This window comes from Salmo salar, chromosome ssa13, assembly GCF_905237065.1.
Source record: "Salmo salar chromosome ssa13, Ssal_v3.1, whole genome shotgun sequence".
Taxonomy (NCBI): domain Eukaryota; kingdom Metazoa; phylum Chordata; class Actinopteri; order Salmoniformes; family Salmonidae; genus Salmo; species Salmo salar.
Window position 1 is genome coordinate 27037360 of NC_059454.1, and position 71556 is coordinate 27108915.

The 71556-nt window shown below is 43.2% G+C and overlaps 5 protein-coding genes across 7 annotated transcripts in view; all 5 read right to left on the reverse strand.

Annotated features, from left to right (window-relative positions):
- Positions 1-13636: 13636 nt before the first annotated feature.
- ifrd2 (interferon-related developmental regulator 2) lies at positions 13637-30956 on the reverse strand. The gene is given in 12 exon segments (NM_001173836.1): positions 13637-14428; positions 14827-14919; positions 15133-15261; positions 15428-15556; positions 15791-15899; positions 16120-16298; positions 16434-16487; positions 16610-16767; positions 17110-17234; positions 17436-17523; positions 17680-17796; positions 30528-30956. Coding segments are annotated over 12 exon segments (1302 nt in total). The 5' UTR covers positions 30568-30956; the 3' UTR covers positions 13637-14347.
- Positions 30957-36927: 5971 nt separating this feature from the next.
- On the reverse strand, positions 36928-48012 carry amt (aminomethyltransferase). The gene is made up of 9 exons (XM_014135160.2): positions 47742-48012; positions 42848-43015; positions 42676-42756; positions 42455-42586; positions 42248-42326; positions 39134-39279; positions 38774-38954; positions 38528-38683; positions 36928-38272 (listed from the first exon to the last, which is right to left on the reverse strand). Exons 1-9 carry the CDS (start codon positions 47907-47909, stop codon positions 38094-38096), a joined length of 1290 nt encoding a protein of 429 aa, XP_013990635.1. The 5' UTR covers positions 47910-48012; the 3' UTR covers positions 36928-38093.
- Positions 48013-50664: 2652 nt separating this feature from the next.
- Positions 50665-61553, reverse strand: hyal3 (hyaluronidase 3). Of its 2 annotated transcripts, none has more exons than XM_014135163.2 (4): positions 61410-61553; positions 56557-57534; positions 53150-53271; positions 50665-51412 (listed from the first exon to the last, which is right to left on the reverse strand). In XM_014135163.2, exons 2-4 carry the CDS (start codon positions 57502-57504, stop codon positions 51394-51396), a joined length of 1089 nt encoding a protein of 362 aa, XP_013990638.2. In that variant the 5' UTR covers positions 57505-57534; positions 61410-61553; the 3' UTR covers positions 50665-51393. The 2 variants fall into 2 exon arrangements, with proteins under 2 accessions (XP_013990638.2, XP_013990636.2); XM_014135161.2 differs by having other exon boundaries at positions 53182-53271; positions 61410-61552.
- Positions 57929-63631, reverse strand: naa80 (N-alpha-acetyltransferase 80, NatH catalytic subunit). Its single transcript, XM_045693089.1, has 2 exons — positions 63134-63631; positions 57929-59154 (listed from the first exon to the last, which is right to left on the reverse strand). Exons 1-2 carry the CDS (start codon positions 63154-63156, stop codon positions 58347-58349), a joined length of 831 nt encoding a protein of 276 aa, XP_045549045.1. The 5' UTR covers positions 63157-63631; the 3' UTR covers positions 57929-58346.
- Positions 63632-64113: 482 nt separating this feature from the next.
- The window catches only part of LOC106566777 (cAMP-dependent protein kinase type II-alpha regulatory subunit), a 19809-nt gene continuing 12366 nt past the window's right edge, over positions 64114-71556 (reverse strand). The window contains exons 3-11 of one of the 2 annotated variants that reach the window (XM_014135164.2): positions 69970-70106; positions 69550-69656; positions 68530-68683; positions 67452-67553; positions 67250-67324; positions 67090-67155; positions 66944-66946; positions 65700-65838; positions 64114-65017 (exon numbers count right to left, since the gene is read on the reverse strand). In XM_014135164.2, the coding sequence (XP_013990639.1) occupies positions 64896-65017; positions 65700-65838; positions 66944-66946; positions 67090-67155; positions 67250-67324; positions 67452-67553; positions 68530-68683; positions 69550-69656; positions 69970-70106 (905 nt within the window). In that variant the 3' untranslated portion in view covers positions 64114-64895. The remainder of the gene's footprint in view (positions 65018-65699; positions 65839-66943; positions 66947-67089; positions 67156-67249; positions 67325-67451; positions 67554-68529; positions 68684-69549; positions 69657-69969; positions 70107-71556) is intronic. The other variant, XM_014135165.2, reaches the window with a different exon arrangement.

A 71556-nucleotide genomic window follows, 5' to 3' on the forward strand; every position in this document is an offset into this window, starting at 1 on the left:
AGATGATGTACAGTGTGTGTGTGTGTGTACGTGTTTCAAATAACATTTTCTTTGTCACATGCGCCGAATACAACTAGTGTAGACTTTACCGTGAAATGCTTGCTTACGAGCCCTTCCCAACAATGCAGAGTTTGAAAAAAATCCTGGATGGCAGGGAGCTCAGCCACAGTGATGTATTTGGCTATCCGTACCACCATCTGTAGCACTTTGCGGCCAAGTGTGGTGCATTTGCCATGCCAAGTGGTGATGCAGCCAGTCAAGATGCTTTCGATGGTGCAGGTTTGATCATATACCTAACTTTTTGAGGATCCGAGGGGAAGAGGCGCTGCCATGTGCTCTTTACGACTGTGCAGGTGTGTGGACCATGTTAGGTCCTTAGTGATGTGGATGCCAAGGAACTTGAAGCTCTAGACCCACTCTACAAGAGCCCCGTCAATGTGGATAGTGGCGTGCTCTCCCCTCTTTCTCCTATAGTCCACGATCAGCTCCTTGGTCTTACTGACGTTAAGGGAGAGGTTGTTGTCCTGGCACCACACTGCTACGTCTCTGACCTCCCTTTTAAGCTGACTCATCGCCGTCAGTGATCAGGCCTAACACCGTTGTGTCATCAGCAAACTTGATGATGGTGTTGGAGTGGTGCGTGACCACGCAATTGTGGTGAACAGGGAGTACAGGAGGGGCCTAAGCACACAGCCTTGAAGGGCACCCATGTTGAGGGTCGGCGTGGCAGAGTTGTTGTTGCCTACCCTCGCCACCTAGGGCCAGCCCGTTAATAAGTTCAGGATCCAGTTGCAGACAGAGGGGTTTAGTCCAAGGGGCACCTTGCTTGGTGATAAGCATGGTGGGGACTATTGTGTTAATTGCTCAGCATTCTCACATAGTTATTTCCCCTTTTGTCCATGTGGAAGAGGGCAGTGTGGAGTGCTATTGAGATTGCATCATCTGTGGATCTGTTGGGGCGTATGTGAATTGGAGTGGGTATGGGATGATGGTGTTGATATGCGTCATTGAGAACGCGCCCTGATATTCCGTCTGTTTGATTGGTAACCTGTTTAAACGTTTTGCTCACATTGGCCACAGAGAGCGAGATCACACAGTCAACCGGAAAAACAGGGGCTTTCACGAAAGGCAGTGTTATATTCCTCGAAGCAAGCAAAAAAGGCATTTAGCTTGTTTGGGAGTTCTGCACCGCTGGGCAACTCATGGCTGGGTTTCCCTTTGTAATCCGTTAACGTCTGCAAGCCGTGTCACAAATAACGAGTGTTGGCGCAGGTATAACAGGATTTCACCTTCCTCCTATATTGTCCTTTTGCATGTTTGACATCTCGCCGTAGGTCGTAGTGGGCTTTCTTGTATGCGTCCATGTCCTGCCCTTTGTAAGCAGTAGCTCTAGCCTTTAGCCCAGCGCGGATATTGTCTGTAAACCATGGTTTTTGGTTTGGATAAGTTCTTATAGTCACTGTGGAGATGATATCGTCTATGCACTTATTGATTAAGCCTGTGACTGTTGTGGTAAACTCCTCAATGCTAATCGGATGAATCCTGGTACGTATCCCAATCTGTACTAGCAAAACAGTCTTGTAGCCTCGCGTCTGCTTCATCCGACCACTTCCGTACTGGTACTTCCTGTTTGAGCTTTTGTTTGTAAACAGGAAGCAGGAGAATGGAGGTATGCTCAGATTTGCCTAATGGAGGATGAGAGAGGGCCTTGTACGCGTTTCAGTGGGTGTAATAAAAGTGGTCTAGCGTTTTAGCGCCCCTAGCGGCGCGTGAGACTGGTTGGTAGAAGTGAGGTAAGACTGTTTTAAGTCTCCTCCCACCAGAAAAGCTACCTCTGGGTGAGTGGTTTCTTGTTTGTTTATGGCCGCATACAGTTCGTCGAGTGCCAAAGTGGTGTTGGCTTGGGGCGGGACGTAGACAGCTGTGATACTTACAGATGAGAACTCTCTTGGTAGATAAAATGGTCTGCAGATTACCATGAGGTATTCTATATCAGGTGAACAAAGCTCGAGATTTCTTTCACACTTCAAGCACCACAAGCAGTTGTTATTTATGATAAAACACACTGCACAGCCTTCCGACTTCTCCGAAGCCGCTGTACGATCCTGCCATTGCATGGAGAATCCACGTGGTACTACATACATAGTTTCATCACCCAGCCATGTTTTAGTAAGACATAATACTGCAGTTTTTCAAGTCTCTCTGATAGCAGACTCTCAAATGAAACTCATCCATCTTATTTTCGAGTGACCAGACATTTGCCAATAGAACGGAGGGGAGCAATGTTCAGTTTTCTCTTCCCCTCAATTTCACCAGGACTCCACCTCGTCTCCAGCGTCTACACCTCTGCGTTTTGGTAGCACATGGAACAAAAGAATAGGGTCTGGTATGAACAGTGGAACAGCTGAATCGGAGTTGAATTCTTATTTGAAGTCAAAATGGAGGTTAGTAACTGTCAATCTGATGTCCAGAAGTGCTTGGATGTCATATGTGATAATAGTATGAACTTTCTGTACAAAAAGATACACTAAAAAAGTCATTATATAGCAAAGTTGGTTTGGAACTCGTAAGATTTCACCCTTCTCCGTCACCCCATATTTTCTCTCTCTCTCTCACACACACACACAGAGCAGCTCCGAGTCTAAACTTGTCAGGGATACCTCAGGACCTGTCAATTTTTCTAACCTGATTCCCTGACCTGGAGAACTGGCGGTGGTGAGAGAGAACACACACAACAAACCAGACCAGACCTGCTTCACCCAGGGTTCTATTTAAGGTTCTGGCTCTGTACGGATGGGTGATCGCATTACCCAGGTTTGTTATTCTGGTTTCCTTTCAGCTTCCCAGACGGCACCACATGCCCAAGACCTGCCTCGCTCTCAGCACTACTTTTACAAACACCCCGCTGCTGAAAGGAAATGTGTATTGACAAAATATGCCAGCTTATTTTCTTTCTTTCTCTGGTAAGTACTTCCCTGAAAAGAGAGAAACAGAGAGATGGGTTGGAGGGTAGTGGGTCACCTCGGCACATTCATCACGTGAAGTGATGATGCTCTTAGAGCCGTGAGAGGGGGGGGGGGTCCCCACCTCATACTGCTAATTGACTCATCCACTATGGTCCAGTGAAAACACTTCTCAAGTGGCGACACATTACCAGTCAAAGAGCCTAGTCAAGTGCGTGTGGGTTTACTTGTGTGAGTGTTTTTGCATGTGTGTGTCTGGTGACTAACAGGCACGTAAACGTTCCCTGTGTAAGTAACGCAAATGTCCGCCACAGCTTTTCAAACTAATAAACACATCCACATAAACAAATTTGACTGGTCAAGGTTGAACCTCTGTTCTTATTTCCCCTCTTTTTCTACTTCCAAAATGTTGCTGCTCATGGAGCACTCAGCCCTACCGCTGTACTGGTGGAAGAAGTTTTAATGTACATACAATTTGACAGGAAGAGAGAGTCAGGCAATATGTGTATTCCAGGTCAAAGTGTTGAACACTTTCTTACAGAACACTACTGATGTTACTGACATTAATCTGACAATCGTATGTTGGTGGAGAACCAATGAAGTTAATGTATTGAGCATACATGTGTGTGGTATGAGTGTTAGCGTGTGTGTGAGTTCATCACTGTAAGTTCACCTCCTCAGGAGGCCTGTCCTTTAAAATCTTTATGTCTCAGCCTTGTTGATGTGGACCTGGAGAGGGTAAGAAGAGGACTGACGAATACAGCTGGAGAGAAGGAGAGGGACTGCTCTCAAACTACAGCTGCAAGCAGCTCTCCCACACGTTCTTAAAACCCCATCCATCTTGTATGTATCCATTCCCCTTGGCTACTAGTAGAGCCTTGGTCGACTCCCTCCATGAGCCATCCCTCCCAGCCATACAACCCAACACAGAGGGCTGAAGTGACCTAGCTGCTTGACCCCAGCTAGCACACACTCTAAAATGGCCCCAGTGAGAGAGACAGAAATTGACAGAGACAGAGATAGACAGCAGTTTGTGGCCCATTACTGACCTATTGAACACAAAGCTGTGAATTTCTCTTTTTCTCCTGGACCAAAGGCTGTGTGGGTTCACAGGCATCCTATTATGTATGACCTCTGACCTCACAGTGGGTTGGGCCTCAGATGTGTGGACGAGCTACAGGGAGCTGGTCAAAGGTCCAGTCTTCACAGAGTAGTAAACCTGAATCAGAGGAGGTAGCTGCTGCCCAGTTCCCACCACACTGGTCTTCATGGTCAGAAGGCCCTTTGGAGTAGCCCACTCTCCCAGACACAACCTCCACAGACAGGGACACACACAGAAGGAAGGACATGACACTCAGCAGACAATACCAATGGCAGATACAACCCTCACAAAGCCCAGCACAAAGAATACACAACCCTCAAAACACCCACAGTCCACATCACAGAACAAAAACACAGGGACATATTTCTCCAGATCAGCCCACCTCTCTTGATCTGCGACACTGGGTCCACTCCTGTCCCCCTGCAGCGCTCGTGTTTCCTTCCGTCTGCCTCCTCTCTAATGGGTTCTGATCTTATGTTTTAGCCATCAGGGTACTACTTCTGCCTCCCCTCTCTCTCTCAGCATGGGCACGACGTCAACAGCAGAGGTTCAGACATGATGATGACTTAGCCATGCTGCTGCCATGGTCAAAGACAGCATCGGCCAACAGCACCACCACTCACTAGTGGTCTCTGGTGGTGGATACCAGAACTGTACCACAGGATGGTAAATTGAACTCAGGTTGCCTAGCTCAGATTGTTAACCAGAACCACATTTACAGACAACCATGAAAAATGGTTAAGCGATGGTGGCTCGGGTTCAACTCATCATAAATTATAATAATCTATAAGTATTGCTGTTTTAGAGCTAAAGTAACAGTAAATGTCATATTGAAATACAATTGTCATGAGAAAATTCTAACCAGGAGCACATTTTTAAAACTGCATTTTCCCCTCAGATTCTATCATACATTGTTTTGGGGTCTTTCAATGTCCCAACAGGAGGGCTGAAGTATTGGATTCTACACCAACATGATGCAATCGCAGAAAAATTACACGCCAGAAGAACACCTGGTAATAATGAGAACAATAACTAATAAATCAGTAGGAAAAAAAGAGTCTACAGAAAAAGTCAGTTTGTCAAACAACAATGAAAGAACTGAAATGCACAACGTGAGTACAGTACACGAGTGTGCATGTCTTAATTCCACAGTCCACTTCTTTGTGTGTGAGTCTAGTCATACCAGTAGAGGCTCAGTGCAGGTGCTGTTGGAACCACAGCACCACATTGAGTGTCAACACGGGCCAGAGAGTGACCGTCCTCTGCAAACCACACACACAAAGGGGGCAGCACAGTTGTATTCATTAGTGCACACCGTAACAACGTTTTGCAAAGGGAAACAAAAATGAGGTAGTCCCCCCTCCCTGTTTGTTAGTTTTGCTTCCATTTAGTGCCAAATGAATACGGTCCAGAGTTAAAACAAGTCCACGAACCATTTAAAAATATGGCTTTTGAATAGAAATCAATTTCAGGATAGTAAATCATATGCTGTCTGTCTGTCTCTGTGTGTGTTAGGGATGAATAAGTATTCAGACCCCTTGACTTTTTCCACATTTTGTTATGTTACAGCCTTATTCTAAAATGGATATAAAATAAACAAATCCTGAGCAATCTACACACAATACCCCATAATGACAAAGAAAAAACTATTGTCACACATTTTTGCAAATGTATTAAAAATAAATAACAGAAATACCTTATTTACATAAGTATTCAGACCCTTTGCAAAATGATTTGAAACTTGATTGGAGTCCCCCTGTGGTAAATTCAATTGATTGGACATGATTTGGAAAGGATTTACATTTTAATACATTTGCAAAAATGTCAAAAAAACTGTTTTCGCTTTGTCATTATGGGGGATTGTGTGTAAATTGATGACAAAAAATATATATTTAATACATTTTAGAATAAGGCTGTAACATAACAAAATATAGAAAAAGTCAAGGGGTCTGAATACTTTCCGAAGGCAAGTACTAGTCAGAAGTTCGGACACACCTACTGATTCAAGGGTTTTTCTTTATTTTTACTATTTTATATATTGTAGAATAATAGTGAAGACATCATAACTATGAAATAACAAATGGAATCATGTAGTAACCAGAATAGTGTTAAACAAATCAAAATATATTTTATATTTGAGATTCTTCAAAGTAGCCACCCTTTGCCTTGATTGACAGCTTTGCACACTCTTGGCACTCTCAACCAGCTTCATGAGGTAGCCACACGGAATGCATTTCAATTAACAGGTGTGCCTTGTTAATTCATTTGTGGCATTTCTTTCCTTCTTAATGCGTTTGAGCCAATCAGTTGTGTTGTGACAAGGTAGGGGTGGTATACAGAAGATAGCCCTATTTGGTAAAAGACCAAGTCCATATTATGGCAAGAACAGCTCAAATAAGCAAAGAGAAATGACAGTCCATCAATACTTTAAGACATGAAGGTCAGTCAATGTGGAAAATGTCAAGAACTTTGAAAGTTTCTTCAAGTGCAAACGCAATAACCAAGCGCTATGATGAAACTGGCTCTCATGAGGACCGCCACAGGAAAGGAAGACCCAGAGTTACCTCTGCTGCAGAGGACAAGTTCATTAGATTTAACTGCACCTTAGATTGCAGTCCAAAAGAGTTCAAGTAACAGACACATAAACATCAACTGTTCAGAGAAGACTGTGTGAATCAAGCCTTCATGGTCGAATTGCTGCAAAGAGAGAGAATTACAACAATGGAGCAGAGAGAACAAAGAGGGAATGGGCCAGTCTTTCCAAGTGTGTGGGTGTTCATGTGTCTGTGCTTTTACTCTCCAGTTCCTCCAGCACTCCCCACTGTAGTCCAGACCATCCTTGGCTACTTCTCCTCAATTGAGGGGCGCTGGACAGGGGTCTGGAGGTCATGCTAAGGACTGGGGGCTGGACAGGGGTCTGGAGGTCATGCTAAGGACTGGGGGCTTGACGGGGTCGGGGTCTGGAGGTCATGCTAAGGACTGGGGGCTGGACAGGGGTCTGGAGGTCATGCTAAGGACTGGGGGCTGGACAGGGGTCAGGGGTCTGGAGGGTCTGGAGGTCATGCTAAGGACTGGGGGCTTGACAGGGGTCTGGAGGTCATGCTAAGGACTGGGGGCTTGACAGGGGTCAGGGGTCTGGAGGTCATGCTAAGGACTGGGGGCTGGACAGGGGTCTGGAGGTCATGCTAAGGACTGGGGGCTGGACAGGGGTCAGGGGTCTGGAGGTCATGCTAAGGACTGGGGGCTTGACGGGGTCGGGGTCTGGAGGTCATGCTAAGGACTGGGGGCTGGACAGGGGTCTGGAGGTCATGCTAAGGACTGGGGGCTGGACAGGGGTCTGGAGTTCATGCTAAGGACTGGGGGCTGGACAGGGGTCTGGAGGTCATGCTAAGGACTGGGGGTCATGCTAAGGACTGGGGGCTGGACAGGGGTCTGGAGGTCATGCTAAGGACTGGGGGCTGGACAGGGGTCTGGAGGTCATGCTAAGGACTGGGGGCTGGACAGGGGTCTGGAGGTCATGCTAAGGACTGGGGGCTGGACAGGGGTCTGGAGGTCATGCTAAGGACTGGGGGCTTGACGGGGTCAGGGGTCTGGAGGTCATGCTAAGGACTGGGGGCTGGACAGGGGTCTGGAGGTCATGCTAAGGACTGGGGGCTGGACAAGGGTCTGGAGGTCATGCTAAGGACTGGGGGCTTGACAGGGGTCTGGAGGTCATGCTAAGGACTGGGGGCTGGACAGGGGTCTGGAGGTCATGCTAAGGACTGGGGGCTTGACAGGGGTCTGGAGGTCATGCTAAGGACTGGGGGCTGGACAGGGGTCTGGAGGTCATGCTAAGGACTGGGGGCTGGACAGGGGTCTGGAGGTCATGCTAAGGACTGGGGGCTGGACAGGGGGCTGGAGGTCATGCTAAGGACTGGGGGCTGGACAGGGGTCTGGAGGTCATGCTAAGGACTGGGGGCTGGACAGGGGTCTGGAGGTCATGCTAAGGACTGGGGGCTTGACAGGGTCAGGGGTCTGGAGGTCATGCTAAGGACTGGGGGGGTCTGGAGGGTCGAGGTGTATTATTTTAGATACTCTGAAGAGGTAGGGTTTCAGGTGCTTTCAGAAGATGAGAAGCGACTCTGCTGACCGAGCCATCAGACTGTTGAACAGCCATCACTAGCACAGAGAGGCGGCTGCCTACCTACAGACTTGATATCATTGGCCACTTGAATAAACGGAACACTAGTCACTTGAATAAACGGAACACTAGTCACTTGAATAAACGGAACACTAGTCACTTGAATAAACGGAACACTAGTCACTTTAATAAATGGAACACTAGTCACTTTAATGATGCCACTTTAAGAATGTTTACTCATCTCTTATGTATATACTGTATCCTTCACTATCTATTGCATCTTAGCCGCTCTGTCACTGCTCATCCATATATTTATATATTCTCATCCCATTCCTTTACTAGATTGTGTGTATTAGGTTTTGTTGTGGAATTGTTAGATATTACCTACAGTTGAAGTCAGAGGTTTAAGTACACCTTAGCCAAATACATTTAGTCAGTTTTTCACAATTCCTGACATTTAATCCTAGTAAAAATTCCCTGTCTTAGGTTAGTTAGGAACACCACTTTATTTTAATGGCGGTTTTGAAGCAGTGGCTTCTTCCTTGCTGAGCGGCCTTTCAGGTTATGTTGATATAGGACTCGTTTTACTGTGGATATAGATACTTTTGTACCCGTTTTCTCCAGCATCTTCACAAGGTCCTTTGCTGTTGTTCTGGGATTGACTTGCACTTTTCTCACCAAAGTACGTTCATCTCTAGGAGACAGAACGCGTCTCCTTCCTGAGCGGTATGACGGCTGCGTGGTCCCATAGTGTTTATACTTGCGTACTATTGTTTGTACAGATGAAGGTGGTACCTTCAGGCGTTTGAAAACTGCTCTCAAGGATGAACCAGATTTGTGGAGGTCTACAGTTTGTTTTCTGAGGTCTTGGCTGATTTCTTTTGATTTTCCCATGATGTCAAGCAAAGAGGCACTGAGTTTGAAGGTAGGCCTTGAAATACATCCGCAGGTACATCTCCAATTGACTCAAATTATGTCAATTAGCCTATCAGAAGCTTCTAAAGCCATGACATCATTTTCTGGAATTTTCCAAGCTGTTTAAAGGCACAGTCAACTTAGTTTATGTAAACTTCTGACCCACTGGAATTGTGATACAGTGAATTAATCTGTCTGTAAACAATTGTTGGAAAAATTACTTGTGTCATGCACAAAAGTAGATGTCCTAACCGACTTGCCAAAACTATAGTTTGTTAGCAAGAAATGTGTGGAGTGGTTGAAAAACGAGTTTTAATGACTCCAACCTAAGTGTATGTCTGACTTCCACAGTATTAGATACGGCTGAACTGTCGGATCTAGAAGCATAAGCATTTCGCTACACGCGCAATAACATCTGCTAACCATGTGTGACCAATACGATTTGATTTGGATTTGAGGTGGCAGAACAGAGTGCTTGGGTTGGGGTGTAATGTTTGAGCATAGCCTGAAGGTAGGCAGGGATAGTTCCTCTTGCTGCTCCGAAGGCAAGCACCATGGTCTTGGAGCGGATGCAAGCTTCGACCAGGCAGGCTGCAGCATTCTGGATCAGTTGCAGGGGTTTGATGGCACAAGCAGGGAGCCCAGCCAACAGCAAGTTGCAGAAGTCCAGACAGGAGATGACAAGTTCCTGGATTAGGACCTGCATCGCTTCCTGTGTGAGGTAAAGTCGTACTCTATGGATGTTGTAGAGCACGAACCTGCAGGAGCGAGTCACTGGTTTGATGTTTGCAGAGAACAACAGGGTGTTGTCCAGGGTCACCCCAAGGTTCTTTGCACTCTGTGGGGTAGTCATTCAAATCACTCAAGGCCTTACCATCCTCATACGCTCTCCCATGTTTGTTGAGCTCTGTGAGATTGATAATTTTTCTCATGCCGTAGTTGCTCCATATCTGAAAACGAACAGACAATATAAAAGTAAACCATATTGTATCAGGGTGGGTGAATGGAGCCAAAATGTGACTGACCCACCCAGACCACTCCAAGCCTCGTACGAACCATCCTGATCTCACAAGCTTACATTCGGTTTCGCTACACGGCTATCAGGATGGTTCGTACGAGGCTAGACTACTCCATCCTTACCTCTAGAAATTATTGTCCCACCCCGATTGCTGGCTCCCCTGACAACCACCTTCATATCTCCAGAGTAGGAACTCAGCAACCTAGTTGAGCAGGGAAAAGGAAGGCAGCTTTTACATTTACAGCAGAAAATCTTTATTCATTCCTCAAAACCAGTGATGGAAAAAGTACCCAAAAGTCATACTGTAGTAAAAGTAAAGATATCTTAATTGAAAATGACTCAACTAAAAGTCAGCCAGTAAAATACTACTTGAGTAAAAAGTGAAAAAGTATTTGGTTTTAAATATACTTAAGTATCAAAAGTAAATGGAATTGCTAAAATGTACTTAAGTATCAAATTCCTTATATTATGCAAACCAGACAGCACAATTCATTTTATTTTATTTATGGATAGCCAGGGCCAGGCACACTACAACACTGATATTAATTTACAAACAAAACATTTGTGTTTAGTGAGTCCGCCAGATCAGAGGCAGTAGGGATGAACATGGATGTTCTCTTGATAAGTGCGTGAATTGGACCATTTTCCTGTCAAAATGTAACGAGTACTTTTGGGTGTCAGGGAAAATGTATGGAGTAAAAAGTTCATTATTTTCTTTAGGAATGTAGGTAAGTAAAAGTTGTCAAAATGATCAATAGTAAAGTACGTATACCCAAAAAAACGACTTAAGTAGTACTTTAAAGTATTTTTACACACATACTATGTAACATCGTCCAAAGGCATGACAGCACCAGGAAAGTGTGAGGTGGGGGCTTGTCTGTCTGTCTGTCTGTCTGCTACTTACTCTCGGTGTAATGTAAGAGTGTAATGTAAGAGACTGCAGGGGCTTGGTGGTAAGATCTTTACAGTCCTCTTCTTGAATTAGTGTCCACTGCTGGGCATTGTGCAGTCCGTTTCCACTGACTGTCTCACTTTGGCTCTTTTTTGAATTTTTTAAGGTACATTTTAAAGCAAAATGCATGCACAAAAAAACGGATTACACATCAGCTTGTGCGCATATGGCTTTTGTATTGGTTAATCAGTGAGTGCGTGAGAGAACTCACCTGTCGACAAATGAAAAACGAATAATGCAGCTCAGTATGCATCCTTCTGGTTCAGTCGCAGTCACGAAGGCATAATAGGAATGGGATACCCACTATATTCCTTGTACAAAGTAATGACAGCATCGGGTTCCATTCGTGCCTAGGTGGGAGGTGCAGAACAGTTAGTTAACAGAGACCTGCAGCTGTCGACTGTTTTTGGAAACACTTTTACACGGCATGTAATTAGCAAACTAACCACATTTATCGATTCGTTTGAACACAGGTGATATGAAGCAACTCGTGCATGCAACGAACATGAATTATCTGCTTAAATGTATAACCTTTAGAGAGCTGACTTTAATATTAATAGAGATGGAACCTAATTGTCAAATTTTGTTTGAAATTATTACTTCTAAATCTGCAAAAAATGCAAGAATAATTTCTCATCTTTTATCAGGGGCTATTGACACGGCAGATGATACCATTTTGTGGAGAATGAGATTTAGCAGAACAGGGGTGATGGAAGAGACCAAACACAAGGGGGCAGCAGCAACACACCTTACAGTCACTGAATTGTTGTCCAGTGTCGATTCACAAAATGAAAATGTTCTCCTTCCCTATCAAATCCAAATTCTCTAAATCGACATTGGAGGTGGCTTATGGTAGAGAAATGAACATTCCATTTTCTGGCAACAGCTCTGGTGGATATTGAAATCCAACTAGATATATTAATACCGTGGGCCGCAGCAATCCATAAATGGTTACTTTTCATCCCTTGCCTTTGATCTGTGCATTACAATGTCAACATTAACACATTTAAAATAAACACTTAGATTACATAGATACATCATTATTTTCACTAACAGCCTTACTGTGTTATTACATTTATCCATAATCAATTTATTTGCCTCATCCTTTGGGTTATATAGCATTGTTCATCAAAATATATGGCAATCTTGGAAAACAACATGATCTTTTATTGTTCGAGTCCACTCCTAGAATACATATGTATTTGTATAGACAATGAACAAAAATATAAACCCAACATAACAATTTCAAAGATTTTACTGAGTATCAGTTCATAAGGAAACCAGTCAATTTAAATAAATTCATTAGGCCCTATTCTATGTATTTCATATGCCTGGTAATACAGAAAAGCATCTGTTGGTCACAAATACCTTTAAAAAACAGTAGGGACATGGATCAGAAAGAAATGAGTCCGTATCTGGTGTGACCACCATTTGCCTCGTTCCAACACGACGTCTCCTTCGCATAGAGTTGATCAGGCTGTTGATTGTGGCCTGTGGAATGTTGTCCCACTCCTCTTCAATGGCTGTGTGAAGTTGCTGGAAATTGGAGGGAACTGAAACACGCTGTCGTACATGTTGAGCCAGAGCATCCCACACATGCTCAATGGGTGACATGTCTGGTGAGTATGCAGGCCGTGGAAGAATTGGGACATTTTCATCTTCTATAAATTGTGCACAGATCCCTTGCAACATGGGGTCGTGCATTATCATGCTGAAACATGAGGTGATGCGAGGCAGATGAATGGCACAACAATGGGCCTCAGGACTTCGTCATGGTATCTCTGTGCATTCAAATTGCCATCGATAAAATGCAATTGTGTTCATTGTCCATAACTTATGCCTGCCCATACCATAACCCCACCACCCCGGGAGACTCTGTTCACAACCTTGACATGAGCAAACCCCTCGCCCACACAAGGCCATACATGCTGTCTGCCATCTGCCCAGTACAGTTGAAACCAGGATTGACCCGTGAAGAGCAAACTTCTCCAGTGTGCCAGTTGCCATCAAAGGTGAGCATATGTCTACTGAAGTTGGTTACGATGCTGAACTGCAGTCAGGTCAAGACCCTGGTGAGGACGACAAGCATGCAGATGAGATTCTGAGACAGTTTCTGAAAGTTTAAGAAATTCTTCGGTTGTGCAAACCCACAGTTTCATCACCTGTCCAGGTGGCTTGTCTCAGCGATCCCGCAGGTGAAGCTGGATGTGGAGGTCCTGGGCTGGAGCGGTCACACGTGGTCTGCAGTTGTGAGGCCGGTTGCACGTACTGCCAAATTCTCTAAATCGACATTGGAGGTGGCTTATGGTAGAGAAATTAACATTCCATTTTCTGGCAACAGCTCTGGTGGATATTGCACGCTCCCTCAAAACTTGACATCTGTGGCATTGTTGTGTGCCAAAACTGCACATTTTAGAGTGGCCTTTTATTGTCCCCAGCACAAGGTGCACCTGTTTAATGATCATGCTGTTTAATCAGTTTTTTGATAATCCATCCACCTTATCTTGGCAAAGGAGAAACGCTCACTAACAGGGATGTAAACAAATTGTGCACAAAATTAGAGAAATAAGCTTTTTCTAGGGTCTTTTATTTCAGCTCATGAAACACAGGACCAACACTACGTTGCATTTCTATTTTTGTTCAGTTTACATGTATAGATTATATGCACAACCAACCAGCATAAAAATATACATGAAAACACCCAAACTTACATTTTCTTTGTCCTCTTCCCATATCTGAAGTCTGTAAACAGAACTTATTTTAAAAATCAATGTACTGTTCTCCTACTTTCAATAAATTAGAAAATAAAATACTGTACACGACCAGAAATGGTTAAGATATTCTTCCGAAAATATTAATAAAAAGATACAATAAACCACCTTTTTGTTTGATTTTCAGGCGTCCCGTAGGTGTCATGATTTTATTATGTAGTGTTAAATTACAAATAAAAACATGCACGCACACGCGTTTGCATTGTCTGCAAAGTCCCTGGTTTGGCAGCAGCCATTGTGTCCTGTGAGATGAGTTTGGGCAAGGGGCCTGTTCAGGAGGGTGTAACGTTACAGAACGTTCCTATAGAAATGTACTGTGTAGAACAGATAGGATTGTCTGTCATTTGGAAAAGGAAATCATGTCAGCTCTATTCATTACATTTCTATCTGCAACGTTACAAACGTTTCGCTTCAATAAATATACTCCAGTATTCTTCTCCTCAGGGTCTCCATCCTATGGGGCCAAGGCGCGTTCCATCAATTCCTCTCCTCCAACCTCTCATTCCTCACATCACATCTGCTCTCTTGTCCCTCACTTTGTTCCTTAGTTTAGTCCTGGCTTTGAAGGCCGCTGAGTTGAACAGATGCTGTGAGAGAAATAAATCAACAGGTTTGATTTACACCATTCAAAATGAAGAATACCAATATGGAGGGCAGGTTTCTATTGGGTCCTGTGAAGACTAGGCAAACCCATAACATGTCATAGTACCTGCTAAAGATAATGGACAGGTACATTTTGTTTAACCGACATATATTTCATTAGGAAGTGGAGATCTCACATGATATGCACTGTGTGGTTGTTGAACAGTATTTTCTGGTTTTAAGGCAGTGGTAATGGTGTTAGGGCAGTGGTAACGGTGTTAGGGCAGTGGTAACGGTGTTAGGGCAGTGGTAATGGTGTTAGGGCAGTGGTAATGGTGTTAGGGCAGTGGTAATGTGCTGGTGGGTTTGCAGACATTTTAAAGTTTATAGGACGTGGGGTCACCTTCTCGAAACGGGAGATCTTGCTGGCTTTGACGGAGGAGTCCAGAATCAGAGGGGGTCCCAGGCCAAAGATATCCCTCAGCAACGGATTAAACTACATAGACAAGACACACCTTTAAATATCATAGAATGACAAGCTGACTATTGGCAATTACTAAATGATACATGAGAAAGCATAGGCAAACAAGCATCAAAAACCTTTGAGAAATTTGATTAGAACATTGTTGGTTGCAGAGATACTTGATATCTCTGCTGTAAAAAGTATATTTATCTCACAAACACTTCTAGACCTAGGATTTGTCCTAACCTGAAGGTGGTGTCTAACTCCAGACTCCAGCACCTCTTTGAAGGCATCGTAGACCCTCCTGCGCATCCAGCTGTCGATGTAGATGCCCTCCACACCAAAGTGGATCTTCTCCTCTGTGAAGTCTTCATTCTGCACAGGAGGGGGAGAGAATATTTCCATATTAAAATCAACATTATATATATATATATTTCTCACACTGACCTATGGTCTCCAGTTAGACAGACTGGTCTGGTGTGAATTTTAAACCCATTAAGCAACGTTAGAAGTGTATGTGGAGGGACAGGTGGTTCCTCACCTCTATGTAGTGCAGCACCTCTCTGAATATGGAGCGCTGTTTCCTCCTGTCGTTCTTGGCACGGTGTTTGTTCCCGTCAGTGGCAAGACCTTTCAGGCACTCACACAGCATGTCGCTGTCTTCAAATTCCTACATAGAAAAACACAAGGATAAGGAGGGATATTTCCTCACTTCCTCTCCATGGGATCTACATTGGCTCCATATTGTGTTTGAGCCTGTGTGAGTAAGACCAGGGACTGTATTCACAAAGTGTCTCAGAATAGGACTGCTGATCTAGGATCAGGTCCTCAATGTCTAATCTTATTCATTGTGATCTAAAAGGCTAAACTTACAGCCCCTGGTTGGTCACTAGGCAGAACATACCCTGTCTATATCTCTTCCCAGTTCAACCAGCAGGGCGATGGTTTCCCCCACAGCAATCCTGTAGTTCACATCGCTGCTCTCCAGGCAGGCCTGTAGCTTGAGCAGATGTCTGAGCACAATAGGAGACAGAGGAAGTGAGATGAGCAAACCGGCAGGTTAAATTAACTTTTTATTGTTTTTCCCCTCATTGGCAAGATCCTGTCTGTATCTGAAATAGCAGCCTATTCCCCATTTAGTCCACTAATTTGGCCAAATGTACTGCACTACTGTAGTAAATGGGGAATGGGTGTCATTTAAGACACTGCCCCTGTTCTGTGTGTTTCACTCACAGGTCTAGCAGTACAGTGAGGCGGGAGGCGGGGCAGAGGGTGACGAGTAGAGCCCAAGCGTGCAGGGCGGCGCTGTGGAGCTTAGGGGCACCGGCCTTGGGGGTGGGCAGGGTGCCCTCACAGTTGGGGTACGACGTGGTGAACACACTTTCCAGGTGACTCATGGATTTTACCAAGTCCTGCCACAGAGAGAGAGAGAGAACGATTAAGACAGACAGTGAAGGAGAAACGTTAAATTAAGCACGTGATTTTCCATACTGGTTCTTTTCCAGCTACAGAGAAATAGAATGAAAAGGATTTCTAGAGATTCTCACCTCTCCATCTTCCGCAGCAGAAACATAGCAGCACATACCCAGAGCAGTGGCACACTGACAGGGAAAACAAAGATGAAACACTTCAACTGCGAGTGGGCTTACAAGAATACATGCACTTTCAGTGGAGAACTGCAGTTGACAACGGGACTGTGATGAAGGCCAATGGTGACACTCACGCTCTGGCGGGCGGCCACACTGGCACAGCCGTCAATCATGATGGCGCTGAGGACGGGTCGAAGGATCTTGAAGCCCTCCTCGCTCTCGTCCCCCCCGCCCAGCTGCACACACAGCTGGGCACACACTGTGGCTGCTGCAGCCTGCTCCTCTCCACCACCTGAGACAGAAACAGAGGGATAGAAAAGGGTGGAGGGTAAGATACATTTTACAGTCCTTAAGGTCAACAAGAGAAGTCAAACTATTGTAGGACTTTGTCAAGAAAAACTCTGAATTCATAGAGCCTAAATGCAGGTATACTTGATGATGATCCACTGGATCAGCCATGTTTATTTTCCAGCCAAATAAAGGTATGGTAGACCAAAAGGTGTGTGCAGGTCTGATTCATCTCCTTGGCCTAGCACCACCTAAAGTAACCTGTGTTTGACTAGAGCAGGTAAATTCAGCCTCGAGCTCCTTCCCTCCACCATCATCACAGACAGTCGCATGGTGTCAGTCTCACCCTTGCGCAGGCTCCTCTCCAGGCAGTCGCTGATGGTGAGGCGTCTCTCTGTCAGGAAGTCACAGAGCAGCCTGGATGAGAAGGCCCCTCTCAGAGACTCCAGGGCTGCCAGGCGTGTCTTTGCACTGCGAGGGACAAGAGGGAGGGGCACGTCAGTATGTCTCCACACAGCTCTGCCTAACGCTGTAGTTATGAGAGGACACGTCTTACACTACACCATTATGTTGAAGCTGATCTTATGTTCCTCATGTCCATTTACCCAATTACTAGCAACGTTGGTGGCTTTAGTTTTCTGTAAAAACATTTAAAGTCCTGCGAGACCCCACCTCTTGTCCATCAGGTTGTCTATGCATTGTTTCAGCTTGTCCTCGGTCTCCTCCTGGGCAGTCTGTTCATCTATTGGCTCACCTGCTCCTGTGGTGGACAAAGGAAATGACAGGTAAGCAACAAAACAAAGAGCTTATATCAACTGCATGACACTTCTTTGGATGATGCACCTGTGTTTAGTAGTGTGAGAGCACATGCATGTTGACTTAGCTTGTGTGTGTGTGTGTGTGTGTGTGTACCCACCTATGCTGTCATCCAGCACCGAGGCGCTCTCGCTGGCACTGCTGTAGTGACTGAGCACATCAGACGCCAGGTCATCATCACTGGCACCAGACCCACCCTTCACCCCATTCCTCCCCCCTATGAGAGAGAGAACGGAGGATAGAAAGAACGAGGAGAGTGGAGGATAGTAGGTGAGAGCAGGAGAAAGGGATAGAGACGCAGAGAGATATGAGTGTGAGGTGAACTTTGTCTCTGTCAGTGGCTCACTCAGCTGTCTGTCTCTGTCAGTAATGACATCCCAGGACGCTTGTGGAGACCAAGGTCTATTCTCTCCCCAGTGCTGACACACACGGCCACGTCACATGCAGCTAAACTGGGAAGGCTGGTCGCGGGCGGCCGCTGCCCGAAGTGTTAATCCCTCAGACACAGCCGAACCAACTGACTGGCACTGCCCCTAGTACAGCTACCGGACTGTGGCCCTATCCTGACAGATGGCAGAGACAGTGAGGATATAGTCACACATGGCCACACTGCCTTACTCCAGTGATCAAGACCTAGCATACTTAGGCTCAAAGGAATTCATCCTTCAAGACAGACCTTTCTTAGTTTATCAGTGAAGTTGGATCCTCAGGTTGAACCCCAAAAATCAGCCTGCCCAGCCCCAGCAGAGAAAGCTTTACTGGGGGAAAGTTCACCGGGATGACAGACCTGATGCAGGGAATCAAGCTGTAAAATCCCCTCCCTGTTGAATGGCTCTAGGGCTGGGGGAAGCCTGACCAGACTCCACATTTTCATTTACAATGACGTCCTGGAATACACCACATGACCAAAAGTACTGTATCAACAATGGCCTCCAGGAAGCATGTCCATTCATTTAGTGTCATCAAAGCAAAGGGTGGCTACTTTGAAGAACCTCAAATATATTTAGATTTTTTTAACACTTTTTTGGTTACTATGATTCCATGTGTGTTATTTTATAGTTTTGATGTCACTATTATTCTACAATGTAGAAAATAGTCAAAATAAAGAAAAACCCTTGAATGAGTAGGCACGTCCAAACCTTTGACTGGTACTGTACTTCATTCCCATATCTCACCTCTCTGTCCATAGTGATCATACTGTACCGAGTGGGCCCTTATCAGTCACGTGACTTACTGGTACTCAACCTTGAACCCCAGGCAGTGTTCACAAATAACCCTATGCACGTGTCAGCCTATGGCAATCACTCAAGCTTTCCACAACTGTCTGCACCTCAGTCATGCCAAGGGGAGGCGCTTGAGAGAGTGACAGGGCTTTTCTTTTCCAGACACAGCCAGTGAGATGAAAGGGCTTCCTGTCCCCACAAATCTCAAAACTTAGGTCTTGGCCAATTGGGTCTTTAACTGAGCTTTTCAAGACATAAGCAACTTCCCTGCTGCCTAAGCTCGTAACCACAGATAAGAAAACAAACACAGGGTGTAAGAGATGGGAAAGCTGACGAATGGTAGCGCTATGGTTTATGCAGCATTCTGAATGACGCCTCTATGAGAGGAGTTAGGTCAGTGAGTTGGCCAACGTGCAGAGGGGACAGTGGAGCTGGGGGTATCCAAGATGTGGATACAGTGTTAGTAGGACAGAGAGGGAGAGAGAAGGCTGGGAATCCTGGGACCAGCTGGAGTGACATGAGGCAGGGTAAAACATATGGCAATGAACTCCTGAGGACATTGTTTGGAATATTCAAACCTAGCTACTACACCTGTAAAGTCATGAGCCATGCAATATCATATGAACTGTAACCATGACGAATGGTAAAGATGAGTTAGGCAAGTGGGTGGAGAAGTCCTGGGATGTGATGGTCAAGCGGGAATAGTTAACAGATGGCCATGGGTGTCAAATGAGTCCAGGTGACGTAGGGCCACATTAGTACGTGGGTCCAGGTTACATGGGGTTGGAGTTCTGCTGTGTTACCTTTGAGAGACGGGGCCCTTGGCCGACAGCTACAACTGTATAACCTCCTGTCTGAGAGAGCCTGTAAAGGGGTTCAGGTGCAGGGAGAAGAGACGGCAGGTTGGCCATGGATGGAGGAAGAGACTATTAGACACTAAACCTCCTCTCCTTCTTCATGTTGCTCTCAGCAGTGCAGCTCTTGCTTTCCCCAGACACTTCTCTGTAAGCCTGTTCAGACCTTCTCTATGTAACCTGTCCTGTTTGATCATTCTCATCAACTGAACAGCAATAAGATTCATTCTACCATCTTTACTATTGGTCACATGGCGATATCTAATATAGATTACTCAGTGGTTGTTATAAACTTGGATTTTACTTGGAGATAGCTAGCTAAAGTATTCCAGTTGAGAATCTGTCATTTTACCATTTCTACCACTATGCTGACATTTGGCCACCTGTACATGTGACAAAAAGGAGTTTGAGCATTCAGTAATCTGACCCACAGTCTGAGTCCACTATCCTCGGGAGACGTGTTGAGTCCTCACGTTATGTGCACTACCCACATCAGACCCGAATTGACCGGGGGCGGAGCTCCTTGCCAGCCTAGGGACTAGGGCTGGGCGATAGATCAAATAAATTCTACTTTATGTTTGAACGCAATGTTCCAAATGCCAGTACTGCAAGAATCAAGGTTTAATTTGTTTGTTTATATGAGCTTTTGTCTTTTTCGCTCCTTCTGTGCGACTTCCCAGTCGCACACACCAAGCCCCTCCCCCTGCCACTCACAACAAAGACGGATGATCTCTTCTTCCTCTCTGACAGAAAGCAGTTTCAACTCGCTATTTGCATTTGAGGTTTGGTCCAACAGAAATCGGTCATATGGACGCCGAAACACATTGAGACATTGTCCTAAAGGCCTTAACCTTTCTATCCATACCATTTGTACCAACTGACCCTACTAAAATAGGGAATATCAATGAACATGGTGGAAAATGAAATGATCCATTTCGGTTGTGCACGGCCTTGGAGTTTCACGTACCGCTTGTAGCATTTTAGCCAGACTTACGGCTAGCTGTCTAGTTTGTGTTTTATAAAATGTGCAATGAGCATAAAAATATGCATTTATATATGGGCAGAAGTTCCTTAGGATCTGTAATTTGAATGTTTCTACCACTATGCTGACATTTGGCCACCTGTACTGTGGTAAAAAGTCTCAGCATTCAGCCATGACAGTCTCATTCTGAGGAAAAAAGCATCTTATCCAGGTAGGCCACTTGATTTCAACATCTAAACAAAAGTGGACAACTAAGTTTACATATGTAACCACGGTTATGTGAGCTATTGGATCACTCCAATATGGTAACCTTCCAAGAGGCCGAGTAAGAATTTCAGATTAGTCCCGTGTACTGGGTAGTTCTGCGACTGACCACCTTAAATAGCTGCCGCCACAATACTTCCACCTCGTGTCCTTTGAGGAGCCGTAGATCACAGAGGATTGAAGTGAACCAATAGTTCACATAACCGTGGTTACATAAGTAACCTTTGATATGTAGCACTATATTAGATCACTCCAATATGGTATCACAATACCAGATTCAAGTCGGTGAACTAGGTAAGGGCCAGACAGAGAGCAAAGTCCCGTAGGACTGAGCTCAGGGCTATGTCCCTCCGTTCCCACTCAGGGTTTGGGCAACACCCACCACAGCAGTTCCGACCTCATTGGCGGGGGCAACAATGACTCGATGTACTTAGAAAAAAGGTGCTAGACGATGCTCAACTGGCCGAGGCGCAAATGTCATTGAGGGGAACTCCTCAAAGCAGTGCCCACAATATACCTACTCCTCTAGTAGAATGGCTGGCTGGCTGGGCAGCCGATATGCTGTAGTAAGTGTCCACAATCCAATGTGAGTCTTTGTATCGATAGGCTCTGGCCTAGAACTCTCACTATAGCAAACTAATAGCTGATCAGACTGTCGTATTGCCTGCGTCTGTGTAATGTAAGTGTCTAAGGCCCTGACCAGGCACAGCACACCTGGGAGGGAAATAACACCCAGCTCATCCGCAGGAGGACAATGTCTGTCTGGCACTGACTAAAATACAGTAGAATAGAATATAGTGTTAGGGTTCATTCCTTTCGTCCTTGTCAATCATTGGTGAAATTAACATGACATATTTAATTAAATCATTCAAAAACCTTTATTAATGCAATTGCAGACGCATGTTTCCGAGTAAGTTCTGCATCAAACAAAAGTCTCAAGTTGTTTTGTTACACCCTCAGTCTAGCCTGGTGATGTCACTACCTACGTCATTACCTTTTTACTCCTGAGACCAAAACCTTGCCTACCAAGCTATATAAACAATGGCTTTTAGTGTTATCTAAAACTTAGCAGTAAACGTCCACTCCCCAAAGTTGATGAATTGTGGAATGTTTGACTAGTCTTATCTCCTCCACTCCCCTGCAGAGCTCCTTCTTCAGTCACACATTACTCAGAGGGGCCTCTTTTTAATGAGGCAGAGAGAATTAGAAACAACTGTGGAACAATATTAAAACCTCAATGTGTGTGTGTGTGCATATAACCCCTCCCCTTCTATTAATACAACACAAGAATAATCAATGATTCTAATACAAACATTTTGGTAAAATCCTTTTCATGACCCCTAGGTGAAGCCAACATTAGTATATACAGTTGAAGTCGGAAGTTTACATACACTTAGGTTGGAGTTATTGAAACTCGTTTTTCAACCACTCCACAAATTTCTTGTTAACAAACTATACTTTTGGCAAGTCGGTTAGGACATCTACTTTGTGCATGACAAGTAATTTTTCCAACAATTGTTTGCATACACAGTGAATTAATCTGTCACAATTCCAGTGGGTCAGAAGTTAACATACAATAAGTTGACTGTGCCTTTAAACAGCTTGGAAAATTCCAGAAAATGATGTCATGGCTTTAAAAGCTTCTGATAGGGTAATGGACTTCCTTTGAGTCAATTGGAGGTGTACCTGTGGATGTATTTCAAGGCCTAACTTCAAACTCTGTGCCTCTTTGCTTGACATCATGGGAAAATCAAAAGAAAACAGCAAAGACCTCAGAAAAAGAATTGCAGACCTCCACAAGTCTGGTTCATCCTTGGGAGCAATTTCCAAACGCCTGAATGTACCACATTCATCTGTACAAATAATAGTACGCAAGTATAAACACCAGGGGACCACGCAGCCGTCATACCGTTCAGGAAGGAGACACATTCTGTAAAGATGAACGTACTTTGTTTGAAAAGTGCAAATTAATCCCAGAACAACAGCAAAGGACATTGTGAAGATGTTGGAGGAAACAGGTATAAAAGTATCTTTATCCACAGTAAAACGAGTCCTATATCAACATAACCTGAAAGGCCGCTCAGTAAGGAAGAAGCCACTGCTTCAAAACCGCCATAAAAAAAGCCAGATTACGGAAGCCACTGCACTTCACAAAATAGATGGCATCATGAGGGGTAGGAAAATCATGTGGATATATTGACGCGACATCAGTCAGGAAGTTAAAGCTTGGTCACAAATGGATCTTTAAATGGACAATGACCCCAAGCATGCTTCCAAAGTTGTGGCAAAATGGCGTAAGGACAACAAAGTCAAGGTACTGGAGTGGCCATCACAAAGCCCTGACTTCAATCCTATAGAAAATTTGTGAGCAGAACTGAAAAAGCATGTGCGAGCAAGGAGGCCTAAAAAACCTGCCTCAGTTACACCAGCTCTGTCAGGAGGAATGGGCCAGAATTCACCCAACTTATTGTGGGAAGCTTGTGGAAGGCTACCCAAAATGTTTGACACAAGTTAAACAATTTAAAGGCAAAGCTACCAAATACTAATTGAGTGTATGTAAACTTCTGACCCACTGGGATTGTGATGAAAGAAATAAAAGCTGAAATAAATAATTCTCTCTATTATTCTGACATTTCACATTATTAAAATAAAGTGGTGATCCTAACTGACCTAAGACAGGGAATTTTTACTAGGATTAAATGTCAGGAATTGTGAAACTGAGTTTAAATGTATTTGGCTAAGGTGTATGTAACCTTCCGACTTCAACTGTATATAGGGCAGCAGCCTCTAAGGTACAGGGTTGAGTATCCGGGTGGTAGCCGACTAGTGATGTTTATTTTAAGTCTGTTGGCCTTGAGATAGAAGCTGTTTTTCAGTCTCTCGGTTCCAGCTTTGATGCACCTGTACTGACCTCTCCTTCTGGATAATAGCGGGGTGAACAGGCAGTGGCTTGGGTGGTTGATGTCCTTGATTATCTTTTTGGCCTTCCTGTGACATCGGGTGCTGTAGGTGTCCTGGAGATCAGGCAGTGTGCCCCCGGTGATGCGTTGTGCAGACCGCACCACCCTCTGGAGAGCCCTGCGGTTGCGGGCGGTGTAGTTGCCATACCAAGCGGTGATACAGCCCAACAGGATGCTCTCAATTGTGCATCTGTAAAAGTTTGATGGTTTTAGGTGCCAAGCCAAACTTCTTCAGCCTCCTGAGGTCGAAGAGGCGTTGTTGCGCCTTCACTACACTGTCTGTGTGGGTGGACCATTTCAGATTGTCAGTGATGTGTCCCGTCAATGTAGATATTGCCGAGCTCCCTTTGCTGTTTTTCCTGAAGTCCACAATCAGCTCCTTTTGTTTTGTTGAGGGAAAGGTTATTTTCCTGGCACCACTCCGCCATGGTCCTCACCTCCTTCCGGTAGGCTCTCTCGTCATTTTTGGTAATCAGGCCTGTTACTGTTGTCGTCTGCAAACTTGATTGAGTTGGAGGCGTGTGTGGCCTCACAGTCATGGGTGAACAGGGAGTATAGGAGGGGGCTGAGCACGCACCCTTGTGGGGCCCGTGTTGAGGTTTTGTTTCCTACCTTTACCACCTGGGGGCGGCCCATCAGGAAGTTGAGGACCAAGTTGCACAGGGCAGGGTTCAGGGCCCGAGCTTAATCATGAGCTTGGAGGGTACTATGGTGTTGAAGGCTGAGCTATAGTCAATGAGCAGCATTCTTGCGTAGGTATTCCTATTGTCCAGATGGAATAGGGTAGTGTGCAGTGCAATGGCGATCAATTAGTGATGGGACGATTGATATCGGCACTCCGATGCAGCTTTCAAAGCACTACTGATTAGAGGTCGACAGATTAATCGGAATGGCTTATTAATTAGGGCCGATTTCAAGTTTTCATAACAATCGGTATTTTTGGACACCGATTGTGGCCGATTATTATATATATTATTATATATTTTTTTTTACACCTTTATTTAACTAGGCAAGTCAGTTAACCTCTATGGGCTACTCAACAGCCAGTGTAATCCCGTGGCGCGTTATTCAAATTCCTCAAAAATGCAAAAACTTTTTCAAACATATGACTATTTTACACAATTTTAAAGACAAGACTCTCGTTAATCTAACCACACTGTCCGATTTCAAAAAGGCTTTACAACGAAAGCAAAACATTAGATTATGTCAGCAGAGTACCCAGCCAGAAATAATCAGACACCCATTTTTCAAGCTAGCATATAATGTCACATAAACCCAAACCACAGCTAAATGTAGCACTAACCTTTGATGATCTTCATCAGATGACAACCCTAGGACATTATGTTATACAATACATGCATGTTTTGTTCAATCAAGTTCATATTTATATCAAAAACCAGCTTTTTACATTAGCATGTGACTAGCATGTGACTAGCATTCCCACCGAACACTGCCGGTGAATTTACTAAATTACTCACGATAAACGTTCACAAAAAGTATAATAATTATTTTAAGAATTATAGATACAGAACTCCTCTATGCACTCGATATGTCCCATTTTAAAATAGCTTTTCGGTGAAAGCACATTTTGCAATATTCTCAGTAGATAGCCCGGCATCACAGGGCTAGCTATTTAGACACCCAGCAAGTTTAGCACTCAGCAAAGTCACATTTACTATAAGAAAAATGTTATTACCTTTGCTGTCTTCGTCAGAATGCACTCCCAGGACTTCTACTTCAATAACAAATGTTGGTTTGGTTCAAAATAATCCATAGTTATATCCAAACAGCGGCGTTTTGTTCGTGCGTTCAAGACACTATCCGAAAGGGTAAATAAGGGTGACGAGCATGGCGCAATTCGTGACAAAAAAAATCTAAATATTCCATTACCGTACTTCAAAGCATGTCAACCGCTGTTTAAAATCAATTTTTATGCCATTTTTCTCATAAAAAGCGATAATGTTCCAACCGGGAATCTGCGTTTAGGTAAACAGACGAAAGAAAATAAAGCATTCGGTCGACTCGGGCACGCGCCTAAGCCCATAGTACTCTGATCGGCCACTTGCCAAACGGGATAAAGTGTTTCAGCCAGAGCCTGCCTCGATATCGTTCAGCTTTTTCCCGGGCTCTGAGAGCCTATGGGAGCCGTAGGAAGTGTCACATTATTGCAAAGATCCTCAGTCTTCAATAAAAAGAGCCAAGATGAAACAACTTTTCAGACAGGCCACTTCCTGCATGGAATCTTCTCAGGTTTTGGCCTGCCATATGAGTTCTGTTATACTCACAGACACCATTCAAACAGTTTTAGAAACTTTAGGGTGTTTTCTATCCAAAGCCAATAATTATATGCATATTATAGTTACTGGGCAGGAGTAGTAACCAGATTAAATCAGGTACGTTTTTTATCCGGCCGTGTCAATACTGCCCCCTAGCCCTAACAGGTTAAGAACACATTCTTATTTTCAATGACGGCCTAGGAACGGTGGGTTAACTGCCTTGTTCAGGGGCAGAACGACAGATTTTTACCTTGTCAGCTCAGGGATTCGTTTTTGCAACCTTCCGGTTACTAGTCCAATGCTCTAACCACCTGCCTTACATTGCACTCCACGAGGAGCCTGGCAGGCTGACTACCTGTTACGCGAGGGCAGCAAGAAGCCAAGGTAAGTTGCTAGCTAGCATTAAACTTATCTTATAAAAAAAACAATCAATCTTAACATAATCACTAGTTAAACTAGTAATATCATCAACCATGTGTAGTTATCTAGCGTGTCCTGCGTTGCATATAATCGATGCGGTGCCTGTTAATTTCTCATCGAATCACAGCCTACTTCGCCAAACGGGTGATGATTTAACAAGCGCATTCGCAAAAAAAAAGCACTCGTTGCACCAATGTGTACCCAACCATAAACATCAATGCCTTTCTTTAAAATCAATACACAAGTATATATTTTTAAACCTGCATATTTAGTTAATATTGCCTGCTAACATGAATTTCTTATAACTAGGGAAATTGTGTCACTTCTCTTGCATCCCGTGCAAGCAGTCAGGGTATATGCAGCAGTTTGGGCCGCCTGGCTCGTTGCGAACCGTGTGAAGTCCATTTATTCCTAACAAAGACCGTAATTAATTTGCCAGAATTGTACATAATTATGACATAACATTGAATGTTGATTCATAGAAGTCTATGATTTGATATAGCAGTCTGACTGAACGATGGTAGACAGCAGCAGGCTCGTAAGCATTCATTCAAACAGTACTTTCGTGCGTTTGCCAGCAGCTCTTCGCTGTGCTTCAAGCATTGAGCTGTTTATGACTTCAAGCCTATCAACTCCCGAGATTAGGCTGGTGTAACCGATGTGAAATGGCTAGCTAGTTAGCGGGGTGCGCGCTAATAGCGTTTCAAACGTCACTCGCTCTGAGACTTGGAGTAGTTGTTCCCCTTGCTCTGCAAGGGCCGCGGCTTTTGTGGAGCAATAGGTAACGCTGCTTCGAGGGTGGCTGTTGTCGATGTGTCCCTGGTTCGAGCCCAGGTAGGGGCGAGGAGAGGGACGGAAGCTATTCTGTTACACTGGCAATACTAAAGTGCCTATAAGAACATCCAATAGTCAAAGGTATATGAAATACAAATGGTATAGAGAGAAATAGTCCTATAATTCCTATAATAACCTAAACCTAAAACTTCTTACCTGGGAATATTGAAGACTCAAGTTCTGTTCTCATGTTCTGAGCAAGGAACTTAAACGTTATCTTTTTTTACATGGCACATATTGCACTTTTATTTTCTTCTCCAACACTTTGTTTTTGCATTATTTAAACCAAATTGAACATGTTTCATTATTTATTTGAGGCTAAATTGATTTGATTGATGTATTATATTAAGTTAAAATAAAATTGTTCATTCAGTATTGTTGTAATTGTCATTATTACAAATAAATAAATACATTTAAAAAAGAAAATAATTAAAACAATTTTTTTAAACATTTCACAAAAAACAATTTGGCCGATTAATCGGTATCGGCTTTTTTTGGTCCTCCAGTAATTGGTATCGGCATTGAAAAATCATAATCAGTCGACCTCTAGTTGAAAGAGTCAACTCTTGCTCGACTCCCAACGCAAGATGAAACAGCACACATACACGCCACCTCATTATTGCAGAGTCCAACTATGATGACTAATATCGCGTTCTAGAGGACTGGCATGAACATAAAGCTTCACACTTTCTCATCAACTTAGCCTATAAAATGCCTATTTTGTTTGAATATAAGAGGTGGTATGTAGGAACTAGAATATTTCAGTGTTATTTCTACTGTGCGCCACCTTGACAGATCCCATGGGATGATGATCACTCTACGCTGATAAGCCTATTCTTTGCCGCGTTATATATCCCTTTTGGGCGGGTCTAGTATTACAAGAGATGTTGGTTATTATCCATGCATGCACGTTACTCCAGAGGACAATTCACACAGGATTAGTTTTTCCAAACTGCCACCTGTAATTCTTTATTTTTTCCATTTAATTGACTCCTGGAGGTTTTTATTCTAGGGGTCAAGATATTTCAACCTCATGTCTAGATAATAACAGGCTACACTGATAACTCGTGCTTGGCAGCCGAATGTATATGTAACCGATGTGAAATGGCTAGTTAGTTAGCGGTGGTGCGCGCTAATAGCGTTTCAATCGGGTGACGTCACTCGCTCTGAGACCTGAAGTAGTTGTTCCCCTTGCTCTGCAAGGGCTGTGGCTTTTGTGGCGCGATGGGTAACGATGCTTCGTGGGTGTCAGTTGTTGACGTGTGCAGAGGGTCCCTGGTTCAAGCCCAGGTTGGGGCGAGGAGAGGGACGGAAGCTAAACTGTTACATATAGGGCTCCCCATAATATTTAAATTGAGGAAGTCATTATTTTAGCGATCCATCGTAGACATCATTCCTAATAAAAATGCCTTCGATCCTACTGATTTGAGCTGCTGAACATTATTTGCACTTGAGATGCTTTGATGGACGAAAAAGTGAACTTCCCATTTACAAAGAGTTTAGCGGGGATGCCTTGCTTTGCAATTGATTGTCCTATGACCCTCACACTCAACTCTGAACCTTGAAGCCAGTTCCACTGTGTTTTTTCATTGTTCCCTTCTAAATCTGGGACTGATTTAGACCTGGGACACCAGGGCTGTGTGCGCAATTCATTATCAGGTAGAACAGAAAACCAGCAGAATTTGGACCTCGTAGGGTAAGAGTTGAATAGCCCTGGCCTAGGATATCAACAGCCAGCCAGGGTTTCATTAAATAAGCTACAGGCACAATAGGCCTACTTTTTATTGGACATTTAGGCCTAACTAAAACACCACATTTGACAATGATCAATTTTGATTCACTGGCACTATGTAAACTAGCTTATCCATACTCATTGATGGCATAATCTACACTGAAAATACAAAACATTAAAAACACCTGCTCTTCCCATGACAGACTGACCCGGTGAATGCTATGATCCCTTATTGATGCCACTTCTATAATAAGTGTAGATGAAGGGCACAACTCAATATTAGGAAGGTGTATACTTTAGGTGTATGTACTAGGCATTGCAAGACATTGCGATATAGATTACCAAGATATAGCCTACACACACGGGTATGACTGTCTGCCCCCCTCCCCTCCTCTCTCTCCCCTCTCAGAAAGATGCACCTGTGTTCAGTCTTCTCTTCGGTCTGTTGCTCATTGACAGCCTCTATTTTAGTGAATTTGCAAGCCATTGCAAGCCATGGTTCTGACTCTACTGCCTGGTGGCCCACCTGCCTACCAGTGACCCTCCCTTTTCTTGCTCTTTCAACTACTCCTCTCCTCCATTGCAAAAATACTGAATCTTAGTGTTAGTAGGAATCGAAGCTCGGGTCAAAGTGCAAAGAGTCATCTCCCCACCACAAATCACAGGCAAATGCAATTAGGTCTCTTTTTCAGACTAACACCAGCCTTGCTAGGAATACTCCCAGTGCACAAGCGTTTTACCTTTCATGTGTGTCTAGCTATAGCGCAGACTAGCCACTATGTTAGAGCTATGTGGCAATGTCACTTTGAATGCGTTTGCTTTTTATGTATTGTGTAATTGATGTGTATACAGATAGTTACGTATACTGCAATTGTTGTTTATTGATGTTTGACAGGTCACTGTAAATAAGAATGTGTTCTCAATCGACTTAACTGTATAAATAAAGAAATAAAATGATCAAGTGGTCAATTATAACAAGCAAACTTAGTTAGCTAACGATAAGTTAGCTAACGTTAGCTAGCTAAGGCAAAATTGCTTGCAAATAAATCTAGCTAGCTAATGTACTGAGCAAGATAAACAAATTGTCTAGCTCAGAATACAAACAAAACATTGCATACTATACAGATATAGTGTGCTATAGCAGTTATATAATGTGTTAGATAGCTAGCTATTATCAAACACCAGTTTGTCAATGCATTGCTACAAATAATGGACATTCTATGAGAAAGTAGCTAACTACTGTAGTTAAGAAACTTTGTTCCATATGGAACCGATCAATTCAGGCAGATGCACAGCATTTATGCCAGCTTAGATTGTGCTGCAAATAATATATATTAGCTAACTTATCCCTTTGCAACACATAATCATATGTTAACAAATAAGACAGCAGTTAGCCAACTTACCCTTGTTTGAACTACGTTTCCCTTTTTTACTCCTTGGCATGTCGCCAATCAGGTTTCTTCACAAATTCACTTCCAAGTCTCAACAGGGCACCCCCGGAGCCGAAACTGAACAATTAATATTCAAGGCCTTGACAGTCTTTGGACACAACCCCGGAGGTCACGATGTATTCAAGATCTTAGTGTGATGACACCAAATATCAAAAACAAGTAGTTAGCTAGACTCGATCCCCCCACTTGTTTTAGTGGCACCACGTTTCACCACCGCAGATGATGTGGAGTTGGCTTTACAAGTCGAGGAATTTCCTTTTCTTCCAAGATTTCAGAATACATTATCTGTGATTGTCCCCGGGTAACCGATATCTAATGCCAGATTGAGATATAACATGTTTTCTTTAAAGTGTTTGGAATGGAGTATCGAGCACGTTGCTGTTCCAAATTCACACATCTTCTTCTTTGGTATAGTGGCGTTCCACAAACAAACGTTTAAGGTGCATGCCGCCACCTATTGCGCTGGAGTGTGCGATCAAGCATGGTTTTCCTAATTCTGTACTACTAAGAAAAAACAAATCCCATTAACTTCTACCAAACCCTTCCCTCTTCAAACTTTTATTTAACTAGGCAAGTCAGTTAAGAACAAATTCTTATTTTCAATGAAGCCTAGGAACAGTGAGTTAACTGCCTGTTCAGGGGCAGAATGACTGATTTGTACCTTGGGGATTCGAACTTGCAACCTTTCGGTTACTGGTCCAACGCTCTAACCATGGCACGAACACTGGGCTATAATAAGAAGGTCAGGACTAGTAAAAGCACTAGTTCTAACAAATCCACCATCTTCTCCTGGGTAAGTGGTAACTGCTTTCAGACCAGGTAGATATATTAGGCAAAGCTGGGTGTTGTAGTCATATGATGATTCTCATTCAAGTGCCCAAAGCATGAATTCGTATTCGACTAAACTACAGTACCCACAACACCCGAAACAAATCAGCTGTTGGGGTCGCCCGAATATTTATTTATTTGTCAAACGAGCCAAACGAGTCAAACGAGCCTTACTTATGAGACATTTCGCAATGATGCAGAGTAAAAAAATAAGAAACATTGTCAAATCAAATTGTATTTTTCACATGCTTTGTAAACAGTAGGCGTAATCTAACAGTGAAATGCTTACTTACGGATCCTTTTCCAACAATGCAGAGTTCAAGATAAAGATACAAAGATTAAATAAAAATAGAAATAGTGACATGAGGAATAAATACACAGTGAATAACATTAACAAGTAAAAATAACATGGCTAAATATAGGGAGTACCATTCCAAGTCGACTTGCTGGGGCATGAGGTAATTGAGGTAGCTATGTACATATAGGTAGGGGTAAAGTGACTTGGCAATAAGATAGATAATAGACTGAGCTGTTGCAGAAGCGCATGTGGTGAGTGTGAAAATGTGAGTGTGGCGTCAGTATGCATGTGTGTGGATGTATGCGTGTGTTGGGGTGTAAGTAGAACAGTCTATGGCTTGGGTGGCTGGAAAAATATGGGGGGGCTTCCTCTGACACCGCCAGGTAGAGAGGTCCTGGATGGGAGGGAGCTGGGCCACAGTGATATACTGAGCCGTGCTCACCACCCTCTGTAGCTCCTTGCCTTGCCTTGCTGTTGCCATACCAAGCAGTGATGCAGCCAGTCAAGATGCTCTTAATGGTTCAGCTGTGGAATGTTTTGAGGATCTGAGGGCCCATGCCAAATGCCTGAAGGGGCACTATGTTGAGGGTCAGTGTGGCAGATGTGTTGTTACCTACCCTCACCACCTGAGGGCTGGCCTATCAGAAAGTCCAGGACCCAGTTGCAGAAGGAGGTGTTCAGTCCCAGGGTCCAGAGCTTGGTGATTAGCTTGGAGGGACTATGGTGTTGAACGCTGACCTGTAGTCAATGAACAGCATTCTCACATAGGTATTCCTCTTGTCCAGGTTGGAGAGAGCAGTGTGGAGTACAATAGAGATTGTGTCATCTGTGGATCTGTTGGGGCGGCATGGGAATTGGAGTGGGTCCAGGGTGTCTGGGATGATGGTGTTGATGTGAGCCATGACCAGTCTTTCAAAGCATTTCATGGTTACAGATGTGAGTGCTACAGGGCGATAGTCATTTAGGCAGGTTACCTTTCAGTTCTTAGAAACAGGTGGTCTGTTTGAAACATGTTGGGATTACAGACTGGGACAAGGAGATGTTGAAAATGAAGACACTTGCTCTGAGAACACGCTCTGGTATGCAAGTGTTAACCTGTTACTCACGTTGGCCACGGAGAGCGAGATCACACAGTCATACGTGACAGCAGGGGCTCTCATGCCTGGTTCAGTGTTGCTTGCCTCAAAGCAAGAATAGAAGGCATTCAGCTCATCTGGGAGGTTTGCGTCACTGGACAACTCACAGCTGGGTTTCCCTTTGTAATCTGTAATAGCCTGCAAATCCTGCCACATACGACGAGAGTCTGAGCCAGTGTGGTAAGATTCTATCTCAAATCATTCAAATCAAATGTTATTTGTCACATACACATGTTTAGCAGATGTTATTGCGGGTGTAGCGAAATGCTTGTGTTTCTAGCTCCAACAGTGCAGTTATATCTAACAATTCACAACAATACACACAATACACACAACCTTAAAGTAAAATAATTGAATAAGGAATATATAAATATTAGGATGACCAATGTCGGAGTGGCATAGACTAAATACAGTACAATAGAATACAGTATATACATATGAGATGAATAAAGCAAAAATATGTCAACATTTTTAAAGTGGCCAGTGATTTCAAGCTCTGCGGTTGCAGGTGGTGCTCTCAATTGTGCATCTGTAATAGTTTGTGAGGGTTTTAGGTGCCAAGCCAAATTTTTTCAGCCTCCTGAGGATGAAGAGGTGTTGTTGTGCCTTCTTCACCACACTGTCTGTGTAGGTGGACCATTTCAGATTGTCAGTGATGTGTATGCCAAGGAACTTCAAGCTTTCCACCTGCTCCACTGTGGTCTGGTCGATGAGGATAGGGGCGTGCTCACTCTGCTGTTTCTTGAAGTCCATGATCAGCTCCTTTGTTTTGTCGACATTGAGTGAGAGGTTATTTTCCTGGCACCACACTCCCAGGGCCAAACTTGATGATTGAGTTAGAGGCGTGCGTGGCCACGCAGTCATGAGTGAACAGGGAGTACAGGAGTTCGTTTCCCACGTGGGACCAGTACGGATTTTTTTTTTAATGAAATGTATGCATTCACTACTGTAAGTCGCTCTGGATAAGAGTGTCTGCTAAATTACTAAAATGTAAATGTAAGTCCAGGACCCAATTGTACAGGGTGTGGTTCAAACCCAGGGCCCCAAGCTTAATGATGAGCTTGGAGGGTACTATGGTGTTGAATGCTGAGCTATAGTCATTAGGTTCAGTTACCTTTGCTTTCTAAGGTACAGGAACAATGGTGGACATCTTGAAGCAAGTGGGGACAGCATACTGGGTTCAGGAATTAATTGAGTATGTCCGTAAACACTCCAGCCAGCTGGTCTGCGCATGCTCTGAGGATGCGGCTAGGGATGTCATCTGGGCCGGAACCTTGCGAGGGTTAACACGCTTAAATGTCTTACTCACATCGGCCACGGAGGAGAGCCCACAGTCCTTGGTAGCAGGCCGCGTTGGTGGCACTGTGTTATCCTCAAAGCGGGCGAAGAAGGTGTTTAGATTGTCCGGAAGCAAGATGTCGGTGTCCGCACGTGACTGGTTTTCCCTCTGTAGACCCTGCCACATACGTTTTGTGCCTGAGCCGTTGAATTGCGACTCCACTTTGTCTCTATACTGACGTTTTGCTTGTTTGATTGCCTTGCAGAGGGAATAACTCCACTGTTTGTATTCAGCCATATTCCCAGTCACCTTGCCATGGTTAAATGCAGTGGTTTGCGCTTTCAGTTTTGTGTGAATGCTGCCATCTATCTACGGTTTCTGGTTAGGGTAGGTTTTAATAGTCAGTGGGTACAACATCTCCTATACACTTCCTGATAAACTTAGTCACCTTATCCATGTATTCGTTGATGTTATTCTTAGAGGTTACCTGGAACATATCCCAGTCCGTGTGACCAAAACAATGTTGAAGCGTGGATTCCGATTGGTCAGACTAGTGTTGAATAGTCCTTAGCACGGGTACTTCCTGTTTAAGTTTTTGCCTATAGGAAGGGAGGAGCATTTGGAGTCGTGATCAGATTTGCCGAAGGGAGGGTGGAGGAGAGCCTTGTAGGCATTTTGAAAAGCTGAGTAGCAGTGGTCTAATGTGTTCTCAGAGCGGGTGCTACAGTCAATGTGTTGATAGAACTTCGGTTGCGTTTTCCTCAAATTTGCTTTGTTAAAATCCCCAGCTACAATAAATGCGGCCTCAGGATATGTGGTTTCCAGTTTGCATAAAGTCCAGTGAAGTTCTTTGACGGCTGTCGTGGTATTTGCTTGAGGGGGAATACACACAGCTGTGACTATAAACGAAGAGAATTCTCTTGGGAGGTAATACGGTCTGCATTTGATTGTGAGTTATTCTAGGTCGGGTGAAGAAAAGGACTTCAGTTTCTGTATGTTATCACCATCACACCATGAATGGTTAATCATGAAACATACACCCCCGCCTTTCTTCTTTCCGGAGAGTTCTTTATTTCTGTCTTCACAATATACTGAGAACCCAGCTGGCTGTATTGACAAAGACAGACAGTATATCCCGAGAGAGCCACGTTTCCGTGTAACAGAGTATGTTACAATCCCTGATGTCTCTCTGGAAGGAGATTCTCACCCTGAGCTCGTCTACCTTATTATCCAGAGACTGAACATTAGCGAGTAATATACTCGGAAGCGATGGATGGTGTGCGCGCCTCCTGAGTCGGAATAGAAGTCCACTCCGAATACCTCTTCGAATACCTCTTCTTCGCCAGTTGTGTTTTGGATCGGCCACTGGAATCAGTTCAATTGTCCTGGGGGGTACGAACAAAGAATCCAATTCGGGAAAGTCGTATTCCCGATCGTAATGCTGGTGAGTTACCGCCCTCAGCTCTCCAAAAGTTATTTCCGGCTGTATGTAATAACACAAACAAATTCCTGGGTTAATAATCTAAGAAATACCACACAAAAAAACTAAATACTGGAAAGTTGCTTAGGAGCTAGAAGCAGAGCTGCTCTATCTGCCAATGCCATCTAGTCCTATATTGATTTTTTTCCATGTTTGATGGCTCGTCGGAGGTCCTAGCGGGCTTTGTCTGTGTCCATGTCCTGTTCCTTGAAAGCAGTAGCACTAGCCTTTAGCCCGGCACTCATATTGCCTGTAATCCATGGATTTTGGTTAGCGTATGTACGGTCACTGTGGCGACAACGTCGTCAATGCACTAATTGATGAAGCCTGTGACTGATGTGGTAAAATCCTCAACGTTATCGGATGAATCCTTGAACATATTCCAGTCTGTGCTAGCGAAGCAGTCTTGTAGCTTAGCATCCGCTTCGTCAGACTACTTCTGTACTGAGCTCGTCACTTGTACTTCCTGTTTGAGTTTTTGCTTGTAAACAGGAAGCAGGAGGATGAGGTCATGATCTGATTTGCCGAAGGGAGGGCGATGGAGGCCCTTGTATGCATTTCTGTGGGTAGACGTGTTGGTAAAAGTGGGGAAAAACACATTTCAGTCTCCCAGTGTTAAAGTCTCCGTTCAAAAAAAACGTCTGGGTGAGCGTTTTCTTGTTTGTTTATGGCCCTGTACAGCTCGTTGAGTGCCTGCTTAGTGACATTCTCATTTTGTGGTGGGATGTAGACAGCAATTATTATTACAGATAAACTCTCTTGGTAGATAAAAAGGTCTGCAATTTAACATGAGGTATTCTAGTTCAGGTGAGCAAAAGCTTGAGACTTCCTTCACACTTGAAACACAGAGTTCACTGTGCGGTCACGACGAAGCATGGTGAAACACTCCAGTTTTATGTCCATATCACTTATCAACCAAGTTACTGAAAAGCATAAAATATTCATTTTTCACATCCCATCTTGTTGTCAAGTAACTGGACATTTGCCAATAAAACAGAGAGGAGTGCCGGACGATTTTCTCCATCTGACAAGGACTCCAGCCCCCCTTCTACTTGCCGGTCATAGGTGATAATGATGTGAGCTTTCTGTTCCAAAAAAGTAAGGATAAACACTAATAAAGTTACAAAATGGCAAAGTCGGGTTGGAGCACGTAAGATGTCGGCCATCTCCATCGGTGCCATCTGAACTGGTCTGTCTGGAGTTGTGGTGAGGAATGGGACTAACAATGAGAGCAGTTTTAAACTAGCAATACTTAAGCCTTTAATGGTTTTAGATATCCAGTTAATTATCCACACAAGTACACAAATAAGATACATGATAAAATAACAAAATAATGGGAAAATCGTGTTTAATAATTTGCAAACAACAAAATCTTGAATGTTAGAAAGACAATACACAGGGCATTAATCAGCAGTAAATACAGTAGTCCATACATTTTGGCAATTGTCAAACAACAGTGACAGATGTTTAACTTACATCTAGTGGAGTCATGTGACCTCCACATATGCAATGACAATTCTCCAAAGTTATGGTTTCCCCAACAAAGAGAAAGGTATAATATATTATGAATTACCCTGAATTCAAATATTTAATTCTATGTGAATTAGGACCTATATTACAAGGAAAATATGAGGGTATTAGATACAAACTACATCATTACCTTGCTATACAAATTAAGGCATTCACATGAACAAAAGTGAATATCAAAAACATTGAGACAATATTTAAATAGTAGAGGGGAGATGCAAGACCATGAGCACCTCTAAGGTACTTCACAGTAGTTACAAGCAAGGTATTGGATTTTGGCAACACATTACTGGATATATTGGTTAGTTTTAGTTTGTTGGGAATGTGACAACTAGGATCGTGGTACAAGCCTAAAGACAAAGTATCACAAAAGCAATTTGGAATCATATGAAGAGTTGTTTGTTCCTGCTGACATATAGTATTAAGTTAGCAATTAGTGAACATTAACACGTCATTGTGCCACTTAGCCTGAAAAAATGCAAGTTTAGATTGATACTATTCGACGGGAGAAAATGTTTTGCTCAGTAGTCCTGTAAACGTGACTTGCTCCTGTGTCTCTTGGTTTACATAGCACGTGTTGCTGCTTTTGCTGACTGGTCAGTGAGTTAGTGAGATCCCTGTCTTTCAAACCATATGGCTCATTCACACAACTCACTGTGGTCTAAAGACCACCAACAAGCTTCAGATAACAGGAGTGAAAAGCCTCATCCTCAAGAGTATAGCTGTATTTGTGTAGTTGAGTGGAGATTTGGGTGTAGGCAAGGCCACACACTCATAACCCATTCTCTATTGCTAAAGAAAGCCTTACAGTCCTGCAGGTTTGAGTGTCACTGCTCAAGGTAAACACAAGGGGGCAGCATTTGTTCTGATAGACTGATCTCTTTGTTGTCATTAGGAGGCAGTTGTCCGATCAGGGTACTTACTGTTCATAGGCTGATCTCATAAGCCAGGTGTCCATTGAAGGACAGATCTAATGGCCAGAGTAGTAGTTTGTAGGCACGAAGGGCATCTTGGTGACCACTGCCTTCACTGCCTTCTTCCTCACCTCCACCTGAATGGGAGTTCCATTCTTGGCATACGCCACATCCACGTAACCCATGGCAACGTTCTGCTTCAGGCAGGGGGAGGGGCAACCACTGGTGACCTCACCTGAAGAAAAAAAAAACTGATGAAAAGAAAGCTGAATCTAATCTCAACAGCAATCCACACACAGCTACATTTCTATGGAACAGTGTCACATTTGGGCCTAAATAACACTACAGTGTAGGCCTACTTACAAAGACAAACAATAACAGACAATCATCAGGCCTGGTATCCTGATCCTAAGTAGGCATAATCAAACTTTTACGTATGATTATTCAGATCTTGTATCTTGTAATAGCTAGTAGAGATCCTCTAACTGACCTATGATCTTTCCCTCTGGGCTGAGAATGGGGGTGTGCTGTCTGACAGGGGGTCCCGTGGACACCAAGCCCACACGCTTCCTCGTCGTTTTTGCCTTTATCTGGGGGACAATGATCTCAGCACCGGGGAAATCCTTCGCCTGACGACGCCGCTTCCCTGCAAGACAAACAACCCAATTGACTGACAGACAAGACAGACAAGACAGACAAGACAGACAGACACTATAAGGGAGTGTATAATAATGACCTATGGTCCACACCAGTGTCGCCTCCACAGGGGTGGTGGTCTCATCGATGTCGTTACCATAGAGACAGAGGCCTGCCTCCAGCCTCAGACTGTCTCGCGCCCCCAATCCGGCCAGCTTGACCTCACTGTTGGCCAACAGGCGCTCCGTCAGGGCTACCACACCAGATTTAGGCACTGAGATCTGAATAGGAGGATGAGGAGGAAATTACTAACACAATTTTGCAACACAACGAAAGAAACACATTCTTTTTTACAAATGCCAATTGCTTTCAGACAAAGGATTCTTGAAAGAAATGCACAGAGCACAGAAAAATATCCATCTCTACTGAAGTACAAAGAAAAAGAGAGTGAAAGGCACACCTCCACTCCGTCTTCTCCAGTGTAGCCACAGCGGGTCACCCTGCAGCCCTGGATCCCAAACACAGTGGCCAGAGTGCTGGTCATAAAGGTCAACTTGCTGAGGTCATCTGTCAATCCCGGCTGGAGCACCTTGGACATGGAGGGACCTGAGGTGGACATGTACAGGGTCATATTCTTTAGTACACATAGCAGCAAAATGATTTGCAACGGAAAACGAAAATATCTTATGGGACAAGTTCAGGTAGTTCCTCCCTGTTTCTGTTGGGTACCTAATGAATACGACCAAGGTCAAATCAAATCAACGTTTATTTGTCACATGCGCCGAATACAACAGGTGTAGACCTTACCATGAAATGCTTACTTACAAGCTCTTAACCAACAATGCTGTTGAAGAAATAGAGTTAAGAAAATATTTATTAAATAAAATTCATGGCCGATTAATTAGGGCCGATCTCGGGTTTTCATAACAATTGGTTATCTGCATTTTTGGACGCCGATTATGGCCGATTACATTGCACTCCACGAGGAAACTGCGTGGCAGGCTGACCACCTGTTACGCGAGTGCAGCAAGGAGCCAAAGTAAATTGCTGGCTAGCATTAAACTTAGCTTATAAAAAACAATCAATCTTCACGTAATCACTAGTTAACTATACACGGTTGATGATATTACTAGGTTATATAGCTTGTCCTGCGTTGCATATAATCATTGCGGTGCCTGTTAATTTATCATCGAATCACAGCCTACTCCGCCAATTGGGGGATGATTTAAAAAAAGCGCATTCGTGAAAAAAGCACAATCGTTGCACGAATGTACCTAACCATAAACATCAATGCCTTTCTTAAAATCAATACACAGAAGTATATTTTTTTAAACCTGCATATTTAGTTAAAAGAAATTCATGTTAGCAGGCAATATTAACTAGGAAAATTGTGTCACTTCTCTTGCGTTCATTGCACGCAGACTCAGGGTATACACAACAGTTTGGGTCGCCTGGCTCATTGCGAACTAATTTGCCAGAATTTGCCATAAATATGACATAACATTGAAGGTTGTGCAATGTAACAGCAATATTTAGACTTAGGGATGCCACCCGTTTGATAAAATACGAAACGGTTCCGTAATTCACTGAAAGAATAAACGTTTTGTTTTCAAAATTATAGTTTACGGATTTTACCATATTAATGACGAAAGGCTCGTATTTCTGTGTTTATTATGTTATAATTAAGTCTATGATTTGATAATTGATAGAGCAGTCTGACTGAGCAGGCCCGTAAGGCTCGTAAGCATTCATTCAAACTTTACTGCATTTGCCAGCAGCTCTTAGCAATGCTTGAAGCACAGCGCTGTTTATGACTTCAAGCCTATCAACTCCTGAGATTAGGCTGGCAATGCTAAAGTACCTATTAGAACATCCAATAGTCAAAGGTATATGAAATACAAATGGTAGAGAGAGAAATAGTCGACGTGTAATAATTCCTATAATAACTACAACCTAAAACTTCTTAACTGGGAATATTGAAGAACTGGGAATATTGAACCACCAGCTTTCATATGTTCTGAGCAAGGAACTTAAACGTTACCATAAATTCCGGACTATAAGCCGCAACTTTTTTCCCACGCTTTGAACTTCGCGGCTTAAACAATGACGCGGCTAATATATGGATTTTTCCCTCTTTCAAATTTGTGGGTCCTGACAGCGTGGAGCATTGTCAAAAAATCCACTATCATCAACGGGTTTCGAAAGGCTGGACTGCTGCGTGTTGAAGAGGGCTCAATGGGGGATTTGCCTCCGGATGAAAGTGACGAGAGCGACAATGAAAACGATCCAATATCGGATGAAGCAATTCTGAGGCTATTCAACTCCGACACCGAAGGAGATGGTTTCAGTGCACAGGAGGAGGAAGATAGTGACCAATGACTTTCTTGTTAGGCTACTGTTTACTGCTAATTTTTTATTTTTTGTTACAAGCCGTGTTTCATTAAAGCCTATTTATTTTTGTTACAAGCCGTGTTTCGTTAAAGCCTATTTATTTTTGTTACAAGCCGTGCTTCGTTAAAGCCTATTTATTTTTGTTACAAGCCGTGCTTCGTTAAAGCCTATTTATTTTTGTTACAAGCCGTGTTTCGTTAAAGCCTATTTATTTTTGTTACAAGCCGTGTTTCGTTAAAGCCTGTGTAAAGTTCATTTGTTTCAATGTACCGGTAGGCACCTGCGGCTTATAGACATGTGCGGCTTATTTATGTTCAAACTAATATATTTTTTTTAATTCAGTGGGTGCGGCTTATATTCAGGTGCGCTTAATAGTCCGGAAATTACGGTAGTTTTTTTACATGGCACATATTGCACTTTTACTTTCTTCTCCAACACTGTGTTTTTGCATTATTTAAACCAAATTGAGCATGTTTTATTATTTATTTGTGACTAAATAGATTTTATTTATGTATAATATTAAGTTAAAATAAAAGTGTTCATTGTTAATTCAGTATTGTTGTAATAGTCATTATTACAAATATATATATATATATATATATTTTAGTAATAATCATTTAGTAACCAAAAAAGTGTTAAACAAATGAAAATATATTTTATATTTGAGGTCCTTCAAAGTAGCCACCCTTCGCCTTGATGATTTTTCAACGGCGATACCGATTATTGGAGGACCAAAAAAAGCAGATACCGATTAAATCGGCTGATTTTTATATATATATATATATATATATATATATAAATAAATCAGCTGATTAATCGGTTTCCGCTTTTTTTGGTCCTCCGATAATCGGCCGACCTCTAAAAGTGACCATGCATAGATAATAAACAGCGGGTAGCAGCAGTGTAAAAACAAAAAGGGGGGGGTACTTTCATCAATGCAAAGGGTCATCAAGGTGAAGGGTGGCTACTTTGAAGGACCTCAAATATAAAATATATTTTCATTTGTTTAACACTTTTTTGGTTACTAAATGATTCCATATGTGTTATTTCATTGATGTCTTCACTATTATTCTACAATGTAGAAAATAGTAAAAATAAAGAAAACTTTTGAATGAGTATGTGTCCAAACTTTTAACTGGTACTGTATATTGAGTAGAACTGACGTTGCCATAAGAGAACTTACCTTGAACGGCAATCAGACATTCCTCCAGAAACTCCAGCTCCACATCGTGACCTGCTGCTTTGAACTTGGCTAGTCTAGCCTACATTAACACAGAAAGGATCAGATATATGAAACACAAACAGACATGACATTTCATCAAAGCATTACAAATCCATCCAAAACTTGGAATGATGGTCGTTAAACACATGAGGTTTGTGGACTACTGACCTTCATGTTGGCAGAGTCCTTGTCTGCACAGCCAGCATTGGACACCACGTAGAGGTAGCCTTGGTCTGTCTTGGTGACGATAAGATCATCATTTATTCCTCCCTTGTCATTGGTGAAGAGGGTGAGCGTGCCCTGGAGATAAAAGTGTGAGAAGAGTGTGTCGGTGTGTGGGAGAATTAAGTGCATGCGCGTGTGTCTTTGCTTGCAGGCATTTGTCTCACCTGGTTGTCCTTCAGCTCTGCTATATCTCCAACGATCATAGACTCTATAAACTTGACTCTGTCTCTTCCGTGGACTTTGCTCTGTTTGAGAGACACACAACGGATGGTATAGCCAATACAATGAGCACACAATATCTAACCATGCAAATTTGCTAAATGAAATCCCTCTCACCTGTAGCATGTGGCTGACGTCGAAGATGGAGCAGTGCTGGCGAGTGTGCATATGGGAGTGGATGTGGCTGTCTTTGTACTGGACAGGCATGCTCCAGCCAGCAAACTCCACCATCTTACCCCCCTGGTCCCGATGGAAGTCAAACAGAGCTGTCTTCCTCATAGAGGCCTGGCTCAGGAAGAAAACACTCTGTCATTATTGTTGAAAACATATGCTGCCACACTGCTGTACCGTCATTACTGTAATGGTTTCAGTAATGTAAAAGTCATAGCCTGGTCGCCAGTCTGTTTCTGCCCTCCTGCCAACTTCTTATGGTATTGGCATGCCAATGGAGTAGACAAAAGCACAAACAGATCTGGGACCAGACTAGTAAAGGCATGGAAGTTCATGTAATTCATGTAACTGATTCATACAACTGATTGTCCTATCATTGTAGGTGAGAACTCATTAGTGTGAAGAGGGCAACAGCAGGTCTGACTTGAAATATTAATGTTTTCATCATAACCATAACAAATGCAGGTCCTATAATAGATAACAGTATTAACGTTGGTGATAAATTTGCCTCTTTCAACAGCCGCAGTGTGCAGTATAAGTCTGGTGTGCGATATAAATACAATGTACCCAAGTTATTATGCAGACTTCTTCTACTACAACCAGTCACTTTTAACCTTTAACCCAGCCACTGCTTGCTCTTATCAGTGAGCCATGCACTTTGGGGGCCGATGTTGGCCTGCTTACAGGTCTAGTATTTTGTGAAACAAGTCCAAAGTCATCTCTCTCGCTCTCTCTCTGCGTAGTCTAAACGAACACTGCTAACTAATCTCTACTGCTTGATGGGAACGATGTGCTAAGTGTTCAGGGTGCCTACCTGTTCTTATTCATCTACTGTAAAGAGTGAACAATAGGCATACATACACTGCCTTCGGAAAGTATTCAGACCCCTTGACTTTTTCCACATTTTGTTACATTACAGCTAGGGTTGCACATTTTGGGGAATATTCAGAGGTGGAAACTTTCAGCGGGAATTAACGTAAATATATGCAAATTAATATGAATACCATTTAAATGTAGATGTTTTTGCATTGGATATATTTACCATATCATATAGAGACAGAAATATAAACCTTTTACCTTATCATAAGAAGACATAATTGCAAATGATTAAATCCTTCCAATAGAAATTTTAAAAAACTATTTAGTTACGAATTGAACTTCAATTAAATGAGTTGACTCTTCACATGGGATGATTTCACTGAACAACAAAAGAAAGGGAATATTGAATGATCCCCAATGATCCATCGCATCTCCCAAAAACGTTTTCAACATACATCCGTAAAATGATAGTCTAGAAACTAAAGCTTTGGTTGTCTTCCTCTCAGGCTTCCATGTCTTCTCCATGGACCTCCTCAATGTCCACCTCTTGAACATCAGACTCTGAGGCCTCATCTTCACTGTCACTTTCCAACTGTGTTGAGGATGGCTCGTTGTCAGGCTCAAAAAGCCTAACATTTGCCCGGATGGCCACCAAATTTTCAACTCTTGTATTGGTCAGCCTGTTGTGTGCTTTGGTGTGTGTGTTCCCAAACAAGGACTAGTTACGCTCTGAGGCTGCTGATGTTGGTGGGATTTGAAAGATGATGGAGGCAACAGGGGAAAGAGCCTCAGATCCATAAAGTCCCTTCCACCAGGTGGCTGAACATCAGACAGGATTGAATTGTCTCCCTCAATCCGTGCAATGGCTACTGCTATAGGTTTCAGGAGTTTCAGGCTGCTTACCACTCTCCCAAAATACATCATCCAGGAGGATCCTCTTGATGGGGCTGTCCATATCAGCAGACTGTGATATGGCCATTTCTTGGAGACTCCTTCCCCTCCAGGAGACTGTCAAACATGATGACACCACCACCCCAACGGGTGTTGCTGGGCAACTTCAATGTGGTGCTCTTATTCTTCTCACTTTGCATGGTGAGGTAGATTACTGCTATAACTTGATGACCCTTCACATACCTAACCATTTCCTTGGCTCTCTTGTAGAGTGTATCCATTGTTTTCAGTGCCATGATGTCATTGAGGAGCAGATTCAATGCATGAGCAGCACAACCAATGGGTGTTATGTGAGGGTAGGACTCCTCCACTTTAGACCAAGCAGCCTTCATGTTCGCAGCATTGTCTGTCACCAGTGCAAATACCTTCTGTGGTCCAAGGTCATTGATGACTGCCTTCAGCCCATCTGCAATGTAGAGACCGGTGTGTCTGTTGTCCCTTGTGTCTGTGCTCTTGTAGAATACTGGTTGAGGGGTGGATATGATGTAGTTAATTATTCCTTGCCCACAAACATTCGACTACCCATCAGAGATGATTGCAATACAGTCTGCTTTCTCTATGATTTGCTTGACATTCACTTGAACTCTGTTGAACTCTGCATCCAGCAAATGAGTAGATAAAGCATGTCTGGTTGGAGTGCTGTATGCTGGGCGAAGAACATTCAGAAATCTCTTCCAATACACATTGCCTGTGAGTATGCGGCGAACCAGTTGCATACACAGCTTGTGCAAGACATTCATCAGCATTTCTCTGACTAAGTTCCTCCAGTGAGTCAAAAAAACCTCTGATTCCAGGAGGACCATGAGCTGTTGCTATCGATAAGGTGTCTGATTCATCATTTTCACCTCTAATAGATGTAGAGGGACTTTTGTCAGAGGTTGCTTGTTGTGAGCGCTGAGGGAACTTTATGCACTTGGCCAGATGATTCTGCATCTTTGTTGCATTCTTCGCACATGATTTGGCACTGTATTCGCAAATGTACACAGCTTTTCCTTCTACATTAGCTGCAGTGAAATGTCTCCACACATCAGATAGTGCCCGTGGCATTTTCCTGTAAAGATTAGAGAAAGAAATAGTAAAAAAATAAACAATTCCATGTACAGATAAATAGTTAAGCAGTTTGATTAAACAACTCCTTTGTAAGATAAATGTTTTAAAATGAAACATGTATGGCAACAGGTGAATTAACACTCCTCAGTTAGCAGGCTCAAGCAAGCTCAAAACCACATGGTAGCAAAAACTAACCAGCAGAAATTGTTAACAAATTAGAAATGATTTAAACACTGTAGGCTACTATTTACTAGTTAACAAAAAATCATGTGTCATGTAAAATATATTCACCCCACCCAGTATTGTACTCAAAACTTACCAGAAAGCATGTAAAATTGATTAAAATTGATTAAAATTTAAATAAATCTCTGCATTCTACACACAATACCCCATAACGACAAAGCAAAAATGATTAGGATTATTAAATTAAAGGATTAATACCTTATTTACATAAGTATTCAGCCCCTTTGCTATGAGACTCGAAATTGAGCTCAGGTGCATCATGATTTCATTGATCATCCTTGAGATGTTTCTACAACTTGATTGGAGTCCACCTGTGGTAAATTCTATTGATTGGACATGAGTTGGAAGGGCACACACCTGTCTATATAAGGTCCCACAGTTGACAGTGCATGTCACAACAAAAACCAAGCCATGAGGTCGAAGGAATTGTCCATAGAGCTCTGAGACAGGATTGAGTCGAGGCACAGATCTGGGGAAGGTTACCAAAAAATGTCTGCAGCATTGAAGGTCAGCAAGAACACAGTGGCATCCATCATTCTTAAATGGAAGTTGTTTGGAACCATCAAGATTCTTCCTAGAGCTGGTCGCCCGGCCAAACAGAGCAATCAGGGCCTTGGTCAGAGAGATGAATAGTGCAAAGTACAGAGAGATCCTTGATGAAAACCTGCTCCAGAGCGTTCAGGACCTCAGACTTGGGCGAAGGACAATGACCCTAAGCCCACTGACAAGACAACGCAGGAGTGGCTGCGGGACAAGTCTCTGAATGTCCTTGAGTGGGCCAACCAGAGCCCAGACTTAAAACCGATCTAATATCTCTGAAGAGACTTGAAAATAGCTGTGCAGCAACACTCCCCATCCAACCTGACCGAACTTGAGCAGATCTGCAGAGAAGAATGGGAGAAACTCCCCAAATACAGGTGTGTCAAGCTTGTATTGGCACACCTGTACAACAACGATGATTTAATCAATTTTAGAACAAGGCTGTAACCTACCAAAATGTGGAAAAAGTCAAGGGATATGAATACTTCCTGAAGGCACTGTACATTCTTTACTACTGTAAATGGCAGCGCGAGGCGTAAACAAGGTCTTAATAAAATACTATATCCCACTCTGAAGTGATTAACATCAACCTCAAACTGTTTCAAATGGATAGTAACAGTCCAAGGTCCATTCCTGTAAAGAATCCTGACCTGCAGTGGGCCAAGACATTACACTACACTACATTTGACAGTAAATCAGGAAGTCTTCAGCAGCCTAAACTATTCAATGAAATCTCACTAGAACCGAGAAGAGTATGAATGGAAGATGGTGTTCATTCAATAGACTAGTTCTAGAGATGGGGGATCTGAGGCAGACCTATCTATACCCTGACAAGCCACTCATGCTTTTAATAAAACCATAATCTGCAGCAGCCAGTCAAGCGAGGTGATCTGTGCGGGCTCGGGGGCATTCTGCGGGGACAGATGTAGATTTGATTTGCATGACCAAGCGTGCCACAAATTAGAGGAGCAAATGGGCAAGCGCAATATGATCGCCGTTCTGTCATATTGCAATAGCTTATGCATCAAAATAAGAACAAAATCGAGGTTTGACGACTAAATACATATAAAACATATGAAAAAATAAACAAATTACGTTCTGAAGGATCTGAAACAATAAATATTCAATATTTCCCAGCACTACGCCAACTGCATGGACAAATCCCTTAGAATTGCTACGTTTTGGGTCGGTTTTAGTGAGCAGCAGGAATTTGTCCTCGAGGTTGATAGAACAGTACCTCTGAACTTGAAGCATGCCTCTCCTGCCTCCCCGCTATTCCGAGTCCAACGCCACGTACACACTCCCTCGGAACTCGGAAACCGAATCCGAACCCGCGGCCGCCAGATAGAATCCGAGTCCACATCGTATATTCCTTGCAGACGAGATCCAAAACTTCACGTAACATAAACACCTCGCTGTCGTCAACAGTTTGGACTCCGCACTCCGAATTGTGCTTTCTCTGTAAAACAGCGACCCTGGCCACAGCAATGTATTTCGGGAAATGTAGTTGATGAAATTACACATTTTTCAAACATTGTTGGAAAACTCACTACACAGGCAGGCCTGTTTGTTGCACATGTTCTGTGTCAATACTAAATGTTGCTGTCATATGAACAAATAAATATATTCTCAACTATTTGTTTCTACACTTTTCTTCATTTTTTCTTTCTTTCGGTCTTTCTTTCATTCTTTCTTTTTTCTTTCTTTCTATACATACATATTATGCATAGCCTGTTGCAAGTATATTCTGCATAGCCTATTGCAAGTGTTTATGATGTAATAACAAGCAAAATGTTCACACAAATGCTCTGTAACATATCTTATTGTCATTACCTATATTTAAACATGTCCATAGGCCTACTGTCAGAGTACACTTTGAAAACACAACAATTTCTGTCATGGCAAAGATAGTACACTGAAGTCTCGCTATGTGACAGTCTGACTGAGGGGAAATTCACAACACTCAGCACCATAACATAACATAATGATGTGTTACACTAACAGTTAACCAGTAACTGTTATCTTTACACTGTCATTAGATCACTTGTTGTATATTAATAAAATATGAACACACTAAAAAGCATTATTTTTTTATATTTGGGGACGTTTCACATTGCTCTGGGTCCTGCTGCTTACTGTACCTCCTCTGCCTCTGTTGTATAATTGAATGATCCTGTGGCCCAGTAGCAGCTATTAATACCACCCTCGTCCCAGCTTCTATTTTAGGGTAGGGGCTGTTAGGGTAGGGGCAAGCAGCAGGGAGCAAGGCAGGGATCAGGGGCACAGAGACACAGACACAAAACACTGGGTCTGGACTCGCTTCCATGTGATAAGGCAATTATTCAACCTGGACTATATTCAGAAGGCTAATTAATACAGTTGTGGATGTATATTTTGTTTGATCCTATGACACTGGATAACCTTTTCCATCATTTGTTGTTGACACGTATTGGGAACGTATTGACAGCAGCTTTCTTTTCTTGAGGAGACGCACACGGAGACATACTGTACGTGAATTCTCCTCAGATACATATACCATACGTGTATCTTTCTCCCCTATTTCATGTTAACAGAAGGTAAGAGCAGAGAGAGGGGAGAATTCAAGGTGGCTGATTTGGTGGAATGGCACTATCTGGACACTTGATTGACTCTGAGGAGAAAATTCATGGATATTGTGTCCCTAAAGTTTTTGGGTGAAGCCCGGATACCTGAATAGAAAATGGGGTGGAAGTGTCTGGTTTGATAAATCATGAGTGTGTTTTTGTGTGTGAGAGAGTAGGACTATATCATGTCTCCCTTATATCATTCAAATAATAGTGCTTTCCTGTCAATGCCACCATACCAATATGCCTATAAATAACTTAGTGTGCTTAAAGCATTCTTGTACATTACATCAACTAGGCTGCATGGCTGAAATGGCTTCTCATTTTGGCTAGACTTGTGGAAACATTCCCAGTCAGACAAAGGGCCTGTTTTCAATCACCTCTCCCGTGGCCCTGGCCCTGAGTCCAAATTACAACTTCCTGATAACGGTTTTATTTTGATTATCAGTAATAAGATTTAGAAACCTGGTGTCCTCTTCTCTCTCCCTCCTTCCCTCCAGGGATTATGGCGAAACAAACTCCATCCCCTACCACTCCAGTATTTTTTACCCGGATCAGTGATCGGGATCTGACTGAGATCGAGCTACATTCCGTGGAGTCCATCAACGACCTGCACCGCACCCACCCAGAGCACAACCACAAAGGTACCAGATATTTTCAGGCTGTATTGTGTATAGTGATTGCATCCAAAACCACCATTGAAATGTGACTCTCATTACTCTCCATTACCTTTAGTCACTAAAATCTCCACTGTCTCTATGGTCTCTATAGGCAGCAGACGACCTCCCCTTCCTCCTGCTCCCTCCACCAATGGGAACCTCCATCTCCGGGACAGACCAGTTGTCTATCAGACAGGGCATCCATTGAGAAGCCGATGGCAGAGCACGCTCCGAGACCTGTTGATGCCCACCTCGTTTCGATACACCACGGGGTGTGCAGTGACAGCACTGACACTGTTGACGCTACTTCTTGTCTTCTATTTCTTAGGTAAAGATATTCACCTACTCTTTCTCAATCTTGAGCTGAAATCCAACCAGGCCTCAACATTTTGCCCATCCCTTTCTGTGACTGTGTTTCTGCGTTCCCCCTCCAGTGCAGCAGGGTAGCGCTCTCCGGTCCCTAACTGAAGCAGTGAGGGAGAGACAGGCTGCGGCCCTAGAGGTCTCCCAGCTCATCCAGGAACTGCAGGCGCTGCGCCACAACCTCACAGCCATCACGGGAGGATCCTGAGGAGCAGAGGTCAGAGAGGAACACCCTTCACCCCTGGACCCTGAAAGCCCCGTCCTAGTAGCCCCTGGACACTAATGTAACACCAACTGTTAACTACCTGCCCCAACATCTCCACTCAAGTCAAATCCCTGCCCTGCACATGGGATTGGAACTTGGGCCCATCCAGAAACAACCCCTACTGCCATATGCACAACATTGCCCGGGTATGCACAACAGAGCCCGGGAGTAGGAACCCACAGAGAATGTTTCCATATACTGTACTCTATATTTATGAGTTGTTTGATTTGCAAGACAAATAGGAGAAAGAAAGAGACTCATTCAGTAAGATGGCAGGGTACTGAACACTTTATAGCATCTTTAGTGACATCACAGCACAAAGGACCACACTCTTCAACTGACAATTCATGTATTCGAACAACTGCATGAGGACAGAAATGATTCAGGTTCGAGACGTCCATGTGATCTGTGACTTACACATACTGTACATACAAGTTACAGCTGTAACTTTTAGAAGCGGTACTCTTTTACATGTATGCATGTGACAGGCGATGTATGATGAAATGTCACACCCATTTTGTTACTGACAAAACACAGTGCAAATTTGTTCTGACTATCACAACTTAAACATGTCACAAGTGGAACTGAATTGTATAGAATGAATATGCTGAGAAAGTGCCTTAGCATGGCAACTGCAACAGTTTTCACTTTGATACACTTGGTGGAATTTCAATGACGCTACTATATGCTGTGCATCAACCAAATAAACAAAAGAGGTGATATTATATATTGGTGATAGAGACTATATATTTTCCTGACACTTCTCACCCGCCCAGCCCTGATAGCACTGGCAGAGGAAGTTAGTGCGGAGGTGGCTGAGGTCATGAGAGGGGTCAGGGAGGAAGTTGGAGAAGGGGTCAGAGAGGGGGATCATGTGGTCAGAGTAGGGGTCCCTTCTGGCACAGCGACCGTTGCCATGGCATCGCTCCTCGCTGCAACGCTGCACCCCTCTCTTCAGGGTGCTGATGTATTCTCCCAGTTCAGAATTAATGTAGTCCCTCAGTATCTCACACTGCCGCTGCCAAGAGAGGAAGGGAAAGAGATATTCATATACAAATACGGAACAAAAACAAACAATCTAACAGAAACTGAACTGCATACACACTCAAGGTTGTAGAGGTACAGTGCATTCGGAAAGTATTCAGACCCCTTGACTTTTTTCACATTTTGTTACGTTACAGCCTTATTCTAAAATGTATTAAATAAAAATCCTAAGCAATCTACACACAATACCCCATAATGACAAAGTGAAAACAGGTTTTTAGACATTTTTTAAAATGTAGAAAAAAGGAAAAAAAGAAATAACTTCTTCACATAAGTATTCAGACCCTTTGCAATGAGACTCAAAATGGAGTTCAGGTGCATCCTGTTTCCATTGATCATCCTTGAGATGTTTCTACAACTTGATTGGAGTCCACTTGTGGTAAATTCAATTGACTGGACATGATTTGGAAAGGCACACACCTGTCTATATGAGGTCCCACAGTTGACAGTGCATGTCAACTGTGGGACCTTATAAGCCATGAGGTCGAAGGAATTGTCCGTAGAGCTCCGAGACAGGATTGTGTCGAGGCACAGGACTGGGGAAGTGTACCAAAAAATCTCTGCAGCATTGAAGATCTACAAGAACACAGTGACCTTCATCATTCTTAAATGGAAGATGTTTGGAACCACCAAGACTCTTCCTAGAGCTGGTCGCCCGGCCAAACTGAGCAATCAGGGGAGAAGGGCTTGGTCAGGGAAGTGACCAAGAACCTGATGGTCACTCTGACAGAGCTCTAGAGTTCCTCTGTGGAGATGGGAGAACCTTCAAGAACGACAACCATCACTGCAGCACTCCACCAATCAGGCCTTTAGGTAGAGTGGCCAGACGGAAGCCACTCCTCAGTAAAAGGCACATGACACTCCGCTTGGAGTTTGACAAAAGGCACCTAAAGGACTATCAGGCCATGAGAAACAAGATTGTCTGGACTGATGAAATCAAGACTGAACTCTCTGGCCTGAATGCCAAGTGTCACGTCTGGAGTAAACCTGGCACCATCCCTACGTTGAAGCATGGTAGTGGCAGCATCATGCTGTGGGGATGTTTTTCAGCGGCAGGGACCGGGAGACTAGTCAGGATCTAGGCAAAGATAAATGGATCAAAGTACAGAGAGATCCTTGATGAAAACCTGCTCCAGATTGCTCAGGACCTCCAACTGGGGACAAGGTTCACCTTCCAACAGGACAACGACCCCTAAGCACACAGACAAGACAACGCAGGAGTGGCTTCGGGACAAGTCTCTGAATGTCCTTGAGTAGTCCAGCCAGAGCCCGGACTTGAACCCAATCGAACATCTCTGGAGAGACTTGAAAATAGCTATGCAGCAACGCTCCCCATCCAACCTGACAGAGCTTTAGAGGATCTGCAGAGAAGAATGGCAGAAACTCCCCAAATACAGGTGTGCCACGCTTGTAGCGTCATACCCAAGAAGACTCAATGCTGTAATCTCTGCTGAAGGTGCTTCAACAAAGTACAGAGAAAAGGGTCTGAATACTTACGTAAATGTGATTTTTCATTTTTTTGTAATAATTAGGAAACTTTCTAAAAACCTATTTTTGCTTTGTCATTATGGGGTATTTTGTGTAGATTGATGAGGAGAAAAAAACTCTTTAATACATTTTAGAATAAGGCTTTAACGTAACAAAATGTGGAGAAAGTCAAGTGGTTTGAATACTTTCCAAAGGCACTGCATGTATATTATAGTGGATGTACATGCACAAACTGTGAGGTCTCCCGGATCTGACCTTTGACTTAGCGAACGCCTGCTCCCCCCACAGCACCACTCCTGCCATCCCCAGCGCTGCACTCTCTCCCAGTGTGTGCTCCAGATCCGTCTGAAAACACACATACACACAGAAACACACAGGTATCAACCACATACACAAATGCATACACTTGAGGTGAGATTTTTGAGTCTAATGGTTAAAGACCTGCAGAATAAACCCTCCTCCTCACAGCTGCCCATGTCCCTTAATGTTGATGATGTGGTTGTTACTGACAAGGAGCACATGGCTGAGCTCTTTAATCACCACTTCATTAAGTCAGGATTCCTATTTGACTCAGCCATGCCTCCTTTCCCATCCATTTCCTGCTCTCCCACCCCTTCTTATGTGACTATCCCCGATGCTCCTCCCTCTTTTTCCCCTGCCCCGCTACAAAGTTTCTCCCTGCAGGCGGTCACTGAGTCCGAGCTGCTGAAGGAGCTCCTTAAACTTGACCCCAACAAATACATCTGGTTCAGATGGTTTAGACCCTTTCTTCTTTAAAGTTGCTGACCGTATCATCCCCAAGCCTATCTCTGACCTTTTTAACATGTCTCTCCTCTCTGGAGAGGTTCCCATGGCTTAGAAGGCAGCCATGGTGCATCCTTTATTTAAAGGGGGAGATCAAGCTGATCCTCTGTTATAGGCCAATTTCTATTTTGCCCTGTTTATCAAAAGTGTTGGAAAATCTTGTCAATAATCAACTGACTGACTTTCTTGATGTCTATAGTATTCTCTCTGTATGCAATCTGGTTTCCACTCAGGTTATGGATGTGTCACTGCAACCTTAAAGGTCCTCAATGATGTCACCATTGCCCTTGATTCTAAGCAATGTTGTTCTGCTATTTTTATTGACTTGGCCAAAGCTTTTGATACAGTAGACCAGTCCATTCTTGTGGGCCAGCAAAGCAGTATTGGTGTCTCTGAGGGGTCTTTGGCCTGGTTTGCTAACTACCTCTCTCAAAGAGTGCAGTGTATAAAGTCAGAACATCTGCTGTCTCAGCCACAGCCTGTCACCAAGGGAGAACAGCAAGGCTCGACCCTAGGCCCCACGCTCTTCCAATTTACATCAACAACATAGCTCAAGCAGTAGGAAGATCTCTCATCCATTTATATGCAGATGATACAGTCTTATACTCAGCTGGCCCCTAACTGGATTTTGTGTTAAATGCTCTACAACAAAGCTTTCTTAGTGTCCAACAAGCGTTCTCTGCCCTTAACCTTGTTCTGAACACCTCCAAAACAACGGTCATGTGGTTTGGTAAGAATAATGCCCCTCTTCCCACAGGTGTGATTACTACCTCTGAGGGTTTAGAGCTTGAGGTAGTCACCTCATACAAGTACTTGTGTAACGGCTGTCCAAATGAGTAGACCAAGGTGCAGCGTGGTATGTGTTCATCTTGATGTTTATTTTAAATCTGAATACTTAAACAAAATAATAAACAATGGAAAACCGACCGTCACGTCTTGCAGGCTTAACAAAGCAGTACAAAAATAAGATCCCACAACTCAAGGAGGGAAAAGGGCTGCCTAAGTATGGTTCCCAATCAGAGACAACGATAGGCAGCTGCCTCTGATTGGAAACCATACCTGGCCAAAACATAGAAAATAAACCATAGAATGCACACCCCACACCCTGACCTAACAACATATGGAAATAAACCGTCTCTCTCAGGTCAGGGCGTTACAACTTGGGAGTATGGCTCGACGGTACACCGTTGTCACAGGCATCGTAATGAGTGGACCAAAATGCAGCGGGTATATTGATCATCTTCTTTACTTTATTAAAGAGAAGAACACTTAAACAAAACAAATGACGAAAACAGTCCAGTAAGGTGCACAGACTATACTAGGAACAACCACCCACAAACACAAGTGAAAAACGAACACACTTAAATATGGCCTCCAATTAGAGACAACGACAACCAGCTGTCTCTATAGAGGAAAAATAGAAAAATAGAATAAACATAGAAATAGAAAATATAGAACATAAATCAAAAACCCCGAAACACACAAAACAAACACCCCCTGCCACGCCCTGACCAAACTACAATAACAAATAACTCCTTTAACTGGCTAGGACCTGACAACTGTCCTTCTCTCAGCACATATCAAAGCTGCAGGCTAAGGTTAAATCTAGACTTGGTTTCCTCTATCGCTCTTTCACCACAGCTGCTAAACAAAACCCGATTCAGATGACAATCCTACCCATGCAAGATTACAGAGACGTAATTTATAGATCGGTAGGTATGGGTGTTCTCGAGCGGCTAAATTTTCTTTACCATTTGGCCATCAGATTTGCCACCAATGCTCCTTATAGGACACATCACTGCACTCTATACTCCTCTGTAAACTGGTCATCTCTGTATACACGTCACAAGACCCACTGGTTGATTCTTATTTACAAAACCCTCTTAGGCCTCACTCCCCCCATCTGAGATACCTAGTGCAGCCCTCATCCTCCACATACAATGCCCGTTCTGCCAGTCACATTCTGTTAAAGGTCCCCAAAGCACACACATCCCTGGGTCGCTCCTCTTTTCAGTTCGCTGCAGCTAGAGACTGGAACGGGCTGCAAAAAACACCCAAACTGGACCCATTTTATCTCCATCTCTTCATTCAAAGACTCAATCATGGACACTCTTACTGACAGTTGTGGCTGCTTCGCATTATATATTGTTGTCTCTACCTTCTTGCCCTTTGTGCTGTTTTGTGCTGTTGTCTGTGCCCAATAATGTTTGTTCCATGTTTTGTCCTGCTACCATATTGTGCTGCTGCCATGTTGTGTTGCTACCATGTTGTTGTCATGTTGTGTTGCTACATGCTGTGTTTTCATGTGTTGCTGCCTTGCTATGTTGTTGTCTTAGGTCTCTTCATGTAGTGTTGTGGTGTCTCTCTTGTCGTGATGTGTGTTTTGTCCTATATTTTTATTGTATTTTTTATTTTAATCCCAGACCCCGTCCCCGCAGGTCTTTTGCCTGAGGGGAAGGCCGTCATTGTAAATAAGAATTTGTTCTTAACTGACTTGCCTAGTTAAATAAAGGTAAAATAAATAAAAACAAATAATGCAGGGATAGAATATCTTTCCATTGATTGCTGGCATCTCCTGCCAGGTGTGCTCATATGTCACTGTCTGCATGGCAAGGTCAATGGGAGACTAGTTTGATTACTTGTATGCCACAAAGTGATATCAGCCCAAATAATAGTAAATTCTGCCAAATATGATATCAAAGAGTTTATAATATTCATAACATAAGTGCATCACTGTTAGTGTATGTTTTGAAGGACTGATTATAACTCTGTAATAACACAGTCATGGGATAGGAAACATTTTCCAACTTTACTGTTATACTTTACCTTGTTGAGGAAGTGGAAGGTGTGGGCGAATGCCACTCTGGCATAGGGCAGTACAGGAGTGGCATGGGTGCTAGTGGGGTACTGATTCGCCACCCTCAGGGCCTCCAGAAGCCTATGTCTGACCAGGAGGGAGGCATCAGAGGACCCTGCCAGACGTTGGGGTAGGTAGATACTAGGGTAGAGGGCAGTGGACTGGCGCCACAGCCAGGCTAGCTGGTCATTCTTCTGCCTGGTCTTGGAGTGGCAGTGGCCTGTGTAGCTGTGGCCTTTCTGCTTCCTGTGGTTGTTGAAGCATTCAGGGAAGCTGTAGAAGCCCCAGAGTCCCCTCGGTCGCAGACACACTCCTAACTGCAGCGTCTCAGACATGAAGGCCCTGGCACCCCTCTCAAACTCCTTACGGGCCAGGGAGTTCACTTCCTGTTTGGTTAGCTCTGGATGCTCCCCTCTCACTAGTTTTTTAGACAGCCGGCGGTACTCCAGCTTAATGCCGAAGTCTCTCACCCACAAGGGGCGCCACTCCTCCCAGTCGATGACGGCCAGGCCACTGAACCTTGTCCTGAGCAGGGCTGAGATCTGGGTCTTGGCCAGGGCCAGGTGGGCCTCCAGGTCTCCCCTCTGGGGAACCCCTCCATTAACCTGCAGACCCTCCTGGGAGATGTAAGGGTAGAGCCCTAGCTGATTGTGGTAGAAGATGCTCATGTTCTGGCCCTGGAAGCGCTGGTGGTGGTTCTCCACGATGTCGAAGGCCCCCAGGTCCAGGTGGATGCCATAGTGTTCCTGGCATCTTGCTGTGGGCATGTTCCAGACCATGGTGAAGGGCCTGCCCTGGACCACTGGCCCTGCAGCAGCCACAGACCCTCCAGACTCATCACCTACTGGCCCCCACTGGGGAGTGACAGGGATGGTGCAGAGGAGGAGGATGGTGAGAGGGAAGCTGCGTAGCAGCATGGCTGTTCACTGGTTAATGTGTTGTCGGGCCTAAAGAGAACACACAGACAGACACATATCTGTTCAAACTAAATTCATTTTCACTGATGTTAATATTTCAAGAGATGAAACAGGATCTTAAGGACTTACAAATTCTTAACATATTGTACAAATTGTAATTCGTAACGTAAAGAATATTTTTTTGCAGGATGTAACATATCATACGAAATGGATGACGTGTACTCAATTGTGCACAATTTTAAGGGAACCCTTTTAGCTCGCGAGCACTACTTTCAAAACTACTGGATGAAATTATACAAAACCTCTGTTGCATCCCTTTCAAGACAAGACCATTGGAGATTGTCTACACAGATGCTTGGATGAAAAGGTATTTAAAAATGTGCAATCTTAAACGGTGACCCATAGAAAACACATAACAATACACTTTAGTACGCAGTCCTTTATTTCAACATTGAAATGATTGAAACATTAGGCCCAAAATATAGCCCCAGTGATAATTATTTAGTTTGATCAGGTAAAGTTAACCATTCATTTAAGAAATGTTTTATTTTAGGACAAGAAAAAACAACTTACTTAAGGCACATGAGAACAAACATTTGGTATTCTTTGTTCAAGTGTTATCTCAGTCTACAGCACCAAGTATCTCTGTCAAGAACTCAAGGAGAGCCAGCCAGACCCCAAAAATATCCTTCCTTCTCAGTCTGTCAACCTCGTCAAACCCTACAGGCTGTGGTACTAAATAGGCCAAAGGCAGCGTCCTTTTCCCCAATGTCCTGAGCATGTGTGTGTGTGAGGCTGAGTGACATGGGTGACGTGGTCTGTGGTCAGCCAGGCCCTCAGACTCAGATGTCCTTGTGCATCCAGAAGATAGGAACTCCTTTAGCATCTCTGTAGGGCGTCTCCTCAAGAGTCTGAAACACCAGTCGGGCCGGACACTGAGGAGGAGGAGGAGGAGGAGGAGGAGGAGGAGGAGGAATAGAGGGAGGAGGTGGAAGACCAGAGGGAGGAGAGGGAGTTGGATGACGAGATAGAGCAGAAGGAGGAAGGAGAAGAGGTGGAGGAGTAGATGGAGCAGGCCCTATAAAGGAAGGAGGGATCTGGGGTGGTGATGGTGGTGGTGGGCCTCCCTGTACCTCACCCTGGGTGTCGTCTGTCCCTGGGAGCTTGGAGAACCTCTCCAGCACCTCCATGGGCATGAAGGAGGCCATGACACCAGCATTCTGTACCGGCATGGATAGAACGTAGCCCAGGTGGGCATAGAAGTGTTGTTTGTCGTGGGTGGTAAGACACAGCCTCCGGAACCCTCGGGCCTTAGCGTAGCGCTCCGTCTCCTGCATCAGTGTACGACCGTAGCCCTTCCCCCTCTGGGCCTTGGACACCACCACCGACTCCACAAAGAGGCTCCCAGGGCGGGACACCACGCGGGACAGCCGGACGTGCCCCAGGAGGGTCTCCCTGTCCCCACCGTCCCTGTTCCCAGAGCCCTGCAGCAGCACCAGGGCTACGGGGAACTCCTGGCAGGATTTCTGGAGGGCGTGGACCCGGGCACCGTGGCTCCGCTGCCACTCGCTGTTCACCAAGTCGGCGCAAGGCTCCAGCAGGTCCGGACGCTGGTGCAGTGGGATTGCCCACACCTCCCCACTGTCAAACCTGTGACCCCCCCAGACAACACGGGACAGCCAGGGTCAGAACACACAGAGGGAGGGGATTCCATCTTCATGCACAAGCCCCTGGTCATATCATCAGACAACTGCACTGGGATCTACTAAATTCCCCAGTGTGTCACAAAGTATAGTTATGACATTTATTAGATAGGCACCAAATTTGACAACAAACAGTAGATAGGCATCATAGACATAGATTAAATACGGAACCTCAGTGTAATTCAGGCAGTCTTGCAATGATCTTGGTTTTTACTGACAATCCATGGGCTCATTGGTGGTTGAAATAAGACCCACACTAGCCAGGATAACAGTAGAGACTTTTAATCTCGCTCTCTTCCTCCCCTCCCTCCCCTGTGACCTTCTCTGCTGGCCCCTTGTCTGGGACACCGAGGGTAAAATGATACCTTGTTTCACTGCACCTACTGTACAGCTAAAGCGGGATGCATTCCCAAGTGCATTGATGAGACTCAGTTAACATGCAGCCCCTGGACAGGAGAGAAGCTGTAAACATTTCAACAGTACATTTGTCAAAAGGTATTACAGTATATCAAGCATCCTCATTTCCATTTCTCAGATGCTATACAAAGCAGGCCTGAAGTTTAGTACAGTGTTCCAGATAGGCCTAGTCTGTGTCACAGAGTGTGGCCAGAGCTGACAGGCTTAAGATGATCAAGAGCTGTGCTGAGCTGTGCTGAGTGTCTCTAACACCAGTTTACACACCATCTCCTCAGGCATAAATGGGGAAGTTATTGCTCCATAGCGTTTCTTGATAATATCAGCTTCAAGGAAAAGACACACCGAACCCACTCATTCTTGCGATACATGTAATGTACATAATGTTCTCCACAGAAAATGTACCGTTTAAAAAAAAAAGGTGTTGCATCATTACTATTCTTATTTAACACTGAGGAAAGCATGTTTCTTATCCTCCCTCTGGTGATTGGAAGAAATAAGCAGACTGGACTAGTTGAGAATATCTGACACAACAAGACCGGGCGGTTGCCAGCTTGTCAACTTTTGACAAAAAACATGAACTGTGTCGTGTTGTATGGCCAAAACCAATGCAGATACACAAATAAAAGTGAGAAAAATTGGTTTCATGGTTATATATTCATTCAGTTTGTAATACTTATTTTGGTACAATACATCAACTTAAATAGATCCAATAATTGTCATTATAGAAAGGTCATAATGTAGCCTACCTCTTAATGTTTGTATTCTTTTCCCGCAAATATTTGTCTTAATATTAACAACATTTGAAATATATATTTTCATAGACCAAAGTATCAGCTATCATCACACCATGTAAAGGAACAACTTCTCCTAATTCTTCAATTTGTTCATAAATGCAACTAACTGGACGTATGTCAGACACCTTAAAAGAAACATATTTGAATTCAAATGTATATTCTATCTTAATATATCAGGCTGATGAAGCTGACAGTTTATGGTTGTGACCATGGTGATTCCAATAGTGTTTGTTTAAATCTATCAAAAGTAAAGAACTTTACAGACCATGAGCAGTCATGTTGCACTACAGGTAATGAAGACAATAAGAAGGGATCCTTATGGAGTAGTTCACCCTGCTCATTCCTCATTCATTTAGGATTTCAGACAAATTTGACGGAGTTGACCAAATCTCTGGACACATTTTTTTTTTAGCAATTACAGTTTTGAGAGAAATATTCAAAGAGGGCTATTGCAAGACACTGCGTAATATCAATTTTCAGTTGATATTAATCATTGCCTGTTTTGTAACATTTTCAACCTTTTTTGGTGGCATTTCCAAGCATAGAGCTGACATGGAAATGTTGCATTATTTAAGCTCAAATAATGCAACAAAATTTGTCCGAATTTTCTACAAGAGTTTCATCATTTATGAGAGCAGCATCCTTTACAACTTCGCAAATGACTCTCAGACAAACTCATGAATTGATCTAAATCTACGATCTGGTATGTTATCAAAATCTGGGGCTCCTCGCACAACACTGGGTAGCAGCGAACAAGAGCCACCATTCTTTAAATGCAGAAAATATTTGCTGAGCATTATTATGTATTATAAAGACAAAACAGGCAACAAGAAAACTCATGCTGCTGCACTGTAAAATGTTATATTTGCTTACACATAGAAAAGCCTCCTAAAACCAGTAGAGAAACACATATGATAAGAGTACGATACTAGGCCTATACCAAGCAAAATACAAAAGAAACAAAATGCCCTTGCAATTGCAGGCATCTTACCTAGTTCTACTGCAGAGTGGACTAGTGACTGGCAGGCAGAGAGGAGAGAGTATGCCAATAGTCTAATGACCTGACACGGAACATGCTAATAGACGTCAAAAACCAGGAAATAACCTACATGACAGTTGTGACAGCAGCTCACCCACAAACTCATTATCTCATTTAGTGTTAAATAACACACTTCCGATGTGACAAACATGGCAAGGCCTGTTTATTCCAGTAAATTAAAATGTAAGTGTGTTAATGTTAGCTGATACATACATAATTTAGTTACAAATTAGATGTACTGCATATGCAAGCATTGGTCGTAGGCCTATAATTTTCCAAGTAACATGTGGAATTTAGTGGGGAGATGTAATTATGATTTGTAGACTATATGGTATTTTACAATACAGCCACTGCTGCAGCTATCTAAAACGTACAGTATGTGGATACAAACTGATTAAGTATAGAGCCCCTAGATTACTGAATAACAGCATTATGAAGGGGAGCTTGTCATTGATCAAATGACACATGAGTTGTAAAATAGTATTTTCTTAGGAACACTGTTCTTATCAAGATATCCCTCACTGGTTCGTCTTATTTAAAGGATCTCACCACCACCAGAGCCTTACAAGACACTCCCGAGTGGCACAGCGGTCTAAGGCACTGCATCTCAGTGTAAGAGGGGTCACTACAGTCCCTGGTTCAAATGCAGGCTGTATCACATCTGGCCGTGATTGGGAGTCCCATAGGGCGGCGCACAATTGGCCCAGTGTCGTCCGGGTTTGGCCGGGGTAGGCCGACATTGTAAATAAGAATTTGTTCTTAACTGACTTGCCTAGTTAAATAAAGGTTAAAATAAATAGTAATAATTTCCAAAACTTTTTTTTAATATATATATCAATTGGTTCAAATATTTTGTGTTTTTTAAACGGGCAATCTGCAATTGCTACATCTATTTTTGGACTTTAAATGAATGATATAAACCCATTGATTCCTGAAGAATATAACTAATGAATGCCTCATGAGCTTAGTTTCAAACCCAAATATAAGCTTGTTTTTCTCCATTGTTTGAAAACAATGCATTTGTAAACAAACACTGTATAGCCTCAAAACATGGTTAAAACTACTTTTAATAAAATGGATGGTCAGTCCTTGCATCCATAGCTCTGTCTATTCATTTGAAAGTCTTTACATTGCTCCACCCCCCATACCTTTACCAAAATAGTGGCGGGGTCACGACTTTGTTAATGTTTGAACTGCAAATTGCCCCTTTAAACTGCAGGTATGGAATTATTGTCTTTAAACTGGGTGTTGGTTAAAGGAAAATACAACATAATACAGAGTGAAATAATAAGAAACACTGTCAAACATCTCAGCTACTGAAAAATTACAGGATAGGCTTTTCACTTCCACCGCCAAATAAGGGCAGGTCCAAAAATGAGTGACAGCACATCAGAATGCGCCCTAACCATTTTGTCGTAAATGCATTGCGTTTACAGTACAGAATGCAACAAATAATCTCTGTGAGCGACATCATAGGCAACATAAATCGTGCTGGCTCGGAAGTGCATTGAGTAATCCAAATGACGCCTCGACTTCGAGCACTTCCAGAAACTATTCTTTAAATATCATATTCCAAATATCCAAGACCTAATAGCCTACATTTGTATTTGGTTAAAGTGGAAAGCAATTGTGACAAATGTATGCTGTTAAAGCCTAATACCACAGCTAATACCTACATGTTCACGGTTTCACGCTTCATCCACCGAAAGTTGGCTCGAATTTGAGGCACGCGCTGTTCCTGGATCGGTTTTGGTTTCCTTAGCCAAACTAACCAGGGTAATGGTTCAGTAGCCTTCACTGGTCTGCGATCAGGATTTACCGCACTTGGTCAGGAAATATACTTGGTTAATCTTTGGCTGTGATCACTGGTTCCATGTGGACAAGAAACGTAATGCGTCCACCCAGCGTATGGGAGGTATCATAGCATATTTTAGAAAACGATGGGGGATAGATCTATGTTTAACTCAATGGTATTGAAGACCAACTCGTGTCTCCTTTTCGCCTTATTTAACACGATTTACTTAAAAGGCACATCTCAATAGATGGTCCAGGTATGTAACGAGTCCCAAATTGGGGGAGGGGGGGGGCATAGCAGCAGGGAGTAGGGATACTGAGGTGCTGCAGCTCACCCTGAAAAATCAGCATACCAAAAAATAATATCCTGTATTAGCGGTCCGATAAAGCCTTCTGTAGTGCGGGCTAAAAACGCAGCACCACCAAACATCTTCCCACGGCCTTGTGGGGAGCGAGACTGATGACATACTTTTAGACCAACTCCTTGAAGTTTGCCGTTGTCTAAAAAAAAAAAACACTATTTTGCAAAACTTGTTTTACCCTTTAGTGTGTACACATGCTTGGGATATCGTTTTTCAAAAGGAAACGTTCAGAAATCATTGGAGGATATATTTCACGGATATGACTTTCACTTATTCAGGGTTAAATAGGGGTTGATGCCCCCTGCCCTGCATTAAACAATAGCCACTTCCATAATCAGGAAACCATAACGTTAATTAAATGTATATTTTCACCCCATCTTTAGTCAGGGATCGAGAATGAGAAGAACTGGAAAGTCAGTGAGAAAACTGCCTGCAGCCTCAAACTATCCCTTAAAACCACCAACACACTGGTAAACAGCTATATAATAAAGACAGGGCAGTTTAACAAAAGGTTTGCTTTATTCTTATCCAGGACAACTCATTCAGAATGATCAAGGAGAAATAAGCACTATATTTTTGTTGTACATTGTCAGAGATGGTACTTTATCTGAATAGGTCAAAGTAAAACAAAATGAATATATAATAATACATGAATCAATACATGTGTGGAGTTAATGATAACAACAATAGCCCTGAAACATAGGGTAGTCTGTGGTAATCACCGGCACTGAATCAATCAACAGTAGGAGAGCTTTCAGAAAGGACTCAACCCCAAAGAGGAAACACTTTTTATTGAAATAATATTTTATCAAAGCTTCTGTTCATCTTCATAAAATGTTTCTAAAACTTCTCTTTAAACCTTTTCATTATTTGGGGGCATTTTAAACTTTTTAATTTGTTTCTTCTTTTTCACCAGGTGTCTGTGTGTGCATGTGTCCTTGGCTGAGGTTTGTGTGTGTGTGTGTGTGTGTGTGTGTGAGAGAGAAAAGAGCAAGCCTGTATGTGTGTGTGTGATGTCCTTGCTGAGCTGTGGCAGCGTTAGAGTGGAAACAGCAGGGACCTTGCTTTTTCAATTGGCTGGAGCAGGTTCAAGCAACTAAGAATATCTGTGTGTGATATTTAGGGGTGAGTAGAAAGTGTGTGTACCTATGTGTGAGCTTACAAAGGACTGCGTTAAGCTAGAAAATGTGTGTCAGGGTGTACTTATGTAAGTGGGTGTGTCTCAATGTATCTGTTCATCAATGTAAATTTGCGCGTGTGTGTAAGGCACGGAGAAGGGTGGTCATTTCAGGTCCATGCTGGAGCCGAACAGAGCCACCAGCTGTTCCTCGTAGTGGGTGATGTTCCTCTTCATGATCTCCTTACAGGAACCCAGCAGACGCTCAAACGCCTGAATGTCTATTACTGAAAAACACAGACAGAATCACTCACACAGCTGAACAACAGATAGATGGAGACATGGGCCATATTCAGAAGGTGTCTCAGAGAAACAGTGCTGATCTAGGATCAGGTGCCCCCTGTCCATGTCATCTTATTCATTAGGATGTAACAAGCAACACTGATCCTAGATCGACACTCCTACTCTGAGATGCTTTATGAATAGTGTCCTGGTAAAGGAATGGAAATGCACTGTTGTTGCCTATGCTCCTATATAGTTCTTTGCCATGCTTAGCTTAACCACCACATGGGTTGAGCCAGATTTAGACCTTCCAGTCAAAACATTGAGATAAAACTATAGTAGGGCACACTACTTTCAAATGAACTTCTTGCACTCTACACCTGTAGAATTGTTAGATGTGTGTACACTTTGAAGTCATAAGAGAGATGAATATCTATCACTATGAGAGAGAATCACACAAACACCCATTTGTCTGAGGGAAACATCTCTGCATTAGGTACTGAGAGACCGTGAAGGAGAGATACTCATCTAGAACACTTACAAGCCAGTAGTCTGCAGTTAAGAGATTCAGGGAGACAAACAGAAAATACCACTCTCTGTCACACTGATGGACACCCACTCAGAGCCCAAGGCCTTTAAAATAAACTGACACACACAAATATGTGTAGATGTATGAAGTGGCCTTACCCAAGCACTTGACCTCTCCCACAGCATACGCTGATGCAGCGCGGGGCTTGTTGGTGACCAGTGCCAGCTCCCCAAAGTACTGACCCCTGCTACAGCGGGTGATCTCCACCTCCGCATTATCCTCCTGGTTCACCTTCGTCTGGGGGAGAGAGGGGGAGTGAGAGCAGGGTACAGAAAAAGGAGAGGAGAGGATGGGTTGGGGCTGATTTTGTTTACGATGATTTTAATAGTTTTTTGCCTATTCAAATGACTGGTTACCGATTTCAAAATTCACAAAATATTTTATCATGGCACACGAGCCACGGAGTGCCAAGGAAGCCCAAACATGTTGTTCACTAAGCAACAGGCCATGTCTGTTGCAGAGAGCTAAGACCAAGCCAGACCTGGGTTCAAATACATGTGTATTTAAGTATGTTATTTAAATACTTGGTGTATTTTCAAATAATGTGGCCAGATCAGCTACTTCTATTTGAAGTATTTTCAAATAACTATCCTAAAACTATTTTCAAATACATTTTTTCAAATACCCCTGGGAACAAACAGACCTGGGTTCAAATACATGGAGTATTAAATATTTGAAAATACACTTGTCTGTGTATGAGTATTTTCAAATACATTCTAATATTCAACTACTTGTATTTTCTGAGAAAAAATATCCAGACTACTTCAAAATGCATTTGAAAGTAATTGAAATAACCTAAATATTATTTGAACCCAGGTCTGGATAGAGCCGTGAGAAAAATAGTTTTGCTTTGTCACGGATATAAGATAGTACTTTTTTATCCATTTAATTGCACCGGCTAATACACAAGACAGCAAAAAATAACAAATGCACAAGAATGGAAACACAGAATTAAAGCAGCACATGAATGCATTATAAAAATGAAAGACCAAGTGTAAAACTTGGTCTTACAGTGTTCGGTTTTATAAACAAAGTGCTGCAACACCATTTACTAAGAACAAACCAGATGGAGAAACTATTAGGATGAGAAGGAGTTCTGATGCAGGTACAGCCGTCTAGTGCTAGCTAACATTAGGAACCATAGTTTGTTAGCTAGCTTAAATATGATTTTCTTTTGGGGGGGGGGGGGGGGACACACACAACATTTTGTGGATTGTAGATTTTACAAATATTCTGATTCGAATCACTAAATGTTGCCGATTTTGTTTTAAGATACGCCGTGCTCAACTTTTATTATTACTATTCATATTAATAATATTATAATTCAGATTATTAGTCATACCATCTTTGTGTTTGGGTGCAGGGTTAAGCAGTACATATGAGAAAAAAGGAGAGAAAAACAGGGTGACATGAACATAAAACAAAGCCACTTTTTCTACATTCTCTGGTGATGAGGCAGAAATGACAGGAGGAGAAAACTACTCTTACTTTGCTCTTCATCATAATCTTCACGTCTCCGGACTCCACAATGTAGAAACAATCTGCCCTGTCCCCCTATACAGCAACACAAAGCGTTTACAGTTGTCCATGGTCATCATTACTAGTAAGCTTTACAGTAATACCAAGATAATCTTGGAGAACATCCTACCTGCATGATGATGCGTTCTTCATCAGAAAACGTCTTCATTCCTAATACATCCACAATCTTCATCCTCTCAGATAACTGAGACAGAGGTTTGAAAAGGAAAAGCAAAGAGAGATGTCCAGATCAAACTAATATCAGTGCTACATTTTTCACTGTCGATCATCATCAACATCCTCCAATCCCTTTCCCCTCCCCCCCCCCTCACCTCCAGAGACTTCAGTAGGGGCACAGACTCGACAAATTGCTCGTACAGCCTCCTCTTTTTGGCGTTGTTCTTCACAATGAGCCTACGGAACGTAGCCCGGTCCTGGTAGTGCACACAGACAGCATCCGTCACGGTCACACAGACAGGATAACACAATCACACCGACACAAACTTTCATTCTCCTGCTATAGGTTACATATCTAACAGACGAATGGTATGGATAGATGTACTAATCGTCTATAATATTTACTATCATGATTAATAATAATAATGAATCATTTATTAAACTTTTATAGCACTTTTCATTACATAAAGAGTCTTAAAGACCAAATAATCTCAAAGACCAAATAATCTCAAAGACCAAATAATCTCAAAGCACAAAATCTAAGATGTATCTCCTACACATTAAAGATCCACTCCAGCCTCCCTGGCACCCAATTTATCACCTAAATGGGAAAAGTAAAGAAATAGCTGGAGTGGGTCTTTAAAAACACAGAACAAAACCGGAAATCCAAAGACAGTAGAGAATTAAGACGGGCTAAAACTGCTTCTCCAACAGAAATCGCGATCAGACTTGTCAGCGATGTTATGGAGACGTTGGCTAGCTAAGCGTACGAGTCGAACACGTCATCAGGTCTCACGGTCGTCTCGTGCCGAACTGCACATGTGCAGGCAGTAAAACTATTTTTATATCGATATGAAGTAGTTTGACAAAAATGAAAATGTATCAGTTTGTCACTCTCATGAGGTTGGAGTACTAACATATTGAACTACTTAAGACATTGCCTCAAATCTAGGTTGTGCCTTTAGATTGAGAAAATGTACAAATAAGGAACTATTTTTCACTTCTCTCATTGACTTCTCAAACCCCAAACACTGGCCCGGTCTGTTTGGCAAGCGTTCCCGGAAATCTTGCAATGTCTGGGTTCAGAAACTCTGTGGTAAATCTTGTATCTGTAATGCCATTATGTTTACCATTCTCCCTAGTGTCCACAGGAAGGTGCTGTGGCAGAGCACAGCAGTGAACTAGAGGTCAGAGCAGTATGTGTGCTCGCGCGCGCGCGCATATGAGTCTCACCAGGCCCCAGAGCGCCCCCTCTTGGGTTGCAATGATGGTGGCAGCACGGGGGGTATTGTACATCAGTGCCAACTCCCCGAAGCTGCCCTTGTTGTCATACTGGCCCACACACTTTCCTACGCCATCAATCAGTACCACTATGTCATAGATTCCTCTGGAAGAAGAAGAGGGGGAGGGAGAGAGGGGGAAGGGAGAGAGAGAAGGGAGAGAAATTAGGAATGTTCTAATAATATTTGAGCTCTCTACAAAATGTATTGTGTATAGTAATAACATAGGAGATATTTGCAGACTAATCTTCATCTATAATCAAGTTGATCACTGATCTAAATCTGTTGCACTTAGTGATTTCTTTGTAAAAATAACTGGAGTATTGGGCTCTACTCTTGGGATGAACCAACCAGGGGGAGGGGGACTAAGAGTACTAGGAGCTCAGTTCTGGGAATTGATTTGGTATTTTTGGATGATACACCACCTGATTGGCTGCCTGGGTTGCATTGTGCTGTGGTTGCCAGTGAGCATTAACTTTGTTGGGGGGATTAGTATGATGATCACTTGGCTATGTAGGTGACCAGGGGGTTTCCCATGAGGCTTTGCAAGGAAACACACAAGGAGGGAATAGGTTTTAACATGCTTATGACGTGCATCTAGCCCTAAGCCTCTCAGGGTGAGGCACTAGCATGACGGAGGAGGGAGCTTAAGGTGCAGAGAATAAGACCACGCATACACTGCGTCAAAATGGCACCCTATTCCCCATGTAGTGCACTTCTTTTGATCAGGGCCCACATGGCCCTGGTCAAAAGTTGTTCACTATATAGGGAATAGGGTGCCATTTGGGAAACACCCATGAAGCCTAGGACCAGGACACATGGCGGAAACAACAACTAGAAAATAAGGCTCAAGGGGGACTTGTTGTGAGACGGCCAATTGTATTGTGGTCTGTTTGGTATGAATGCTGCTTTCGAGTGAAAGCCTTGATTGTAACAATTCTGGAAAAAACCCTGCACGCACACACACACACACCTCTCGATCACGTAGAAGTTGTCTCCATCGTCTCCCTGGTCGATGACATGCTCCTGGGGCTGGACGAGCAGTTCAAACATGGCGTCCAGGACTTCTGAGAACTGTTCCTGTGAGGGAGGAGAGGGCAGCAAGAGGAGGGAAAGAGGATGATTGAGAACAAAGACAGCACAATCACTGTCTGAAAAAACTACTCAACTTAATAATGTACGGAGTGAGTTGTGCCTGTCTGGCAGCTTGTGTATTACTGTGTGTTACTGAGTGTACCAGTAAGTAAAGACCAGGAAACCTTAACCTTTTATGAGTCAATGTGATCTACACCCTATTAAAACAGAAGTGCATACGACGCTGTGGCCCGTTATACTGTAATAGCGTGTTGGGGTTTCCTGTCACTGTGTGGTTAAAACTTCTCATCTCTTTTACCTGTTCCAGGGTCTTGAACAGTAGAATATCTTTGCAGGCGTCCTGCAGTCGACAGCGCTGCTCGTCTGTTTTAGGATGCACTACCCTCGGCTCCTCCACCTCGTCATCGTCGTCTGGGTTAAAGGCCTCCGCGCACACTGGCGTGAGAACACTTAGATTGTAACAAACACTTGGGGGGTAAACAGAGATTGCCAGCTTGTAGTCCTAAAATACTGAGTTACCTCTGGTTTGTTCGGCCATTCCTATGGTGGAAATGAATGGTGACAGATTGGGATAAATGCTGAAAATAAGGTCTGAGGTTAACACAGGCTTAGGTGTTACACGTTTCGTTTTATCAGATAACTTCAGTCAGTTAACATGACCTTTATGTGCTTAAAGTTTTGATTACATAAATGATTCAAAATGTACAAAAAGTAAGATCTCCTAAGCCTGTGTTAAAAATACCTTATTTTCGGTGTTTATACAAAAACGCCATTCATTTCCCAATAGGCTTTGGCCAAAGAGCCATGGCGGAGTTAGTGCCTACAGAAATATGCCATTACTATTGCCATCTATTACCACCTAGACTAACAGATGCTTGGGGAGGGGGGGGGGGGGTTCATCTTTAACGCATACTGGGGGAACAATATTAACACTTAAATTGTAACATGGTGGGGCAAAGAGTTTTAACTTATACTGTAACACATACGGGCCTGAAGGAACAATATTAGGACCAGAATTAATACACCTAATGACTCATAGTAAGGTATTACTCGGTGTGCTGGACACAATGAGGGAAACCATTGTAAACCACGCTCCAGGGGACTAATATCAGTGTGACACACACCTACTAGTTATCAGTGTTCAGTGATACATTAAGACAACCAGTAACTTAGTGTCAACACCAAGCAGGCATAAAGAGGGCATGTAAGATTACACCAGATGAAAGCACAAACACTTAACATGGAAACAAACATCACTGCTGCAGATTACATTAGGGCAGTACTATTCGAAGTCGGGTGGGTGACTAACGGAATTGCAGTGGGGTAGGCAAAAAAAGATATGCACGGTGCCTTCAGAAAGTATTCATACCCCTTGACTTATTCCACTGTTACAGCCAGAATTCAAAATTGATTAAATACATGTTTGTTCTCACCCATCTACACACTATAATGACAAAGTGAAAACATGTTTGTGGAATTGTCAAATGTCTTGAACATGAAATGCAGAAACATTTCATTTACATAAGTATTCACACCCGAGTCAATACTTTGAAGCGCCACCTTTGGCGGCGATTAGAGCTGTGAGTGTTCTTGGGTAAGTCTAAGAGCTTTGCTCACCTGAATTGTACAATATTTGTCCATTATTCTTTAAAAAATTAAAGCTGTAGATTGATCATTGCTTGACAGCCATTTTTATGTCTTGCCATAGATTTAAGCCGATTTAAGTCAAAACTTTAACTATGTTAATCAGGAACATCTAATGTTGTTTTGGTAAGCAACTCCAGTCTATATTTGTTCTTGTGTTTTAGGGTATTGTCCTGCTGAAAAGATGAATTAGTCTCAGTGTTTGGTAGGAAGCAGACAACCAGGTTTCCTCTAGGATTTT

Excerpts from the sequence above, each read along its gene's own strand:
- amt (XM_014135160.2), bottom strand. The coding sequence starts at position 47,909 with ATGTTACGTGAAGTTTTGGATCTCGTCTGCAAGGAATATACGATGTGG. Across the intron at positions 42,587-42,675 it reads CAGAGCTGAAGGACAACCAG|GGCACGCTCACCCTCTTCAC; the intron begins GTGAGACAAATG and ends TTTTATCTCCAG. Across the intron at positions 38,955-39,133 it reads CTGGAGAAGACGGAGTGGAG|ATCTCAGTGCCTAAATCTGG; the intron begins GTGTGCCTTTCA and ends CCTCCTATTCAG.
- hyal3 (XM_014135161.2), bottom strand. The coding sequence starts at position 57,504 with ATGCTGCTACGCAGCTTCCCTCTCACCATCCTCCTCCTCTGCACCATC. Across the intron at positions 53,272-56,556 it reads CCTTCCACTTCCTCAACAAG|ACGGATCTGGAGCACACACT; the intron begins GTAAAGTATAAC and ends GTGTGTTTTCAG. Across the intron at positions 51,413-53,181 it reads AGGCGTTCGCTAAGTCAAAG|CGGCAGTGTGAGATACTGAG; the intron begins GTCAGATCCGGG and ends CTCTCTTGGCAG.
- naa80 (XM_045693089.1), bottom strand. The coding sequence starts at position 63,156 with ATGAAGCGTGAAACCGTGAACAT. Across the intron at positions 59,155-63,133 it reads AAGCGTGAAACCGTGAACAT|GTTTGACAGTGGGGAGGTGT; the intron begins GTAGGTATTAGC and ends GGGGGGTCACAG.